This window comes from Leucopleurus acutus (genome assembly GCF_964270905.1).
Source record: "Leucopleurus acutus genome assembly, chromosome: X".
Taxonomy (NCBI): Eukaryota; Metazoa; Chordata; class Mammalia; order Artiodactyla; family Delphinidae; genus Leucopleurus; species Leucopleurus acutus.
The window spans coordinates 41,332-111,197 of record NC_139148.1 but is presented as its reverse complement, the minus strand read 5'-3'; the positions used below and the strand labels follow the sequence as shown (position 1 = coordinate 111,197).

General features: G+C 57.8%; 1 protein-coding gene across 1 annotated transcript; it reads left to right on the top strand.

Moving 5' to 3' along the window:
* Positions 1-12,764: 12,764 nt before the first annotated feature.
* On the top strand, positions 12,765-64,770 carry PPP2R3B (protein phosphatase 2 regulatory subunit B''beta; the record flags this gene model as incomplete). The annotated part of the gene is made up of 13 exons (XM_082864519.1): positions 12,765-13,088; positions 36,223-36,408; positions 50,596-50,699; positions 50,938-51,040; positions 51,759-51,833; positions 53,358-53,444; positions 54,598-54,754; positions 58,530-58,578; positions 59,113-59,202; positions 60,106-60,281; positions 60,924-61,042; positions 61,131-61,237; positions 64,510-64,770. 13 exons carry the CDS (start codon positions 12,765-12,767, stop codon positions 64,658-64,660), a joined length of 1,728 nt encoding a protein of 575 aa, XP_082720645.1. The 3' UTR covers positions 64,661-64,770.
* Positions 64,771-69,866: the final 5,096 nt, after the last annotated feature.

The window sequence follows — 69,866 nt, the reverse complement described above, 5'->3', positions numbered from 1 at the left end:
TCTCCCATCGCTACCTATCACTTTTACGGTCATAAATATAATCAGATGTCTGGAATATGGTGATCTAAATCACTAACCTTGGCCCTCAGAAATACAGCCCCATATCATTTAGAAAAGTGTGCACTCTACACTCCGAGTCAAATGTACATCTTGAACAGGAAAAAAACTAGTTTCTATCACCAGCATCCTTAAAATTGTGCTCACTGAAAGAAAAGAATATCACATCTGAGTTTCCACCTGCTTTAAGTTCAGGGGAAAGTGTATGTCATAGCAGAAGAGCTATAGCTAAGGCTTTCATTAACCAAAGAAGCATCCAGAAAACATCCTCTTTCTCTCCTTAAAGAAGAATTTGTGAGTGATTTTCTAGAGCCACACATTCCTGGGAACAGTACAACTGTTCTCTCTTCTATTATCACCTAAGCTTTTTTATAGCCTAGTGCTTCCCAGAAATAATTCCAACACGCATGTAATTTTAATGCATGTGGGTCTCACTATTTGAAATTTGGAAGATAGAGGAAATATTTTTAAGTCACTTATTATCCACATCTGTTTAACAAGCATGAGTTTCCTTTTGTGTATTCCTTCCCCGTCCTCTTCAAGGCTCCTTTTACAGAGAGTGCGTCCTGCTTCACGTGTAGCTCTTTCTGCTGACGTGACAGGTGCACTCACTGCGGTCCTCGTTCGTCGCGGCCTTCTGTTGACCATGCGCAGTGCTGCCCAGTACCTTGAGGAAATGCGCCGTGACTTACGGGTCCCTCCTGCTGTTCTTGGGCATGGAGACAGCTTTCATGTTTCCGTTTTTGTGGGTCTTGCAGGGATGAAGATCTGTGCTTGCTTTGGGAGACTGTTTTCTTTTTCTTTTTTAAATTGAGGTATAACTCATTTACAATATTATATTAGTTGAAGGTGTACAACATAGCGATTCAAAATTTTTACATTGTAGGTTATTACAAGATAATGGCTATATTCCCTGTGTTGTACAACATATCCTTGTAGATTACTTATCTTATACATAGTAACTTGTACCTCTTAATCCCCTCCCCCTATCTTGCCCCTCTCCCCACTGGTAACCACTAGTTTGTTCCCTTTATCTGTGAGCCTGCTTCTGTTTTATTATATTCACCAGCTTGTTGCATTTTTTAGATTCCACAGATAAGTCGTAAAGAACTGTATTTGTCTTTCTCTGTCTGACTTATTTCACTTAGCATCATGCCCTCCAAGTCCATCCATGTTGCTGCAAATGGCATTATTTCCTTCTTTTTTATGGCTGAGTAGTATTCCACTGTACATATGTACCACATCTTAATCCATTCATTTGTTGATGGACATTTATGTTGCTTGCATGTCTTCAGTATTGTAACTAGTGCTGCTGTGAACACTGGGGTCTACATACCTTTCAAATTAATGTTTTCATTTTCTTTGACTTAAGGGATCTATCAAAAGAGCCCCAGGGGTCACAGAGAAGTGTCTCTTGTCTTCTAAGGGGGATGAAGGGCCGCAGGTGATGGTCAGTGAGGGCTTGTGGATCTGCAGGCCCCGTGGTCCCAGCGGAGGTGGTGGTGTGTCAGTGTCCTGGGGTGGCCACACAGATGACCACCAACCAGGTGCTTCAAACATCTCAAACCCATCCTCTCCCAGTCCTGGAGACCAGACGTGTGAGATCAAGGTGTCCCAGGGCCACGCTCCCTCCAAAGGCTCCAGGGGAGGGTCCTTCTTGCCTATTCCAGCTTCTGGGGGCTCCAGGAGTCCCTGGGCTTGTGGCTGCGTCCCTCCCATCTCTGCCTCTGTCTTCCCGGGGCTTCTCCTCTGTGTCTGTGTCTCTCCTCTTCTGTCTCTTAGAAGGACCCTGTCATTGGATGTAGGGCCACCCTTCTCCAGGAGGACCTCATCTCAGACCCTTCACTTCATCACATCTGCAGAGACCCTGTTTCTAAATAAGGCCTCATTCCCATATTTTGGGGGTCAGGGCATGCACATATCTTTTTGGGGCCACTGTTCAGCCCATAACCATGGTCTGTGCCCGGTGGGGGCAGGGCAGGGTCTGTGTGGGTGTTTGAAAGTGAGCAGGGCTCACGTGACCCCAGCAAGGGGCCCACACCACATCCCCAGCCCTCGTTGCGAGGTTCCAGAATGGTTCTGAGTGCCTTTCCCATGTCAGCTCATCTAATGTGTGTCAGAATCTGCCAGATGAGGGCTGTGATGGAGGCAACACTGCCAAGGAGGCAACTGAGGGTCAGAGTGGTTGAGTCAATGCTCTGGTCCCCGAGTAAACCTCAGTGACACAGTGAATGGTAAACATTTTCCCTTACAACATGAAGGCTTTCGTAGCATTACGACAGATAGCAGGTACAAAGCAGAAACCACCCAAGTGTCCATGGATGGATGGGTGATGGATGGGTGGATGGGTTGATGGATGGATGGATGGAAAGATAGATACACAGAATGGGGTCCATGCACACAGTGGAATATGACTCAGCCGTGAAAAGGAGTGAAGCTCTGACACAGGCTATAATGCAGTTGGACCTTGAACACAGGATGCTCAGTGAGAGGAGTCAGACACAGAAGGACACACAGTGTGATTCCATTGATAGGAAACGTCCAGAACAGGCAAATCCACAGACAGAAAGTGGGTTCATGGTTGTCAGGGGCTGGGGGAGGGGATGGGCAGTGACAGCTGATGGGGACGGGGTCTCCTTGGGGGATGAGAAGAAGATAGAGGTGGTGGTTGTGCAACACGGTGAGTGTGCTAAATGCCACCGACTCGCCCACTTTCCAGTGGTTGATTTTATGTTATTTCACCTGAATAAATTAAAAACTAAAGTTTATAAAATGGAACAGTTGTGTGCAGGCATGTGACATTCTGGATCATAGACCAAAGGAAGGGGTTCCGGTAGCTCTGGGAACCACCAGAGCGACAGAGCGGCTCTGCCAGGTGACCATCGGAGACCACCTGGTTCCCCCAGCAGCGGGGCTGGGGGGGCGGCCAGGGGCTGGACAGAGCCCCCTACAGCAGGGCCCTCTGCACAGCCCCACTCCCTGCTCTACTGCCCATGAGTCAAGCCCAGGAGATCAGTGTGATGGGCAGGGCGGGGCCACCTGGATTCCCACCTGTGCCCAGGTGAGGAGGGGCTGGCGAAGTGGTGACCTGAGAGAAAAAAAGTGGGTGTAGCTGGGGTCACTGGGGTCATCCAAGGACAGGGCCAACATCCAGGTCATGCCTGAGAGCAGACCAGGGGATGGCTCAGTCACAGAGATTACCTGGGGGATGGCGACGTCAAGGTCACCCAGAGGATGGTGAGGTCACAGGGGTCACCTAGGATGACGTCTATGTCCAGGGCACTGTGAGGTCGTGTCTGTGACAGATCAGGGATGGTGGGGTCTCAGAGGTCTCCCAGGGGATGGTTTTGGGGTCATGGATGTCACTCTGACATGTCAGTCCCCTATGCCCTGCTGGTCCAGCCCCGTGTCTAGGCATCTAACGATCGGCTTCACCGTCCAGTCCACACAAGGACGGTGCTGAGCCCCTTCTTGTATCTGGGACCCTGTGGAAATCGCACGTGTCTCACGGGGACTTTGACGGGAAGGCAGAGTCTTCCTCCCCTAAATACTTTCCAGGAAGACATGTCCCCACCCTAAGGCCCCCGAGTCTCCCTCTACAACGTCCCTGCCTTGGTGACCAAGGAAGAAACAAAGTAAACACCTAGCGTTCGCAGCATAAATAGAAGACAGAAAACACATTCCCCATGCGCTCCTCATGGGCACGTCTCATTGGACCACGGTGACTATGACCACACTCCCCACCAAAGCAGGCTGAGTGACAGGGGCGCCTGGGGCAGCAAGGAACATTCCTGTACGTGCTTTTCCAGAACATTAAAGCACAGTGCCCAGCAGCCTAGGACCTGGGCTGCTCCTTCCAGGCTCCAAATCTCTTCATTTTCAGCCTGATTTCTCACCCCGAAGCACCCCTATGCCCGAGAACCCCAGTCCTGCCTCTGGTGTTGGGATGGGCCAGGGCTCGACCTTCCAGGCTGTCCATCCTGTGAATTCCCATGCTCGTCTCTAACGACGTGCTTCCTATTCTCTGCAGCCCCCGCAGATTCATCTTCTTTGAATCCTTCGGAAACGCGTCAAGGTCTGGCGAGACCCACAGCTTCTGTTCATTTCCCGCGAGGACACCTGTCCTTCCCCACGAACACGGTGGCAGGCGGCTGCCGCCTTGCCCAGCCCAGCGGATGCATTTCCATGTGCTCCCGTACATTAAGTCCTAATTTGTGACCTACCATTTTTTCCCCTGTGACAGAGCTGTTATTGGTACAGTAATAGGAGGACGCGGGGTCTCGCAGTGTAATGTGCATTTTTGCGCTTTGCGGGGATATTCAATCGACTTCATTATTTCCAGCACTCCCGCCGTGCATTCTCCCATTTGATTGCCTGCCCCAGAAGCATTTCCATATGCCATCCATCACCCTGACCCGTGCAGAGTGCTGCATATTCAGATTAAATTGGAGCTTTTTCCCCATGAATAAGGAATTTGATTCTATTCTATCATACACATCGTCTCCAGGGACGGGAAATTGAGTTGAAGGCGGCGGAAGGCAAGTCAGAAAATTTTATTATCCAAATACGAGATTCTTTCCCTTATCATCAAAACCTTGAAATGGCGCCGTGGGGAACTGGGGGGTCAGGGAGAGAATTCAATTAGAAGTGAAAGTGGAAAAGGAGCCTTTTTCAACGGACCTTTTATGTTGCCAAACAAGTGGCAGTGAGAGGGCCCAGGACAAAGAGGTGTTTGTCAGAGTCTCCTTGTGATGGATCAGGACACAGGCCTGAGAAGTTATAGGGGAGGGAGAAGCCACCTCTGTGCTCTCTTGTGAGACGCGGTGCCGGCCATTCTTGGCTTCTTCTGCTTCTTCTTTTTCCTCTCCTCTGACTTGAGACACGCAAAATTGACACAGTGTATTTATTAGAGTTTCACAGAGCATCTCGGAAAAAGGGGCTGGATTAAAGCTCAGATTTCTGGACTTTCCCTCCAGGACCACCCCATTTTCACAAGGACCCAGAGTGTGAATGTCCCGGGGCTGCCGTAACACATCACCCAAAACTGGGGGCCTTAAAACCACGGGAATTCATCCTCCCCCAGTCCTGGAGACCAGACGTCTGAGGTCAGGGTGTGGACAGGGCTGTGCTCCCTCCAGAGGCTCCAGGGGAGGGTCCTTCCCGCCTCTTCCAGCTTCTGGGGGCTCCAGGAGTCCCTGGGCTTGTGGCCGCCTCCCTCCCGTCTCTGCCTCTGTCTTCCTGGGGCTTCTCCTCTGTGTCTGTGTCTCTTCTCTTCTGTGTCTTAGAAGGACCCTGTTATTGGATGTAGGGCCACCCTCATCCAGGAGGACCTCATCTCAGACCTTTCACTTCATCACACCTGCAAAGACCCTGTTTCCTAATGAGGTCCCATTCATAGGTTCTGGGGTCAAGATGAGGGCATAACTTTTGGGGGCCCCCTTTGAATCACTTACACCGGGGTGATGAGGGAATAGTCATCTCCGTCAGAACAGTGTTTCCCTTTTCAGAGGCCACACGAAGCTTGGGATGACTTTGCCGGGTTTTCGTTCTCCAAACTTCTCCGGCCACTGGTCAACTTGCTTCAAATGCCTCCGTCAGTTACACACGGATGGCTAATCAGACCTACATCACCAAGCGGTTTTAAGGCAAAACGAGAAGCAGCGCTCGCCTAAGTGCTGAGTCTGCTCGGAGGCCTCAAGTATTCAGGGGACGGCAGAGGAAGCACTCCACCACGTCTAGTCTTCCGGCTCCTGACCTGGGATCCCTCTCTGGGCTGTTTCTCGGTTTTTCTCTACCTGTGTGCTTTCTTTTCTTTTCTCTTTTTTATGTTAAGGTGAAATTCACATGATATAAAAATGAGCATTTAAACTGGACAACTCAGTGACATTAAGCCCATTCACAATATTGTGCAACCACCACTTCTGTCTGGTTCCAGAACATTCTATCATGCCAAAAGGAGACCCCGTCCCCATGAGCTGTCACTCTCCGTCCCCCTCCACCAGCCCCTGGCAACCACTGATCTGCCTTCTGTCTCCATGGATTTGCCCGTTCTGGACATCTCACGTAAAAGGAATCACACAGTATGTGCCCAGACATTGCACTCACTCAACAGACTTTATTTTGTTGTTGTTTTGTTTGCCTGCTTGTTGTTGGCCATGGCGCATGGCTTGTTGGATCTTAGGTCCCCAACCAGGGATTGAACCCGAACCCCCTGCAGTGGAAGCACGGAGTCCTAACCACTGGACCGCCAGGGAAATCCCCAACAGACTTTAAATGGATGCTTAAAATAAGCTCAAAGAGCTAAAGGAGACCAAGAGAATTTCAATAAAGAGACAGAAATTATAAAGAGGAAGGGAGAAGAAGCAGTCTTTTCTCTGCTTCTGAGTTCTTTGCTGCTTTTTGGACAGGTGAGGTTTCCAGGCAATAGTCATGGCTACCGTTCACGATGTCTTATGTTCCCAAGGCCCCTCCCCAGCCCACCCTTTCACCTGTTATGGGCTGAACCGTGTCATCGAAATTCCTATGTTGAAGTCTTGACCCCCAGGACCTCAGAATGGGGCTGTATTTGGAGATGCTGTCTTTAAAGACGTGATTAAGGTAAAATGAAGTCTCTAGGGTGGGTCCTGATCCCATAGGACTTCTGTCCTTATAAGAAGAGGAGATCAGGACCCAGACACACACAGAGGGATGACCCCGTGAAGACACAGGGAGGAGATGGCCATCTACACGCCCAGGAGAGAGGCCTCAGTAGGGACCAGCCCTGCCCACACCTGGATCTCAGATTCCAGCCTCTAGGACTGGGAAATACATGTCTGTTGTTTAAGCCTCCAGCTGTGCTACTTCCTTATGGCAGCCCCAGGAAATTAACACCAGTGGTAAAAGTGACTTCGCAGATGTCATAAAATCAATGGTGTTGAGATGGGAGGTGATTCTGGATTATCTGGGTGGCCCCAGTGTCACCACAAGGGTCCGTTTTGGAGGAGGCAGCAGGAAATTTGAAGGCAGAAGAGGTGAAGGCTGTGTGACTACAGCAACAGAGATCGGAGTGATGAGATTTGAGGATGGAGCTAGGGGCCACGGGCCCAGGAAGGCAGCTGTCTCCAGAAGCTGGAAAAGACACGGTGCAGATTCTCCCCTGGAGACCCCAGAAGGAACCAGCCCTTGACTGCGGCCAGTGAAACTGATTTTGGACTTCTGACCTCCACAACCATGAGAGAGGACATTTGGGTTGTTTTTAGCCACTGAGTTTGTGGCTTTTTGTTACAGCTGACCTAGGCAACTAATGCACCCACTAAAATCCCTTACAGCCTTGGAATCGTTGTCTAGATTCCCATGCCTGTAATTCATCTTCCTCCTCACTGTCAGAGTTAAAGGCCTCAGACATACTGGATCATTTCAATCCCTGCCTTTTGCGTTTCAACGGTCTGCCTTTTGTGTATCAGGCAGTTAGTCGTGTGTAATGACCATCCCCAAACTCTGTGGTTACAATAACATCATTTCTTCTCCCTTGTGCATCTGTATCCATGGCTGGGAGTTGGCTGACATGGGCAGGCCCTTCTCTCTAAACTCAGTGACAAGGATTCTGGGCTCTTTCTCAGAGTCCCCCACCCCCAATTTGCTCGCTCTAGTTCTTTCAGAAGTCTTCATAAAGGGAATCAAACCTGCATTAGGTCTTTTCTCCAAGGTTGTGTTATAGTGGACACACTTCTGATTGGATGAAAGAAAATGGGTTCAATTTCTAACCTGGCAATTTGGGGGCTTGCCCTTATTCTCTGTAAAATTTTGGTGGCAAATTGGCCTATTCTTTTCTTTTCTTTCATGTAGAAATTGATGGAATATAGTTGGTCACAGCCAGCCTGCAGTCTTGTTTTCAGATGGTTTCCCAGAGCTGCCGGTGTGCAAGGCACATGTTTTGCCTCCCAGGTTAATGCAAGTCATGGTTTTACCAACTATCCCACCATAACTTAACATGATCACTATTTTTCCAGCCTCCTAATTTAAGGTATTTGTGCATGAGAACGTCCAAAGTCTCTGCCTGGCACAGAAGCCCCTCACGACAGACCCTCAAACAATGGTTCTAGCTTCAATTCTTGTGTGTTCTTTCCACGCAGCCTGCTTTCCACTATTAATTATCCTTAACAACTCTGCTTAAATAGCACTCCCCTCGACCCCCTGCAAGCCTGTCCTGTCTCCCCACGTTCACTTTTCTATCATCCTTCTGCATCATACTGTATAATTGAATGTTGAATTATCTAATTAAATAATTCCCCTCTCCCACCCCATTCCGCTTCCGGATCTCTGAGATGAGTTATTTTATTTATCTATGTCCTCAGGCGTATCGCACACACTCAGATGACCCAATACTAACCCGTTTAATTATGCTGCGTCCCAGCATAACAAATAAACTGTTAGTAAATTAAAAGACAAGGGATTGATAGAGGCGGGCGAGCTGATGTCATGAAGTTACAGCGGATCACAACCATTACAGCTGACAGCCGGACAAATACAACAAAAAAGGGGGCAGAGTCAAAGGTCATTTAGAGGATGGGGTCCTGAGCCAGCATTTAGAACTGGGATGTTGAATCAAGACCATCAGTGGATGTCTGGAAAGTTTCGTTATAAACAGTACAAAACCATATGCACATACACAACTTCTGTAAAACTCTTTCTTGTGGATAAAAGGGCATATTATATGCATACTCCCCATTTTTTTTTCTTTTTAGTTTTTATTGGAGTATAGTTGATTTACAATGTTGTGTTAGTTTCAGGTGTACAGCAAAGTGAATCAGTTTTATATATACACTTTTTTTTTCATATTCTTTTCCCATATAGGCCATGACAGAGTATTGAGTAGAGTTCCCTGTGCTATACAGTAGGTTCTTATTAGTTATCTATTTGATGTATAGTACTGTGTGTATGTCAATCCCAATCTCCCAATTTATCCCTCCCCCCTCCAATCTTTAAAATTTTTTTTTTTTAGCATTTGAGATTTTTCAGTTCTCTTTAGTTTGCTTAGAACTGCTATGAATTCGTTTCATTTTCCCTCTTTTGTTCAACATTCTTATTCTTTGAAAGCTCATCAAAATGGGTGCTAACAAAAAAAATTTTTTTTTAACTATCAGGTCCATATCGCATTTTACCTAAAATGCTACTACTTATATAGGAAACGTTCAATGGATTTCCCCCTCCGTTTTGTCCTGGCTGCAGGAAAACCTTAGCACATAAGGAATGCTGAAAAAATGTTCAAACGCCATTTGATCCCTGGTTCTGTGTCTGGAAACCTTTCCCCAAAACCACTTTGCTTTCAATGGAGGGAAACTCGGGGGCACTGGGTCCGGGGTTTGTCTGAGTCCCACAAGTTAGAGGGTGCAGGGGTGAGCGAGGTTCACAGGAAGGAAATGGTTCCTCGACAATCAGGGAATGTGCAGTATTCCCGTAACGGGATGTGTCTGCCGGGGCTGCCCCACAGTGATGGGATGCACCAGCCACTTCCTCCACTTTCACATGGTCTGAAAGGAAGTCTTATCCAGCAAGAAACCAAGGCTGAAAAGGAAACCAGCCGGGAATAAAGCAAAGCAAATAAAGACAAGGAAGGGAAAAGACAGAGATGGAAAAGACACGCCAGTCAGAAAAGAGCCTCCACTGTACTTGATGGAACTCCCCATTAAGTACTTTGAGAGGAAGTCACGTGAAATCAAACTCATGTACCCTCGTGGCTGTTCAGGAGTCCTTTCTCACGAGAAAGACAAAGACCAAAAAAAAAAAAAAGAAAGAAAGAAAGAGAGAGAGAGATGGAGGGAGGGAGGGAGGGAGGAAGGAAGAGAGGAAGATGGAAGGAGAGAAAGAAAGGAAGAAAGGAAGGAGGGAAGAAAGAAGAAACTCAGGTGGAACAGCCGTGGCAGATATCAACTTGATCACTCCGACCTCTAGCTGCACAGAACACGTATATTTGGAGCTCAGGGTCAGCCCAGGACCAGTGAGACTGACCACATAGGACACTCTGTCCAGGGCGTCTTCATGCCTCACGCCTGAGTGTGCAATCAACCACCCGACCTGGGCTTTGGTGATAGGCAGGTGTGACTCAGAGCCACAGGGTGTTCTGAGCGCCTGCCTTTCCGAGCAGCTCTACCTGGGGCTGAAGCTGGTGTGTCCCACCGGCTTTGAGTTGATGGCCACAGAAGGGCCCTGGGCTCCCGTGGACGAAGGAAGGACTGCCCTCCCTCCCACTCCCCTGGATAAGCTCCGCCCTCCCACATGGGGAGCATGCGCAGTGCATGCCCTCCCACAGGGGGCCCTCTGGGATCTTCCTCTCCACTTGCACGCTGTCCACACACACCCCCACACCCCGCCCCACCGCCCTGAGACCTCCGCCACCCCTTGGAAGGCGGATGCAGCCAGCAGTGCTTCCATTCCTGCCATCAGCAGAGTCCTGCCTCTGTTCAGGGGTGGGCAGTGCACAACCCAGGCCCCTCCGGCCTCTGCCCCGCCGTCCTCGGGCCACACAGCACCTCTCTGTCCTCTGCGGCAGGATCCACCGCACAGACTGAAGGAGGTTCTGTTTCATTCCCGGAGTTTGTTGCTGTCCCGTTGGCAGACGCACAAACCTTTCTTTAGGCCCCGCGGAGCCCCGGCGTATAAAGCCGTCTTGTGCAGGGACTCAAAAAGACCATTCCCCACCCCCCCCCCACCCCACCCAAAACCACGTGGATGAATGGCAGCTCGTTTACAGACCCCGAGTGAAAAGCACATTTGTTCTTGGACAAGATGTCTGTATGTGATAAACTCAGAGACGTGTATTAATATTTACTTCTCTCCAGAAGTCACAGCCTGTGCACACAAGCATTAGCTTCCCAATGAATAGAAATAACCGCACAGACTTCCTGCATTATGGCCCTGTCCTGACACAGGATACTCGGATTTTTATCTTCAAGCCATATCAGTAAACAAAGGATATTGCATCCATCAAGCTCTCAGCCACTGCAGGCACCCTGGACTGTGCACCCTGGGGGGACTCAGGATGGAGAAAAGCAGGATACTGGTCCCAGATAGCTACGGTGCATATCAAGAGTGATTTCCTATCTTTAGCATCTTCCCATCCATAGAAAAGTGCTAAATTCATTAACTTGAGATGTCTGTTTTTCTTTCATTAACACTAACCTTCCAACTATCTTATTTTTTGTTGCAAAAAAGGCCTCTGTACTCTGGCTCCTCCCTGACCTCTTGGAAGAAGTCCCTCAGAGCCATCTGAGAGGCCACCTCCCTGGCTTAAGTCCTCAGCAAGTCCACGGAATAAAACATAATTCTCAACTCTTAGGCTGTGCATTTTTCTTCAGTCAACAAACACAAATGAAGTTTGAAATCATTGTAGGCACAAAATAAAACCATAGTTTAAGAGTTATTTAGTGAGTCTAGCTATATTTATACTCCTGAGAAATAGGAGAGCCCAGCTCATAAGACCTCGAAATTACCTCCTAAAAGAGAGCAAACCCAAGTGAAACCTCATACTGTTAAGAGAAAAAAAAACTTAGAAAAGAAAAAAGAAATCAAGGCATTAAAAAAAAAGAGGTGCACGTGTGCTGTGTGGATGATTTATCGACACTATTAAAAGGATAAACTGAAATAAGCTAGTCATGGGGCCAAAGTCATTTAAGTAATTACTTCCACTTCCATCAAAATAAACTTATTATTTTTGCAATTACAAAAGCAATTCATTCTCAGCCTGAAAGGCCAGCTTTAAAGCAGCTGCACGCCTCCAACCCGTCACTATCATTTAACAAATTTAAGGCAACCGCCACCATTGCGGTCTGAAGGGGCCCCGTTTTATCTAAAATGTGCATTTCCCCGCAACCGCCGCCACGCCCGCCTCCCGCTCGCTCCCGCGGTCGGCGGGCACGCACTGCGCATACTCCTCCCCTGTACCGCGCCCTCTCCGCGCACGATGTCCGGCCGCCGACTAGCTCCCGGCGGGCACGCACTGCTCATGCTCCACCGACGGGCCTCCCGAGCGCCACTACAGGCATGCACTGCGAATGCCCAACAGACCGGCCAACTAACCCCGCCCATCCCGGCGAGATGGCACCGCGCATGCTTGCACTTCCGCGGACAAAAGGGCACGTCGCTGGTGCGGGCCGCACCCCAAGAAAGCCTAAAAGCTGAAAGACATGGGGTGGGGTGCCCGCCATCCCCCGCCCCCGTCCCCACTCCAGCTCCTGAGCGCTGTCCAGCCCACTGAAACGCCCCGGCACAGCCACGGCTGGAGTCGTGGGCGCCGACGGGCGGCGCCGTGATGACGCCACGTGTCACGGTGACGCACGACATAGGCGACCTTCTTTGGGAGCGCGGCCGGCGCGCCCGTTTTGAAGCTGCCCTGAGCTGGGCGGGCCTCGCCGCGGTCCGGCCTTCCGCCTCCGCCGTGCCCCCGAGTCCGCGCAGTCCCTGGGCGGGGCGCCGCCCTACCCCTGACCCATGACCCCGGGCCAGCGACGCCCGCCGGGCAGTTGATTCCACACCGGACCCCGGGCCCGCGACGCCCGCCGGGCCGGCCGCCTTCACCCGGGACCACGGGTCCGGGACCCCCGTGGGGCTCGTCCCCTCTGGCGGCCGTCGCCTACTAGTAGGAGGTCCTTTCAGGCCGGACTTCGGTCCCGGCTTCAGGCACCTGTGCAGGAGGAAGGAGTCCCCCTGGAAGGTGGGTCCGAGCCCTGGAGATGCCGCCCGGCAAAGTCCTGCAGCCCGTCCTGAAGATGAAGGTGGACGAACTCTTCCTGTGCTGGCTCAGCGAGTCCAGCACGCAGGCAATGCTCCAAGACTGCTTGCAGAGGATCAAGATGCCCGGGGGGCACGAGGGGGTCGGGGGAGACGCAGGGCAGCCCGGGCCCCCGTTCGCAGCCCCGGCCCTTGCCTGCAGGCCGCGCGGGTTGGATAGCCCAGGGGCGCCCAGCCTGTCCACCGCTCTCCCCCTGGGAGCCGCCTCTAGTGCCCGGAGTGGACCACCTGTTCGAGGGCCTCGTCGATCCGCAGGGACGAGAGTAGTAAGTTACTCTTCCTTCTAACGCCTAAGGAGGTAACTCGGGTCGCCTGACGTGTAGCTGAGGGTGGCTGAAGATGCTGGAGGAGGGTCAGGCATGAAAGCGCTTGCATGGCTAGCCTCTTCCCTCTGCAAAGTCTCGCACACAGAAAAATGTTGTCTTTGACACATTCCCAAGTTGGGCGTCATTCTGGGACAGCAGTATATTTAATTTTTACAAAAGGTGCTTTTTGATTTTTAATACTGTGTCGGTTAAAAGTAATAAAGCGTCTCCAGGTGTTGCGGGAAGACGTATGGTTGGTGCATATCGTACCCCTAGCCTACGCCTAAGCCTGAAGGAGTGTGACTGTTCCATTGGGACTTGATGATAACATTGGAGTGTTTTCGGTTGAGCCCGCATCCATCCCATCAACAGCACTGAGCATATCAGGAGGAGGGACCTCCCCCATCACTTAGTCTGCTGGTTCCCAGCCACGAAGGGGAGGGTGAGAGGTGGATGTCAGTCCGGAAGGAACTCGTCTGGTTCCAAGTGATTGGAGGGTGTCTGACATGTTCTCACAGATCAAGGATATTTTCCAGAAAGTGAGCCTCCAAGGAGGATGGGAGGTAGACCCAGAGGCAGCTTGGGAGACCCTGTAGAAACGCCCCGAAGGAGGCTTATTTGGATCTGCAGGAACGTGTGTCCTGGGACCCATCCCTGAGTCTGACCGTCTGCAGTGCCCCCACTGACCTGCAGAACCACAGTGTTCCAGGTCTGCCTGAGCCCCCATTGAACTGAGGAGGTGGGTACGTGAGAAGGGCCAGGGCTCAGCAAGATCCCTCTAGCAGTGACAGCCCCCTGCCCGTCCACCCTCAGGCACTCTTCCGCCCTGGGATCCCTCAGGCCTTCTGTGGGGAGCTCCCCACTTTGTCACTAAGTGTGCTCCGGTGACACAGCCTGGCGGACACCGCTGGAAGATGAATTCTTGTGTTTCGTGACCCCATGACTTGGTGTGAGTCCCCTTAGGTCTGGAGATGTCTACAAAAGGTCAGCTCGTGCAAGGAGGGTGACTTGGATGCATGTGAAGAGAATGTGTTTCTGCGCAGCAAGTAGGAAGTCACAGACCTGTGGAAGTTAAGTTCTGTAGGCGTTCACAGCAGGGAGAGGCCATTCCTCTCCGTCTGGAGGGATGGGGCGTGGAGGAAGTGAGCTGTGGGACTAGGGGGTGCCCTGAATTGGGGGAGGGCGCCTGGGGGGGGAGGGGACGTGGGGGGGTGGCTATGTTCCAAGTGTGAGGACCAGATGTTTATGCTCAGAGCCGCCGCACGGCAGGCTGCTGCATCTGGGCCGCGCCAGCCGGATTGGGATTGAGCCAGAAGCAGAGCTCAGGGCTGGGTAATCTCTCTGCCTCTGTGGCCGGCTGCTGGGCTTCCCGAGGGCAGCGACATGGCGGGAGTGGTGTTTCCTCAAGACCACGTAATTGCATTGCGCTGCGCTGTATGGGGCCCGCAGAGAGATGAGCTTCTGCCTGGAGGGGTGGGGCGTGGCCTGGGGGGCGTGGCCAGGATGGAAAGGGGGTGAATGAAAGGAAGTGCTGACGGAGGTGGGTTGAGACTGAAGACCCCTCCTCTGGCCTGTGGTTTTCATGACCAGATACAGCAAGTCAGCACGAGAAACCGGTTTTGAGGGAAAACAGAATGACTTTCTCTTAGTCGTCCCAAGAGTGTTCAAAAAGTGATGATGGACCTTGCCTGGTACTTGAAGGTGACTTTAAGCACATCTCAGTGTATTTGGAATTTATGGCGCGCTTCACTTGGATTTCGAGAAGCGAGTAACCCAAAAGGATGTTTCTCATTCGGACAAAATGATAAGAGCTCTTTTGCCCCAAGAAGTGGATAATTAATTTCAGAAAAACGTTCATACGTAAAGTGCTGTGAGGAAAGCTCTGAACCTTTTTTTCTTTAACAACTAATAGGAAGCAAGTGAGACTCACGTGAGGCCCTCACCCATGGGAGCGGTGGGGAGGAGGCTGGGTCCTGACGCTCCTCGCAGAGCCCAGGACACCTCAGAGTCCTGGGAGTGACAGGCAACAATCCACCCTCCCCCATCCTGGAGACCAGATGTCTGAGGTCAAGGTGTCCCAGGACCGCGCTCCCTCCAGAGGCTCCAGGGGAGGGTCACTCCTGCCTCTTCCAGCTTCTGGGGGCTCCAGGCGTCCCTGGGTTTGTGGCCGCGTCCCTCCCGTCTCTGCCTCTGTCTTCACGGGGCTTCTCCTCTGTGTCTGGGTCTCTCGCCTTCTGTGTCTTAGAAGGACCCTGTCATTGGATGTAGGGCCACCCTCCTCCAGGAGGACCTCAGCTCAGATCTTTGACTTTATCCCATCTGCAAAGACCCTGGGCACTGTCCCTCCCCCTTCACTGCTGTGCCTCCTCTCCCCACTTCCCATCGCCATCGGAAGCGAAGGGCTCTGTTTTATCTCTCTGCCGCCTGCTGCGTCCCGCGTGCCTGGACACACTCAGACCTCCACGGTGGGTATGCTGAGGGGTGCGCGTGTCGGCTGACCCCCCAGCCCAGCGGCAGCTGAGCCCCTCCCTGAGTGTGGAAGTAGAGGTGTCAGGGAAAGGGAGGGGCTTGTTCTTAACCCTTGATTTTTGAAAAGTCCAGTTTGTGGGGGGTTAGTTTACATACAGCGAATGGTGCCTATAGGTGTGCGGGACGGTCGTCACACTCACTCACGTGTGAACACGCCGAGGAGCAGAGCGCTTCCTGCCTCCAGGGCCCCGTGCCCCTCGTCCCAGGCAGCCACTCCCGCTCCCAGGATCTGTCTGAGGTGCTGCGCAGCCTGCGCTTCCCTCTCCCTGCCGAGTAGGATCCCGTCGCGTGGATGGACCACAGCCTGATTGTCGCTTCAGCACTGGGGGCCACTCGAGCTGTTTCTGTGTGTGCTTCTCATGAATGAAGCTGCTGAGAACCTCGTGTGGACAGGTGTTTGCGTCTCTCTCGGATGAATGACCTTGGAGTGGAATTGCTGGGTTGTGCGCTGTGTGTGTGTTTAACTTAAAAAACAGAACAAAACTGAAAAGCCTCCAAAGCCCCTACACTGTTCTGAGGCAGGTGTCACGCCCCGTTTCCCCAGCCGTGCGTGCGGGTCCTCGTCCACGCCTCCCCGGCACTGGCTGTCCTTAGACTTCTACTTCAGCCGTCCCGGCGGGCGTGTTGTGTGTCATGGTTTTACCTGCCTTTCCCTGCTTTCTGGTGACAGCGAGCATCTTTTCATGACTTATCAGCCATTGTGCGCCGCCTGTCCAAATCTTCTGCCCATTTTGAAAACTGGGTATTTCTCCGTCGTTGAGTCGTAAGGGCTCTTTATGTGGAATCTGGATACAGCTCCTTTATGAGACACATGTTTCCACATATTTCTCTTCAGTCTGTGGCCTGTTTTGTCATTTGTTTAACATGTGTTTTGAAAGCAAAAGCTGTTACTTTTTTGATTCTTTCAATTTTATTCTTTTATGGTTCTTATTTATTACATCCAATCTACGAAATATGTGCCTATCCCAAGCTCTCAGGGTTATCTGCTCTTTTCCTTCTAAAAGCTTCCTGGTTTTCACTTTGCATTTAAACTTCTGATCCATTTCATAAGTTTCTGCATGTGGTGTAAGATATCCAGGTACACAGCAGTTTTGAAATCTCTCCTTTTCCCATTGAGTTGCATTGTCTGAAATCAATTGGCTGTATGCGTCTGGGTCTATTTTCTCATCCCTAACCCACTGATCTGTGTTTGTATTCTCACTCTGGGGCGCTTTGTAGACTAACATGTGGAAAGTGGGTGGTGTACGGCCAACTCTGTCCTTTTAAAACAGCTCTAGCTATGCTGACATTCGCATTTCCACCTAACATTGAGAATCAGCTTATGAACTTGTACAGAAAGGGCCTATTGGCATTTTGATCGGGATTGCATTGAATCTGTAGATCAGCTAGGTGTAACTGATGCCCCCGAACAGCTGAGTTTTCCAGCCCATGAACTCTGGGTGTTTCTCCGTTTACTTACGTGCCCCATAGTTTCTCTCAGCAATGTTGTGTGCACACAGGTGTCACACCTCCTTGGTTAAATTTATTATCCATCTATTTAGATCTTTCTCTGCAGCTGTTTTGTAGTTTTGGGGGTATCCAGTTAACCGTTGATTCCCTCAGGACATGTGACCATGTTCTAGGTTAGAAGTGCATTCCTTGGAGACACGCTCGTGTGTATGTGCAGATGCGTGTACACACAGCAGGCACGTGTGTTTACTTTGACGCATCCTTAGATTTTCCTGCAGATGTGTTGGAGACAGAAAGGGCCTGGAAGTCCTCGGAGCAGAAGGTCAGGATCCTGAGAGCGTTTCCTGGGAGCCTTGAGTTTGCCCAGTGACCGTGACTTCATAGAGGGGCTGAGCTTGGCCATGTTCCATTCTGTGGATCTCTTAGTGAAGAACGATTTCTGGTTTTCGTAGTTGGCATCAACGAGAATCTTTGTGCAGGAAGGAGGGGAAATACTGAGAACTTTTTATCACTGGTCAGGAGTTTGCCACATTGAAGTGGCACGAAGCTAGACGCCCTCCGTTCTCTTCCTGACGAGTGGAACCAGGAGGTTTCTCAGGATCGTGGTGGGGTGTGTGTGAGTGCTCTTGTCCTGTCCCCTCGGGCCTCCCAAACAGGGCCCCGCGCCCGCAGCCTGCATGCGCCACCAACGGCGCCTCACTCTGGTACCCGGCGTCCGCCGGGCGCTGCCTGGGCCGCCACAGACAGGGCTGCGTGAGGAGCCTGAGGGCCCTGAGATGCAGATTGGCCACAGCCCACCCCCAGCGATGGTGGGTATCGCCTCGCCCCCAAGTCCTCAGCTCCCCCAAAGCTGCCTGTGGGCCCCCCGTGGACCAGCTTCCCCAGGCCTTGTCCAGGCTGCTGGGTCGAAAGGGGCCGACTTGAGGCTCGGCCACTGGATGGCCACTGTGGCCCGGGGGGGACACTACATGGCCGAACCCAGTCCAGGGCAGCACCGGTTCAGTCCTGGCTTAGTCCTAGTTCAGGAGCCACGTTTGATTCCTTGCTCTGGGGTCCTGGTTCAACCTGGTCCATTCCTGGTTCAGGGCCCTTGTCTGGTCGGGTTCAGGAGGCCTGGTTCAGTGCTGGTTTAGCTTGGCTCCGGAGCATTGGTTCATGGCCCGTGTCCAGTCCTGGTTCAGTTGCTTGTTCGGTCCTGGTCAGGAGACCTGGTTTAGACCTGGTTCAGGAGGCCTGGTTCAGTCCTGGTTCAGAGGCTCTGGCTTAGTCTTGGTTCAGGGGCCCTGGTTCAGTGCTGGTTCAGGGGCCCTGGTTCAGGGGCCCTTGTTCAGTGGTGGTTCAGGGGCCCTGGTTCAGTGCTGGTTCAGGGGCCCTAGTTCAGTGCTGGTTCAGGGGCCCTGGTTCAGTGCTGGTTCAGGGTTCCTGGTTCAGTCCTGGTTCAGGGTTCCTGGTTCAGAGTTCCTGGTTCAGTTGCTTGTCCAGTCCTGGTCAGGAGTCCTGGATCAGTTTTGGTTTAGGAGCCCTGGTTCAAGTTCTGGTTCAGGAGATCTGGTCCAGGGCTCTGGTTCAGCCCTGGTTTGGGCCCTGCTTCAGTGGTCCTGGCTGAGTCTTGTTTTAGTCCTGGTTCAGGAGGGTGCTGGAGCTAAAGCCAGGGAGTATCTCCATGGGTTCCCCATATAGCAGGTACCTTCAGCCTGGGTCTTTATTATCCCCAGGGCCCCACAAAGGCAGAACACGTCCATCACGTTGCCCCATGTTGGATGGGACCTTTGAATGGGGCTTGTAGGGGGGCAGAATCAGGGCCCTCCCCACCCCAGAGGACTCACCCGCAGAGTCGCCGGTGGTGTGTGCCTGCAGGGGGAGTCCTCGTGGCGGCGCCTCAGAGCCCAGGGCCTCAGGAGCTGGGTTAGTGACTGTCTAGAGCAGAGCTGTGTGCCGCCCCTCGCCCCTGTTTGTGACAGCATTGCCTAGGATTTACACTCGCTTCTTTGTTTATTTTTGTTTTCACTTTACACTCGTTTCTTTGGAGCATTCATCTTCTCAGCACTCTAGGCAGTACTGTGCGGGTCTCAGGTCAGTGTCAGACTCAGCGGGTCTTCAGAGCCTTGAAGGGCAGTTTGGGAACAGGTCCACAGCAGAGAGTGCTGTGGGAGCCTCTGTGAGTGTTGTGACCTGGTGACCTGCTTGGCGGAGCTGATGACATCCTTCAGGAGGGCCCTGGGGACGGATGGATGAAGAGACAGATGAGACGGTCTTTGGGACAGGTGGACCGTGGATGGGAGAGTCCTGAGGCTGGATGGATGTGTGGGTGGGGACAGGTGGACAGGTGGAAGGGAGGCCCGTGAAAACAGTTGCTGAGCCCTTTTCCAGAATTCCAGTTTCGGGGGCAGCGGTGGTGGTGGAATTTGTGTCTCTACCCCGTCCCAGGGTCTGCTGCTGGGAACCCCTGGGAGGACCCGTGCTCGGAGCAGTGGAGGCAGTCAGTCAGTGCAGGGGATGGGGGTGCTCTGAGGAGGCACTTCGGACCCCGCAGCAGGGGCCCTGCCGTCTACACAGTCTTCACCTTGGCCCAGAAGCGGTGTCGCCGCGGGAAGCGCGGCTGGAGGGGCCGGCGCGTGTGACTGCGGCGGGAGCTGGGCCCACGTGTGCGCGTGTGCACCGCCTCCGGTCCGCGTGGTTAGGACAGGACCGGGGGTGCCAGACCGCGTCGCATCGGCTCCCTGCGGGGAAGCTGCGGAGCAGGGGCTCTGGGCGCTCGGAGCCACTGTACTCACACCACGGGCAGGCCTGCAGGGGGGCCACGGCGGAGGCGTCCGTGCTTTCGGAAATACGTCCGTGGTGTTCCCACGTGGGAACGTTTCTGTCCGAGTGACCCTGCGCCGTTTCTGGAGTCTGTGCTTTTCAGGATTAGGTGGAAGTTGAGCTGCCAGTGCCCCGAGACCAGCTGTCAGCACAGAGCCTGGGGGGCCAGTGAGTGTGTCGGTCTGCGGCCACAGCACCACTGCTCACCCGACGGCCGCGTGCGCCACGTTTCTGGTTGTTGCAGTTGGGGGAGGGGCCCTGGCATCTGGGGTAGAGACCAGGGCTGCCCCCGCCACCCCCTGCCCCGCAGACAGTCGTCCACCCCGCCGTGCGCACAGCACCGAGGCCGAGGTCTGCTCGGGAGGCCCGCTGGCCGGTCCCTTCACGATGTCACCTCCTTGCCCCGGGCTGCAGTGTCCTGACAGCACAGAGCCAGCAGACCCTGTGGTGGGTCAGAGGTCAGACCCCGCTGTCATGGCTCCCTGTTTGCCTGCTCTTAACAGCGTGGTTAGGCTCGGGTGTCCAGGAAGGCGCAGTCCCACAGGAAGCCTGTCCACGCAAACGTGTTCCAGGGGTACGTTTGTGTGCTGAAGAACACTTCGTATCCCCACACGGGCTGTTGGTACGAACGTGTGTGTAATTAGACCGGGATGAAAGGAGGAGGTTTCGGGAGCGGCGTGGATCAGTCTTCTGGGCAGAGTTCGCGTTTCAGGGGCCTGGTGCGACCGTTCTGGGTCCCCACCAGGGGAAGGCGGCAGGGTCCCCGTGGATGCTCCCCCACACCCGCCGGGGCCAGAGTGGTGGTTGTCTCGCATGGCAGGGGTCGGGGACAGCATTTGGGCCTGGGAACTGCTCCCGGGCTGTGCTGCGTGTCCTGCCAGCCTGACCACCCACCGTGCACCTCTTCATCCCCTGGAGCCACCTGCTTCCGGCTTCCCGGCTGTGCGCTGCAGCCCCGGGGAGGTGATGCGGGGCCTCCCCTGCTCTTTGCCTCTTGCAGGTGCCCCATCAGTGGTCCTGGAAGAAGGAAGCACCTTTGCAAGGCCGTGCTGGAAGGGAGAGTGAGGACGCGTGGTGCACAGGTCCCTGAGGATCCCCGGGGCCCCAGGAGAAGGGACGCAGGGGGGCCCTGGAGGACGCTTGCTGGGGAGGATGGCGGAGCTCTGGGGGTGGCACCAGCACCCAGCTGGGCACCCGGGCGGGGGTCAGGGGCAACGGAAAGGGGCTCCTCAGGATACAGAGGACAGGGGCTGAGGGGAGGGTCCGGGGGCTCACGAGGAGGTGGGTGCAGGGTCTCCAGGAGGACGTGGGTGCAGCGTCTCCATGAGGAGGTGGGGGGCAGCTGCTGGTCCTTGGACTTGCAGGGCTGCCTGTGGCAGACAGGGGTCCTCTCAGGCCTGCAGCTGCAGGGCTCTGTTGATGCCCTGGGTGGAGGTCCTGGACCTCCACCTCTATCTGCGTCTCCCTGGCTGTGACATGGGCTTCTCCGGCTGCCACAGAGCGGCTGGGAAGTGCCGTTCCCCATGTGTCATCCGCGTCTCCGCTTTGAAGCGGGGTGGCCTGGCGTCGGTAGCGTCCTGTGCTGAAGGGTGCTGCAGCTCACCGGGCTGTGCAGAGGTGCGACAGACCGTCCAGGGCGGTGCTGTAGTGTCCCTCTGGCTGGCCGAGAGTGGATGGCTTAGTTTGGAGATGCGGTGCCTTCCCATTTAGGGTTCCAAGGACGTCAATAGTTGTGCACAAACCCTCTCCCGCCTTAGCCACCCCCTGAGGCAGCCAGGGCTCTCAGCAACGCCCATGCAGCCCGAGGTCTCCTCTGCAACTGCAGGCAGACTTCTACCCGCTGCGTTCTCGTGTCCTTCATCCCATAAAGCTCACCGAGTTCAGGCGCGTGCTTCTGCACCTCGTCTCCTTGCTGAGCACTGCTCCCTGAGCGGGGGTGCCTCGTGTTGTGTCTGCTGGACCCTGGGCCTGTCCCGGGCTTTGAGCTCACGGGTACTCGTGCTGAGCACGTTCGCCTGTGAGTCCTCGTGAGGACCGTGTCTCCGCTCACCTTAGGGACAGGCCTAAGGAGGGATCGCTGGGTTTTATGGCACACGTGCATTTTGCTGTTTAAGCGCCTGTCAAATTGCCTTCCCAAGGGGCTGCGTGGTGGCTGTTCCTGCCCCATCCTGACCAGCCCTGGCTATCGCCAGGTCCCTGACCTGCCCCGCTCTGGAATGTGGGCCTCTGGGGGCACCTCTGCGGCTTTATCTGCGTTTCCCTGGTGACGGTGATGTTGGGCTTTTTTGCTGAAGTGTCCATTCAGAGCCTCTACCATTTTCCCCGCTGGGTCGTTGGTTTTCTCATTCAGTTGGTAAGTCCTGTGTGTATGCTGGATACAACTCCTTTATCATGTACAGGATCTGCAAATTGTCTTCCTAGTGAATGACTTCTCTTATGTTCCATTTCTTCTACCTCTTTTATCAAGATATAATTGACATGCAGCACTTCATAAGTTTGTGTACAGCGTAATGATTAGACTCATGTAATCGTGAGATGCTGACCACGATAAGTATAGTTCGTTATCTCATATAGATACAACATTAAAGATATATTAAAAAAAGATACCTTTTCTTTTGTTGTGCTGAGAACTCCTAGGATTTACTCTTAACAACTCCCATATATAGCAGTGCTAACTATTTTTACCATGTTGTGCATTGCATCCCTAGTACACATGTATCCCCTAACTGGAAGTTTGTATCTTTTGACCTCCTCATTCAATTCCCTCTTCACACCTGCACTTCCTCTAGTAAGGAACCTGATCTCTTTTGCTATGAGTGTTTGTTTTGAAGTATAATTGACCTATAAAACTATGTTCTTGTTCTACAAGATAGTGATTTGGTATTTCTATACATTTCAATGAATCTAGTAATGATATGTCGCCGTACAAAGATGTTACATAGGGGCTTCCCTGGTGGCGCGGTGGTTGGGAGTCCGCCTGCCGATGCAGGGGACACGGATTCGTGCCCCGGTCCGGGAAGATCCCACGTGCCGCAGAGCGGCTGGGCCCATGAGCCATGGCTGCTGGGCCTGCGCATCTGGAGCCTGTGCTCTGTAACGGGAGAGGCCACAACAGTGAGAGGCCCGCGTACTGCAAAAAAAAAAAGATGTTACATAATTACTGTTTCCCACACTGTACATTTATACCCCTGACTCATTTATTTTGCAATTGGAAGTCTGTATCTCAGTCTCCTTCACCTTCTCTTATATTCTTATTAGTGTTTTCTGAAGCAGAAAAGTTTTAAATTTTGATGAGGTCCAATTTATTACTTATTTGATGTTCCCAAAAGTATAGTCCATAATCTAAACCATCTTTGTCATACCCTGGGGCAGATAGGTGTTCTCCTGTGTCTTCTCTAGAACTTTTCCAAATTTCGCTTTTATGCTTAGACTTATGGTCTTGTTCAGGTTAATTTCTATGTGTGGTCTGAGGTAAGTTTCGAAGCGTGCTTTTTTGTACGTGATTACTCAATTGCTGCGGCGTCGCTTTCTGAAATGATTTCCCATTGAACTGTGCCGGCGCCTTTGCCGGAAGTCCCGTGTCCGCAGGTGTCTGGGTTGGTTCCTGGACCTTCTGTCCTGAGCCTGTGAGCACCTGTGTGTGCACTGCAGGTCGCCCCGCGTTCTGGTGAACTGAAACCAGCACCCTGCCTGCCCCGGTGCACGACTGTTGGGATGGCTTTTCTGGGTGCTTTTTGCTTCCGTAGACTTTTAGAATCATGGTGCGAAGTTCTACACAAAAAGGCCACGTGGTCTGCAGACCCTGTGGGGCAGTGGCCGCCCGGCAGTGCGGGTCACCCGTCATGGAGGCTCCCGTCCTTGTCCGCAGGGTTTCTGGCTGGGAGGGCGGGTCTTACGGTGCCTCCCTTAGACGAGTTGCTGGGGCGTTTGTTCCTTGTGGTGCTGCTGGGAGTGGAACTGTCTTCCCGTCACCTCCCCATGCCGACTTCCGACAGCCGTGCACTTGAGTCCCCACCCTGTGATGTTGCCGACCCGCTGATCAGTTCTGTGGTCAGTAGATGCTTGAGGACTCTGCACCGGGGTCGTGCTGGCATGAAGGACAGCTGTCCCGCGTCACCCCTCCCGGCCGGCATGCCTGGGACTTTCCTTCCTGCCCGACACTTCAGCTGGGGTCTCGGGGCCTGGTCAGGGGTCAGCGCTGAGAGCGGAGGTGCTCGATTTGTCCCGGCTCAGCCAGAAAGCATCCCGTCTTCCTCAGGATGACATAGATACAGGTGTTTTCATAACGCCCTTCGCAGGTTGAGGAAGGTACCCTGTATGTTTAGTTGGTTGGGAACTGTTAACGTGAATGGGTGTTGAATCTTGTCCAATTCTTTATGATCACGTGATGTTTTCTCACTTGATCTGTGGGTGTTAACCAGCCTTGCTTCCTTGGATGAATCCACTGATCCCAGCTGATGATCTCGCATGTTGCTGGGCTCTGAGGGCTCCCATGTTGTGAGGTCAGTGTGTCTGTGGTCGGGGGACACCCGTCTCCCGTCTTCTGTGTGATGTCCTTGGCGGTGGTGTCAGGGGGATGCTGGCCTCCCAAGAGGAGCTGGCAGTGGTTACCCCTTGCTCTGTTTTCTGTAAGGGTGTTCAATATCGGTATCATTTCTTCCTTAAAATGCTCTGTAGAATCTAGGCAGGGGGTGAATCTGGTCTCCGTTCCTCTTTTGTCTGGAAGCATACCTCCCTGGGTGTCGAGTCCCAGACCACAGCCCGTTTGAACAAACGTCAGCTCCTTTCCGTCCTACAGACTACACGCTGTCGTCACAGAGCAGCGTAGAGATCAGCGTTGTCAGACAAGTCCAGAAACTTAAGAACAGACTTCCAGAAAACTCCTTTGCCAGAGGGGAAGCACCGTGAGCTGTCTGAGATCGCTCAGACCGCACGAGGAGGCTGGCACTAACTCGTCTCTAGCCGCCGCCGTCTGGGGGCCTCGTGTGCACGTGGCCTGGCCGCCTCTGGGCCTTTCGGGAGCCGGGGCAGGAGATGGGCCAGTGCCGAGGTGACTCTGTAGCCGGGTTGCAGAGCTGATTGTCGGGAATTGTTATTTTATATGCATCGACGCTAAATTGTGGACAGTACATCACGTCTTAGTTTTCCTGGCCAGCTTTTGGCTCCGAGCTCAGAGAATCATGGGATGAGCAACATGGGGAGGGGGTGCTGGTGGCAGGGATCAGCTGTTCTCTGCTGTCCCGGGGACTTCAGGCCTCCGCGGAGACCCGGGGCCTCAGGGGTGCCCGTGGCCTGCTGCCAGCCCCAGGGTCTGCACCGCCGGCGTTGGGCGCCGTCCATACCGGGCGTGGCTGAGAGGAGTTTTCACGGGTGTTTTGCCAGCGAGGGGCCGCCCCCGGCCCCCATGGCTCTTTCTGTTCCTCATGACAGTGTCTCCAGCCTGGCTGGTGGCTCAGGTTCCGGAGCACCAGGGCCTGGGCTGAAGGAGGGGAAAGAGAGCCGGTGATGCTGTGTCTGCACGTGCCGAGCGCCCGCGTGGTTCTAGACGCTGCCTCGGTGGGTGTGCTGCTCTCAGAGCAGTGGCCGCGGGGGGCAGATGTTCCCTGTCTGTGGAGCGGCCCGGAGCCGCCAGTCCTGCGCAGGGTCAGCTGCCTACCTGAGCCAGGCCCACTCCACCCCGTGGCCTGCGGCCTGTTTCCTCACCTGCTCCCTCTGTCCGGGGCTGTCCTGCAGGTGAGCCCTTGCTCTGGGGCAGAAACGTTACTGAAGGTTGCTGGGGGCCTCAGTCTCCCTCTCTCCTGAGCTACATTTGAGCGTTGGAGGAGCTATGGATTTTTCCCCAGTTTACCTAGAAGTGAAGAAATGAGTAAAATATTCCTTTTTTCTACTTGGATTAAATTTCTGGTTTGTAGCCAAATTGTAACCTACACGTGAGGGGTCTTGGGGACTCTCTCGGTGTCGGTTTCATGCCGCCTCAGCACTGCAGTTGACGCACGCGTACCAGCATCGCTACAGAAACTTAAACAGAAAAGTTGAGAGCTGACTTGGAAAGGTAGAGTCTGTATGGTCGGGAGGCCCTGCGGGCAGGGCCTGCCCAGGTGTGTAGTTCCTGTGCTGCCCCACCTGCCCTTGTGCTCATCTCTCACGCTCAGTGCAGCAGCGCCAAGCTTTGCTGTGAAAACTCACCCCTGGGCTTAGCAGCCCCTGTGTTCTCGGCAGTCTGTGTTCCCCAGTCTGTGCCGGCACAGGACCTGCAGCCATCCCGTGGGCTGGTTGGCCAGGGCCAGGCACAGGGACAAGCCCAGGTCTGGGGCACGACACATGCTCTGCCTTCCCCTGGGAGGAGCAGCATAGAAGGGGCCCCCAGTGGAGGACCTGGACAGTTTTTCAAGCTACAGGAGGAGCACCTCTTCCCTGGGGTTTGCAGGGGAGGGGGAACGAGAGTGAGCCTGCAGGTGTGGCTGTTCGTGGCAGAGACGTAGCGCGGAGTGACAGGGCTGCGCCTGGGTCCGGAAGTCTCCCTGAGCCACTGATGACCCGCTGCCGACACCGTGAAATCAGAAGTTTGTCCTGAACCTGGTCCCTGCCCGGGGCGTGGTATTGGGGGCCTTCCTGCGTGTTGTGTCCAGGTCTGGACAGGGCAGAACTTAGGCCCTGTGGCCCTACACCAGCTAGGCTGGTTCTGTGGCCACGTTGCGGTGCATACACTGCCCCGTCTGCGTGTCTGGAGAACCAGAGGGGTCGCCAGCCAACCTCTGAATCTTTGAGGATGTTCTCGGAATGGGAAGAAGGACAAAATAGGGTAAAGAGATGGGAAAGAGGCAGAGGGGAAGGACAGGAGAGAGGGCAGCCCGCTGAACAGGAGTTTGAAGAGGAATTTGGGGCGGGGTGATGGTGCAAATGAAAGAGGAAGCGGGTCAGCCCTGTGATCCCAGCTAGGGGCCAGGCCGGGAAGGGCAGACCCCTGCGATCCCGGCTAGAGGACACGCCGGGAAGGGCAGACCCCTGCGATCCTGGCAAGGGGACACGCCGGGAAGGGCAGACCCCTGCGATCCCGGCTAGGGGACACGCCGGGAAGGGCAGACCCCTGCGATCCCGGCAAGGGGACACGCCGGGAAGGGCAGACCCCTGCGGTCCCGGCTAGGGGACACGCCGGGAAGGGCAGACCCCTGCGGTCCCGGCTAGGGGACACGCCGGGAAGGGCAGACCCCTGCGATCCCGGCAAGGGGACACGCCGGGAAGGGCAGACCCCTGCGGTCCCGGCTAGGGGACACGCCGGGAAGGGCAGACCCCAGCTAGGGTTAGGACAGAATACGGACACAGTAAGAAGTCAATGTTGGGGAGGGACATGAACAGGCCGGGCCCAGGGGACTCCAGGGCAGGGACCCCACGCTGCACGATGCTGTAATGGCAGGCTGGGCCCAGGGGGCTCCAGGGCAGTGACCCTGCGCTGTGTGATGCTGTAATGGTGGACACATGTCACTGTGCGTTTGTCCAGACCCACAGAATGTGCACCACCACGATGCGCCCTAGGGGGAACCGTGGACTTCTGTTCATAGCAGCATATCAGTATGGGGTCATCCTGTGTGCCCATCGCTGTAACAGATGCAGCACCCAGTGTGGGGTGTTTGTGACAGGGAACCTGGGCTCTGCAGGGGAAGCACACGGGAGCTCTGTACTTTCTGCCCAGCGTCTCTGTAAAACAAAAGCTACCCTCCCCCCAAAAAAAGTCCATTAGAAAGACAAGGAGGAGGGTGGATGGGTGTAGTGCCTTTCGACCCCCGAGGTCATCTCCCAACATCTTTGTCTGGGGCAGAGGGAAGGGGGCAGGGAAGGTCAGCTTTGGCTGGAGCAGGCATTCCTGGGGTCCTGGGATTTCAGGGGTGGGACATGCAGGCCTGACCTAGACGGTATGTGGGGGAAAAGACCACCCAGAGGGGGGGCCTGGCTCTGCTGATGGTTCATCCTCGTGTCAGGGGCTGAGTTGCGTGCTCTCATCGCTCACATGACACGACAGTATGCATCGTCTGTGTCGTATTCCACACCACTCACACCAGCTATGTCATCTGCGTTCCACTACACCCTACACAGCCGTGTACGACAGGGCGAGAGCAATAAGACCCTGAATTCCACCCCAACCCCGAGTTTTAAACAAAGGCCGTCAGAGCATCCTCTGCCGGTTAAGTGTATCTTCTCAACTCCTGAAGGGCCGGTGGGTGCCCCCTTCGTTTGGGGCCGTTTTCCCGACGTACCAGCTCTTGGGCCGCACGTGGGCTGTTGGGCGGGTGCGGCCGGGGTGCCGGCCGCGGGCTCTGTAGCAGGTTCCGCTTAGTCCTGGACAGGCTGCCCTTGTCCGGAGAGAAGGCCCACCCTCCCAGGAGCCGGCAGGCGACGTCTCCAGGTCCGCTGCCCTTGCCGGCCTGCTTACAGGCTGAGCTGAGGGAGGCTCTCGGCGGGAGAGCAGCTCCGCGCGCAGCAGGCCAGCTCGGGGCGGGCGTCCAGCGCTCCGTCCAGCACCACGGAGCACAGCCCGGGCCACGGGAGGGGCCGCGCGTCCGCCACGCCTCCCCTGCCCCCGCCGCGTGCGCCCGCCCGGCCCCAACTGAGGAATGCGCGCGCCCGAGGCCCGGCCCCCAGAGCGCCGGCCAGCGACGCATGGAGCGCGCTGAGCCCGGCCGCCCGGACCACCCCGACCCCGCCGGCCCCGGCCAGCCGCAGCTCCAGTCCCGCGAACGCGCCCGGCCCGGGCCCCGGCGGCCCATGCGAGCCGACATGCGGCTCCGGGACCTGTCCCTGCGCCAGGACCCCGACCTGCGGCAGGAGCTGGCCTCGCTGGCCCGCGGCTGCGACTTCGTGCTGCCCTCCCGCTTCAAGAAGAGGCTCAAGGCCTTCCAGCAGGTGCGGCGGGCGGGTCCGCTGCGTCCGCGGGCCCCTTGCCGCTCTGGCGAGGTCGGGGTGGGGGGCTGCCTGGGCTCGGGGGGCTCCACCTGCGCCCGTGCGCGGCTCCCCTGGAACAGCGCCCGTGCGCGCAGAGAGCAGGTGTGCCCGTGCAGTTTGTCAGGGAAAGCGCTGTGAAGGGAGCCGCCGGCATCTCTTTTCCTGGAGTTCTAGCAGCGGATACCCCGGGCGCGGCGCGGGGCAACGTCGTGGTGCGTCTTGCGCGAGGCGGGGAGGTGTCGACCTCGGGCAGTAGGAGGCTTCGGGACTCGACCCTCCGCAGGTGCGCAGCGAGCCTCCCCGTGTCGTTGGAGCGTGTGGCGCCCTGGGTAATGACAGCGCAGCGCTGTTGGAAAGGAGAGCGCGGTTTGCCGCGAGCGCCTGTGTTGTTTTAAGGGCTTTATCGCAGGCACGTACCGTCCGGAGCGCCCTTCTCCGCGGCTTCAGTGACGACTCGGCTTGTAAACATCACGGTGCTTCTCAGCGCGCACAGAAGCAAACCCCGTGTCTGTGCCTCGTGTGTGCTTTGTAAATTCGTGTAAGGGGACCATGGAGTTGAAAAGCCATGGCCACCTGGGACCTTTCCGCAAGTGGAGGTTCTGCTGCCTCACGGATATTCGGCACATTAATCACTTGTATTTTCGCCCAGGCGAGGAGTGAAAGGTCATCTCGTGGCCAAAAAAAAAATCACATCGAATCAAGCCAGGCTGTTTGGGGTGGGAAAAAAGACCTGCTTTCTGCTGGTAGTGTAACTGGATTTTTTTCCTGGGATCATGTCTCAACTTTTACAGGGCTTCTGGTACTTTTCTGTCTGACCTCTATCCTTCAACTTGTGAAATTCTGTCTGCAAGTGGCTGATGCATGTGTGTTTGTTGCTTGTGGAGAAGGAAAGTCTGTTTAGAATCTGAACGTGGAGACCTTAAAGTGGACTCAGCTAAGGGTGATCTTCAGAGAGGAGGTCTGAGGTTTGCTGGTTACCGTTTGTGTGCGTGGCGCACACATGGTGCACACAGGCTGCGCCGGGGTGTTCCCTGGATTGGGGAGCCCTTCCCTCTCCCCCCATGGCGGCTGTGACTTGATCTTGGTTGGGGGGGGGGGGTCCTGGCTCCACGCAGAACTGTTCATGAAAGCCTGGTTGTTCCAGGATGGCTGTTGGTCTTACAGAATCACTTTTTGGGATACGCGATTCACGGTTGCCTTTAAGAGGTAGAAGTTTCACCTTACAGCAGATGTGTTCCCATGACGTTTCCCACAAACGTCCGCACGCACTGCGTGGAGTGAGTGCTTCTTGGGGCGGGCATCGGGGGAGTGTCCGGGAGGAGAGTTTTCCTGGCTCCCTTCGCCCCTTGGTGTTTGAATGTGGACTCGGTGCAGAGCCGTGGGTGGTCGGCAGACCTCAGGGCATGGGGAGATGGGGGGAGGGTGGAAGGAGATGGTGGGGGGCGTGGGGAGATGATGGGGCGGAGGGCAGCTGGGGAAGGTGTGGGGAGGAGGGCATGTGGAGATGGGGGTGTGGCCGGAGAGGATGGCCTGAGGGAGGTGGGGTTGGCCTTGTGGGCAGACGGGGACTGTGGAGGGATGAGGGGGTGCTTCGTACATGCCGGCCCTGCTGCCAGCTTGGGGCGTCCGCGCTGGTTTCGGGGCCAAGGGAAGGTGTGCAGCGAGGCTGTGTCATGCGTGGGAGGCTGTCCTGCCCCTGCGGCCTGTGTCCGCCTGCCTGCCCTGCCTGTGGCGCCCGCGCCTTGCGCGCTCTGAGCAGCCCCAAGGCCCCCAGGTCATCCACTGCGACGTCCCTCAGACCTCGCCACAAGCCCTCAAGGGCCCGCTATGGCCGTGCTGCCCACCCTGTCCAAGCCGGGTCCTGACGCTCCGTCCCCCGGCGCTTGACTCTCGGGCTCTGCACACGCTCTCCTCCGCTGTCACCGTGCTCTGGTCCCACTCACGCCCGTCCAGCTGCCCCGTGGGGTCCTTCAGGTGGATGCACGGGGCACCAAGAACCCAGCGCAGCCGCCCCCGGGGGACAGTGCTGGGTGTTGACCTGATCTCTCCTCCACACGGTGACAGCCTGGCCTGGGGACTCTGACCGTCTCAGACACCGCGCGGGGTCACGGCCCCGCGCAGGGCGGGCCCTGAGTACCCCCTTGATCCATGCTCCCAGGACCCAGGGGTCGGACGTGGGCTCCCGGGTCCCTGAGCCCACGGATGTGACCCCTCACGCCGCCCCCCGTCCCGTCCACGCCCCCAGCCCTGCCTTCCGGCCCCGTGGGGCCCCAGCGTCCTCTGGCCGGGGGTGCAGACCCAGCCGACGTCTCAGGACCCTGCCTCGTGGACGTGGAGCCCCGGCCTGTCCCCTCACGGCAGCCGCCCTGCTCGGCCCAGCTCCTCGTGGGTCTGAGACTTTGCTCTCCAGCCACCTTTTCTCCCCTGGAAACCTCCGTGGCTCATGTGGCCTCTCGACGCCTGTCCCTCTTCTGTGGTGGCTAGAGGACTTATGAACAAACCCACGCGCAGGGCCAGCCATTCTCATCTTTGTTTTGGCGCCTCTGCTTTAAACTTTCACATTTGGACTCTTGCTGTCCGTCCAGCAGGCCCTTGGCAGGTCTAGCCGGGGAGCCTGCCGCCAGCTGGTGGGGAGGGGCCCTGGGGTCGGAGGAGAAGCAGCTCCGGCCTGCAGGGCCTCCCAGCCCAGCGGTGGACTCTGGTGGGCGCCATGCCCGCCTGTGTCCCTGCGCCGCCCGCCGGGCTTGGCTGCTGCCCCTGGGTCTCGGCTCGGATGGGGCCGGCCCACTGGATGCTGCCCCCGGGCTGTGCCGCACTTGCCCTGCATCCTGCCCTGGCAGAGTCGGAGCCACGGTCGTTTCCGCCGCCCCAGCTAGTGCGTCTGCCCGACGGGGCGCTGGCCGTGCGAGACTGCGTTTAGAGAAGGCTGGCCTGGGCGCTTGCTTGTGCGGGCCCACCTCCCGGGGCCCCTGCCGCTGCGCAGGGATGGCCGTGCTTTCCCATGAGGCCGAGTTTTCAGCCCGCCTGTGTTCTGGGGGCCCCGGGCGTCTCCGTGATGTCTGGAATCGTGATGAGTCAGGCAGCGCTGGTGTCCATGCGGGCGACAGAAATAGCTCTTTGCGAGCAGGTGTCATCTTGACCGGTGCCCGGGTGACAGCCGGGAGGCGGGCGTCAGGCGTGTCGCTGGGAGGGAAGCTGCCCTGCTCTGGGAGCCGAGTGCCCCACCTGCTGTGTTGGCTTCTGAGAGGCTTCAGCCCTGCTTGAGAATCCTCCCGGTCTGTCTGTCTCTCACACACACACACACACAAACACACATACACACACACACGTATTTGTGCCACGTCCGCTTTCATTGTGGACGTCCAGCCTGGACGCAGGTAGCTCAGGAAACAGCCCCCGTGGTCCCCTCCGGCTCTGCTAAGGCCTGTTTGGGGCCTGGAGGTGGCCGGCTCCCAACAGCGCCCTGTGTGCTGGAAAAGAACGTGTGTCCCGCAGCTGTGCCGCCCGCGCTCTATTTATGTCCCAGAGATTACACTGTAAATCTCTCGTGTCCGTGCCCAGCTGTTTGTTTTTCCGTCGTCCGGTGGTCCGTCAGGGGTGGCGGGGGAGCGGGCCTGGCCTGCCTCTGCGCCGCGTCCCTACATTTCCCCAGCACCTTGGCTTGGTCGGCGCCGAGGCTGTGCTGGGGCAGCGGTCAGCTCCGGGTCGGCAGAGCTTCCCGTGATGGACGCCCCGTGTGGTGTCCTGACCATCTGTCTGTCACATCCAGACTTTCTACCCTATGTGGGCATGAATCTGGCGATGCCAGCCTTCTTTTTGTCACTGTTGGCTGTTGTATCTTTTTCCACTTGTTAAAAGTTTTCCACTTCTGTGTCCTTATATCTTACACGTGTTTCCTGTAAGTCAGTCTTACTTTCTTTTTTCCGTCTGATCTTTGTTTTTTAATTGGAACATTTCATCCATTTACATTTATAAGGACTATTAATCCATTCTGATTTATTTTCACGGTCTTATTTATGTGTCTTTTTATGCTCTCCTTTCCCTCTTTATCTTTCCCTCGCCGGAGCACTTAATACTAGCTTACTGCTCATCTTACAAGGTCAGTGACTTCGTTTCTTTAGGTACAGAGTGAGTATCTTTACCCTCCAGCTCAAAACCTTCAAACCCTTCACTGCCGGCACCCTCTCATTTCATGTTGTTGTCCTGAGAGAGTCTTTAAAGAGAGGTAAAGCAATATTCTCATTACCGATGTACGTGGAGGGCGTGTGCGTGGATTTACCCATGTAGGCACCATGTTCCTTGCCCTTCGTCCCATCCTGCAATTCAGACCTTCCATTTGGGAGCGCGTTGCTTCCTGCCTGAGCCCAGTTCTCCTGGGAGGGGCCTACGAGCTGACCGTGGGGCAGGCGCCACGGAGCTGGTGACGTGGGGAGAGCTCCCTGCTCTCAGGAGGCGAGGCTCCACTCCGCCGTGTCCTTGGCGGCTTCATTTCCCTTCGCTTCCCGGTGGCTGGTGAGGGCGGCGTCCCCATCCTGACAGCGGAGAAAATAGCACGTGTTGTTGAGCGGCACCTTGTCTGTATGTGTCTGCGGCCGTGGCTTGGCAGGTGGGGTGCCTGCCCTGGGACCAGCCGGCCCAGCTGCTTCGGCGGTGGGTGATGGTGGCACCCGGCGCTGAGTGCCACCGCGCCGCGGAGGATGCCAGAGGCGTCAGTGCAAGCCAGCAGCCCTTTCCACAGGCGTGAGCCATGAGCTGCTACAGGTGACAGCCCAGGACATGGGGCCTGCGCTCCATCCTGCCCTCCAAACACAGGCGAGGAAAACTGAACCCGCCCAGAGGAGTGAAACCAGAGGAAACACTCCCCAGGTGAAGCCTGGGCGTCCCCAGGTGACGCGTGAACCCTCGAATCTCTCCGTCCTCGGGACCGGCGCTGGGTCTTGCTTCCCTTGCGGCTGTTCTTTGCCGCCGTAGGTGGGCATCACAGCCCAGCAGCTCTGCCCCGAAACCAAATCCCAGAGCCAGGACGTCCTAGGGCTGGGAGGAGGGGGTCAGCCTCTGTCCCTGGGCGCCGACAGGGCCGAGTCTGAATGGAACGTTAGGCGTCCCGCGGCCCCTCCCGGGGCAGGGGCTCCTCCGGGGCCTGTCCTCCCACCTCCTGCCGTCTCCCCACCCCATCCCCGTGCTGTCGCTGCCCCAGCCCGTGGCCATGCCGGTCCTCAGGGCGGCCTGCTGCGCCTCTCCTTCCCCTCCGGGCGCCTCCCATCTCCCGCTCGCCTCTCAGGACTGAGCCAAGTCTGAACGCAGCCCCTCAGGATTGTGTTGGCCCCGTGGTGATCACAGAGCTCATCGCCCAGTGTCCCCAGGCTGCCACACGGACCTGGTACAGCCGACTCATGACGGCTCCACCTCCTCTTGGTACAGTCACTGTCCCGTGCAAGGTCGCCAAGCACTGAACAGCTGCCTCCTCAGCTGGGGCCTCAGGAAACACAGGAGACGTGGGGCATCCACGACGTGACAGAAGGGGACGCGGGACATCCCCTATGTGGCTGACGGGACAGGGGACGTCCCGAGGTGTGACCGAGGGGTCGCGGGACGTCCCGAGGTGTGACCCAGGGGACGCGGGAGGTCCCTGATGTGACTGAGGGGACGCGGGATGTCCCTGATGTGACCAAGGGGTCGCGGGAGGTCCCGAGGTGTGACTGAGGGGACACAGGAGGTCCCTGATGTGACCGAGGGGTCGTGGGACATCCCGAGGTGTGACCGAGGGGACGCGGGAGGTCCCTGATGTGACCGAGGGGTCGCGGGAAGTCCCGAGGTGTGACTGAGGGGGATGCCTGCTGTCTCCTGCTGTGTTGTGGGTGGAGAAGCGGCCTGAGTTGCAGGCTGTAGGAGTGACGTCCACTCACAACGTTAGAATCAGTGCACAGCGTGACTCCTGAGGGCCGTGTGCTGTGTCTCGGCTGCAGGTTGGTGGCGGGGCCCCTGGTGCTTGTGGGCGTGGAGCTGTGCTGTGTGTGCCTGGTTGGGGCAGCTGGGACGGGGGCACCCCGCCATGAGCACACCGCCACTGCGTCCCGTCCTTGGCTGTGCGGGCCTGGCTGCCCGGCCCAACCCCCTGGATGTAACCACCCCTGGAGGGGCAGTGCTACCTGTGAGCCCTCTCTCCTGCGTTTGCCTTCCATCTGCTTTTCCACGTGTGTCTCTGGATGCCCAGGGGCCGTGGGCTCCGTGTGTCCCTAGTGCCCTGGGTGCGCTGAGTTTCCCAGACCTCGTTGGCGGGCGTACCCCTCGCCGTCCCCTCTCTGGAACACCTGGTCACTCCCCGTCCCCCGCCGATCCCATGGCCTGAGGCCTTGGGTGCTCATCCCTCGCTCCAGTGCTTCCCACCAGGACCCTGGGCTCTTTCTGCTGCGTCACGGTGTGTCCTCGTGTCCCCAACCACAGGGAATCTGGGGTGTGTCCAGGAGGTGGGCCGTGGGCTGGACTGTGCTTCCCTGTCCCTGCCCATCAGGGATGCCCGGATGCGTGAGTCTCCATGGGCATTACAGGCCGTGACTCAGGGCAGCTGTTTCTGGCACCTAGGAGGCTTTCCCGGGTCAGCGCAGAGGCACACTGCACATCCTGCAGGGGGACAGTGCCCCACAGTCCAGGGACAGCAAGCCTCACCGCGTGCAGCCACCCTCCCGGCCTCCCCAGACCTGCCCAGTCCCAGCGCGTCCACTCCCAGCAGGTGCTTCCTGAGTGGTTCCACTGACTGGTCCCGTCTACTCAGGGGCATTGGCGAACGCAACCCTCCTTTGCATGCGTGGTGCACGCTTCTGACCTGTGACTGCACCGAGCTCACGGGTCACCCCGTCGGCCACCGGGCAGACATCCTGACACTGCCGTTTGGAAGGCGCGGTGTGGCTCCAGGATGGCTTCTGGGCGCTCCCTGTGCCAGGATGCTGAGCCCTCGGGGCTGTGGTGCTTTCTGAGGGCCGTGCCCAGCCACGGCGCTGGCCTCACATCCCGTCCACAGGGAAGGGCGGTGTGGGGACAGGCGGTTCCAGGCGCGAGACGCAAACGAGGGGACAGCCCGCCTGTGCCGACCTTGGCCTCCCGGGAGGGCAGGAGGGCAGGTTCTCTCAGCAGCCGTCCTTGTCCTGAGGGGTCACACCCGAGGCAGGATCGGGGAAGCAGGGCCGTGTGTGTGGCGCTCCGCAACGGGCCCCGTCACCTCCCGTGTCTGCAGTCAGCCCGGTGATGGTCTGGGCGTTCTGTCCACAGTCGGGTTCGCTGGGCTCGGGGCAGCCGCTCTGGTCCAGCCCGCCTCTGCTCAGTACGCGCCGGCGGGAAGCAGGTGCTCACCGTGCTGGGTCCTCACTGCTCTCTCTCTCAGGTCCAGACGAGGAAGGAACAGCCCCTGCCGCCCGCTGCCAGCCTGAGCATCCCCACGTTCTACTTCCCCCGAGGCCGCCCGCAGGACGCGGTGAACGTAGACGCCATCATCGCCAAGATCGAGAGGACTTTCGCCCAGTTCCCGCACGAGAGGGCCACCATGGGGGACATGGGCAGAGTGGCCAAGGTGGGTGTCTGCGCGTGGGGACGTGGCCCGCGGTCGCCCTGCGGTCGTGGCCTCACACTGCCTGACATTCCCTGGGGCCTGAGGTTCTCTGTTAGTCCAGCGGTTTGGACTTGGTGCTCCTACCACAGGAGCTGAGGCCCGACCCCCGGCCTCGGAATCGGGATCCCACAAGCCACACGGCACTGAAAAAAAAAAAAAAAAAAAAAGGCAAAGCAGGGCAATAAGAAAGAATAAAAACTAAAATAAAATTCGAAAAATAAAAATATTGTAAAATTAAAAATAAAACAACAACAACAAGGCAAAACAGAACCACGACAGCAGAAAAAAGAAAAAAGGGGCTGGAAGAGGCCTGAGGGGCGGGGCTTAGGCCCAGCACAGCGGGAGGGGCCCTGGAGGGCTGAGGGGTAGGCCCAGGACCCCGGCAGGCTCGCCAGGGCCCGAGTGGTCGGGGGAGACGCCGGCCACGCTCCCCTCTGACCCCCTGATCCCCCTCCCATGTGGGAACCCCTCCCCTCCCCGCCCCGAGGGTGCTGGTCCCATCCCACCTCCACTTTTCCTCCCCTCCTCCTTCCCCTCCACGTCCTGCCCAGTTGCTTGGGGATCCCTCCCTTCCCTTTAGATGTCTGAGGCCCCACCGGCACCTGGCCGGTGCCCGTTGTGAGGAGACGCGAACTCCGCCTCTTCCTGTGCGCCGTCTGGACCCCTCCTCCTCCAGGGTGTTTACTGCCCCCTCTTTAACTCGTGTCTGTTAGAATGAAGCGGTCTGTTCCGTTGTGTGTCCCTTCAGGGAATTCTCTTGGTCTGTTAACTGTGAGTGGTTTCTCTGCTTCTTGTACTTAACGTTTCTCTTACTCTGTGAGTTTAGGAGAAGCAATTACGTGTTCTAGTCTTGGGAGGCTATTTTATGTGGGACTCTGCCCCTTAACATTTTGGGCACAAGGGCAGCTTTTAGTTTGCATGCTTGCCACCTCTTTCCTCAGTGTGTGCTTGCTGTTACCCCCGTAATAGGGGTGTGCAGGGGCCGGCAGCCCGTGCGCACTCCCGGGGCCCCTACCAGCAGGGGCAGTGATTGGCGCTTGCCGACAGGTCTCTCCGCAGGGGCGGTGGCCCGCGCGCGCTCCCAAGGCCCTCGCCGGGCAGGGACAGTGATTAGCACCTGCTCGCCGGTCTCTTAGGCACAGTGGCAGCCGGCCTGCTCCCAGGATGGCAGGGGCAGTGATTGTTGCCTGCTCCCTCATCTCTCGCAGCAGCGGTGGCTCACGCCCAGCCCGGGGCTCCTGTAGGCGGTGTGCTGTTGCCTGAGAGCGTGCGCGCTTGGGGAGAGAAGCTTCTTCAGTGGTCCCGCTGTTCCCCTTGCACATCCCCCAACAATCGTGCCTTGCCTCTCTGGGGGACCCAGGCTTCTTCCACGTACACCCTCCATGGCCACACTCCAGCCCCTTCAGGATGTCTCCACGCAGCCAACCCCCGTCCTCTCCCCGGGTCTGACCTCTGAAGCCCAAGCTTCAGCACCCAGCCCCCACCCGCCCCAGTGGACGGGTGTTTCAGTCTGGGGAGCACAGGGCAGCAGTGACCACCGTATGTGCAGGTCACTGTCTGCGTTGCCTTTCTCAGACCTGTTGTTGTGCTCTCTCTGAGGCCCTGAAGCTCCCCCTTGGTCCACGCTGATCTCCCTGCTGGCGAGGGCACTCTCCAGGGTGCAGGAACCTTTCCTCTTCCACAGCTCCCTCCCTGGGGCCCAGGTCCTGTCCCCATTCCTTTCTCTCTCTCTCTTTTTCTCTTCTTTGTTTTGCCCTGCCTGGTTCCGTGGAGATTTTCTTGCCCTTTCTGAAGTCTGAGGTCTCCTGCCAGCGTGCAGTAGGCGTCCGGTGAGAGCTGTTCCGCACGCAGGTGGGTTGTTCTTGTATTTGTGGGAGGATGTGAGTTCCATGTCCTCCTCCTCCTCCTCCGCCGTGATCGCTTTCCTCCACATTTTCCTCTTTGAGTTTTAATTTCCTTTAATGTTACTGCTTTATTAAGGGTTTTAATTTCTGGGATCACTTTTGGTCATTTATGCTTTTTTCTAAAACAATCGTTGGCATGATTATAAATGTATTATCTAAAGCTTTTCCTTATCTTCTCGTATGATTCTTTTAAAATTTTTGTTTTCTTTTGGAGTATAGTTGATATACAATGTTGTGTTAGTTTCAGGTGTACAGCAAAGTGATTCACTTATACATATATCTATTTCTATTTCAGAATTTTTTTCCCACTTAGGTTATTACACGATATTGAGTAGAGTTCCCTGTGCTATACAGTAGGTCCTTGTTGATTATCTGTCTTGTATGTAGTAGGGTGTATATGTTAACTCCAGACCCCTAATTTATCCCTCCCCGTTGCCTTTCCCCTTTGGTAGCCATAAGTTTGCTTTCTAAGTTTGTGAGTCTGTTTCTGTTTTGTTAATAAGTTCATTTGTATCATTTTTTTAGGTTCCACATATAAGTGATATCATATGATATTTGTCTTTCTCTGTCTGACTTACTTCACTTAGTATGATCATCTCTAGGTCCATCCATGTTGCTGCAAATGGCATGATTTCATTCTCTTTGATGGCTGAGTCATATTCCATTGTACGTATGTACCACATCTTTATCCGTTCACCTGTTGATGGACATTTAGGTTGCTTCCATGTCTTGGCTATTGTAAATAGTGCTGTAACGAACATTGGGGTGCGTTTATCTTTTCAAATTATGGTTTTCTTTGGATATATGCCCTGGAGTGGGTTAGCTGGATCACTTGGCAACTCTGTTTTTAGGTTTCTGAGGAACCTCCACACTCTTTTCCACAGTGGCTGCACCAACTTACATTCCCACCGGCAGTGTAGGAGGGCTCCCTTTTCTCCACACCCTCCCCAGCATTTATTGCTTGTACATTTTTTAACAGTTGCCATTCTGACCAGTGTGAGGTGATACCTCATTGTAGTTTTGATTTACATTTCTCTGATAGTTAGCAGTGTTGAGCATCTTTTCATGTGCTTTTTGGCCATTTGTATGTCTTCTATGGAGAAGTGTCTATTTAGATCTTCTGCCCAGTTTTCAGTTGGCTTGTTTTCTTTCATACTGAGCTGCATGAGCTGTTTGTATATTTTGGAGATAAATCCTTTGTCAGTTGCTTCGTTTGCAAATGTTTTCTCCCACTCTGTGTGTTGTCTTTTTGTTTTGATGATTTCCTTTGCTATGCAAAAGCTTGTAAGTTTAATTAGGTCCCATTTGTTTATTTTTGTTTTTATTTTCATTACTCTGGGAGCTAGGTTCAAAAAGATACTGCTGTGATTTATGTCAGAGTGTCTGTCTTTGTTTTCCTGTAAGAGTTTTATAATATCCAGTCTTACATTTAGGTCTTTAATCCATTTTGAGGTTTTTTTGTGTATGGTATTACACAGTGTTCTAATTTCTTTCTTTTACATGTAGCTGTCCAACTTGCCCAGCACCACTTATTGAAGAGACTGTCTTTTCTCCATTGTATATTCTTGCCTCCTTTGTCGTAGGTTAATTGACCATAGGTGCATGGGTTTATCTCTGGGCTTTCTATCCTGTTCCGTTGAATGTTTTTATGCCAGAACCATACTGTTATGATTACTGTAGCTTTGTAGTGTAGTCCAAAGCCAGGGAGCCTGATTACTCCAGCTCTGTTTTTCTTCTCAAGATTGCTTTGGTTATTTGGGGGTCTTTGTGTTTCCATATAAATTAAAAATTTTTTTCTTCTAGTTCTATGAAAAATGCCATTGGTAAATTGATAGGGTTTGCATTGAATCTGTAGATTGCCTTGGGTAGTATATTCATTTTGGCAGTATTGATTCTTTCAATCCAAGAACATCAAGTCTGCACATTTGACCCTTTGTCTTCGTAGGGTTATTTATCTCAGATTCCTTTTGACTAGTCATGCTAGAGGTTAACTTATATTTTTTCAGATAAGATCTATCAACTTCATTGAGTACTTTAATTTTTTGTTCATCTCCTTCATGAACCTCTGCTTTCATTTTTGTTACTTTCTTACATTTTTTCTGTTGTCACTTCTTTCCAGCTTCTTGAATTGAACAATTATTTTTCAGTCAGCTTTATTGAGATATAATGGACACAGAGTAACACTCCCCAGTTCTAAGTATACAGTTTGACAGAATTTGATAAAAGTTCACCCCTGTGGATCCACATCACTGGCAAGGTAGGGAACACTAATCCCCCAGGGACGTCCCTTGGACTCCTTGATCAGTGGGTTGGGCCAGAGGGAGTGGCTTGGGCATCTGCCCACCCCCTTGGTGGTGCCGTGTACAGGGATCATGGGTGCAGGACCCTGCTTTTGCTCCTGGCACCGCAGAAGTGACAGTTAGGTTCTGACTTTTTTGTGTCTTGTTCATAATTTGCCCAGCTGCACGTGTGTGCAGTTATTTTTAGTCCCTTGTAGTTTCTTTGTATCTGTTGCTGGAGGAGATGTTTGTCCATGTGCAAGCCCTGCAGCAAAGCGTCCCAGGTCCTGGCCTACCTCACCCTCACTCCCTGGCCCTATGGTGCTATTGTTTTGCCTTTTCTAGAATTTCACGTGAATGGGATCATGTGGTGGGTTGTCTTGGGTTTTTCTGGCCTCTTTCACCCAGCCTAATCGTCAATGTTCGTCCTTAGCATTTACTGCTAAGTAGCATTCTGTGCACACACGTCCCTCGGTGTATCTGTTTACTGGTGGATGAAAGGTTGTTCCCAGTTTTGTCTCATGAATAAAACTGTTGTCTGTACACGGGATTTGTGCGACACCTTTGCAAGTTCTCTGAGGTGAGAAATGCTGCAGAGTTGAATTGCTTGGTCATCTGGTGACTATATCTTTAATTTTATAAGAAGCTGTAAAACCGTCTTCCAGCGTGACTGTCCGCTATGTGTGTCCAGCCAGCAGTGTGTGAGACGCCAGTTGCTCCGTAAGCTGCCAGCACTTGGTGTTGATGCTTCTTAGCTGTAGCCGAGCTGGTGCCTGTGCAGAGGTCGCTTACTGTGGCTTCGTGTCTCATTTCCCTAATGATTATGTTCAATCCCTGGTTATGTATTTGTTTCTCATCAGCATCTTTTTCTTTTTTTGGCAGCTCTCTTGAGGTATAACTGATGTGAGGTAAACAGTAGATGTTTATTGTGTACCATTTAGTGAGCTTTGATGTGTGTGAATCCCTGTGAAACTATGCAGACAACCGAGACGAGAAGCATTTCCAGCGTCCCCCCAAAACTGGCTTCTTTCCAGTCCATCCTGGCCCAGCCCCAGGCCCCCACTGGTCTACTTTCTGTCACTGTGGATTAGAGTTTCCTAGAACTTCATGTAAATAGAATCACAGAGTAGGTACTTATTTTTTTTAATTGTGGTAAAATTCACATAAAAATCTGTCAGCACGTTAGCCATTCTAAAATCTAAAATTTAGGGGCCCTTATTACACACACAGTGTTGCACGACCCTTACCGCTGTCTAGTTACAGAGCATTCTCATCACCCCAAAAGACGCTCTGGGCCCCTTGGCATCACTGCGTTCCCCCTCCCCCAGCCCCTGACACCGCTCCTCTGCTTCTTGTCTCTGTGGATTTGCCTGTTCTAAGGCTTTCATATTAATGGAACCAATACACGAATTGTCCTGTGTCTGGCTTCTTTCCTTTACTTGGCGTCGTGTCCTCAAGGTCCATCCATGTGGTAGCCCGTGTCAGAGCTTCACTCCTTCTCATGGCTGGGTCATATTCCATTAGGTGCTTGGACCCCGTTCTGCTTATTCACTCACCCTAGATGGGCGTTGGGTGGTTTCCACCTTCTGGCTGTTGTGAGCAGTGCTACTGTGAACACTTGAGTATGAGTGTTTGTGTGAGGCCCCGTTTTCAGTTCTTTTGGCTGGGGGGCGGCGGTGTGTGTGTGTACACATACCTAGGAGTGGAATTGCTGGGTCATGTGGTAATTCTGTGTTTGACTGACAGAGGGGCCACCCAGCTGACTTCCACGGCAGCTGCGCCATCTTGCGTCCCCCCCCCGCACGTGTGGGTTCCCGTCTCTCCACACCCTCTGCACGCTTGCTTTTCTCTCTCTCACTGTAGCCATTTGTCGTGGTTCAGGCTGATGTACCAAATCCTGCAGACTGGGTGGCTTATAAACAACAGAAGTTTGCTTCTCATAGTTCTGGAGGCTGGATGTCCCAGACCAAGGTGTCAGCAGGGCTGGTTCTGGTGCGGGCTGTCCTCTGGGGTACAGAAGTTTCTTGCTGTGTCCTCACCCGGAAGAAGCGGTGAGGGAGCTCTCTGGAGTCCCTTTTCTAAGGACACTAATCCCGTTCATAGGGCACCACCTTCATGACCTCATCACCTCCCAAAGGCTCCACCTCCTAATACCATCACCTCGGGTGGGGGCGGGGGGGGGGGGACACAAACATTCAGACCACAGCTCTATCCTATTGGGTATATGGAGATAACTTGTTTTAATTTGCACATTTCTAATGACTGACAGTACTGAGTGAGCATCTTTTAAATGTGCCCATTTGTCATTGTATGTCTTCTTTGATGACACGCCTGTTCAGATCACTTGCCCACTTAGAAATCTGGTGTTTTCTTACTAGTGAGTCGTATGTGCTTTGCATGCATTCTGGATCCCAGTCCTTTGTCAGAGGTACGTGCAGCAGACGCTTTCTCCCCGTGCCCGCTCGTCTTTCTGCTCGTAACAGTCTTTGGAATTGCAAACGCTTTTCATTTTGATTGTGTCCAGCTTTCAGGTTTTTCCCCTCCTTGGTTTATGCATGTGTCCTTGATGAGAGGTGCTGGAAAATCCAAGCCAGTAGGATTTTTCTCTTGTGTTTTCTTCTAAAGGCCGATTCGGGTAACTCTTCCCTCCAGGTCTGTGCTCCACTCTGAGTTGGATGCTGGCACATGCGGGGTAGGGGGGAAGGTGCATCTCTGCACACGGCGTCCAGCGGCCCCAGACCCACTCGTTGGGCACCTCGTCCTCCCGCTGACTTGCCTCGGCACCTTCTTCCGACGGGAATTGCCGTACGTGAGTCTGTCCCTGGACGCTCTTGGGTGTCGGTGACGGGTTGTCTGTCACAGCGGGACAGCACGGCCCCGCTGCTGTAGCTTCACTGCTGTGTTCGTTTCAGGCAGTGCCGATTTTCCTGCTCTCTCTGATTCTCAAGTACTGAGACTGTTCTGGTGTCTCTGCATTCCCACATGAACTTCAGAATCACCTTCCCCACGTCTGCGCAAGAAGCCTGCTGGGATTCGGCTTGTGATCGTTTGAGTGCGCAGGTGGATCTGGGGACAGTCCACGCCTTTCCAACATCGGGTCTGCTGGGTTATGACCCCGGCATTTCTCAGACTTCAAGTCATCGTTAATTTCTCTCCGTACCGTTTTGTCATGTTCATCTTTCATCAAACGTATGAATACTTGGGCATAACCCAGCGTTTCCTATCTTTGATGATACCGTCAGTAGCGTTATTTTACTGCAGTTTACGGCTGTTCCTTGAAGTGTACAGAAGTACTGTTGATTTTTGTGTGTTGACTTTGGACGAAACATACTCATCAGATCACTTTTTCAGGTTCCTTAGGAGTTTCTAATAGACGATCACGTCCTCCACAGATAAAGAGGGTGTCCCTGTTTCCTCTGTAATCTGTGTGTCTTGTATCCTCTTTCCTGCCCTGTTCACTGTGCTGGCCAGGCCTCCCTGAGGACGTTGTCTCAGGGTGTCGGAGCGGCACAGCCCTCCCCCCCGGCCTTAGGGCGCGTCGCTCCCCGCAGACGCAGTGTGGGGGCTGCAGCTGCTCCTGTGTCCTTTACCAGGTTGAGGAACCTAGTTTGCTGAGAGCCCTTGTACTGTGTGAAATCTCGAAGGCGTGTTGAAATTTGCCCAGTGCTTTTCTGCACGTGCTGAGGGCTCCTGTGGTTTTTCTTCTTCCCTCGAGCCGTCTTGCGTCTTTGGATGAATCCCATTTCATCATAAATCCTGTCTCTTCCTGCTTACGTGCTTTTGGATCCTGATTGCTTGTGTTTTGTTAGGGTTTAAATCCAGGCTCCGGAAAGACGCCCATCTAGAGATGCCTTGTCTAGTGAGTTCTCTGGTTCGGTAGCAGGGTGGCCTGGCCTCACAGAATTGGTTAGGCTATTGCCCTCTTTTCCGGAGCCACGTGTTTAGAACTGGGCTGGTGTTCTACGTTAAATGTTGGCAGAATTCACGGTGAAGCGTTGGGGTTGGACATTCTCTCCCTGGGAAGGTTGTGGACATTGCGTTTGATGGGGTAGTTCCCATCTTTCAAGTGTGTGCCCAGCTCCCGTGACTTGGTGAATTTATTGACACACGTTGTTGATAAGATTCCACACGTTTAGGGTCTGTACTGACTGACGTCCCTCTGCCACTTCTGATGTTGGCATTTGTGTCTTCTGTCCTTGTCCTCAGTCAGCTTGGCCAGAAGTTTTTTTATTTTCCTGGTCTTTTCTGAGAACTAGCTTCTAGTTTTGCTAACTTTTTTGTAATGATTTCCTATCGCATCGATTTCCCGTCTTTATTGTTTCCTCTCTTCTGCTCCCTTTAGGGCTAACTGTTCTCCTTGCAGTTTCTTAACGAGGTAGCTTTGTGCACTCAGCCTTTCTGCTTTGCTCGCGGAAGCACTTAATGCTGTGAACTTCCTTCCGGGCGCTGCTTGACCAGCATCCCAAACATTGTTGATGTGTTGGTTTTGGGGTTTTTCGTGTTTTTTTTTCCCTTCTCATTCAGTGCAAACTACATTTGTGTTTGTCTTGTAACTTCTCCTTTGGCTGATGTGTTATTTAGAATTTCGTTGTTTTGATTTTCAACTCCTGCACCTTGTTTAGACATGTTTTGGTTACTGATTTCCAGTTTAGTTCTGTCGTGGGCAGGGGTGCTCTGTCTGGTCTCAGTGCTTCCAGATGTACTGAGACTTGTTTTCTGGGCTGAGGGTGGTCGTCTTGGTAAACGCACACTTGAAGGCCGTCCAGCCCTTGAGTGTCAGCTTGCTCCCTGGGTTCCGAGCGTGTCCAGGTCCCGGCGTTCCGGCAGCTTCTGCCTGTTCCGTGGGTGAGGGTGCGGCTCCCGATGCTGAGTGACTGCGGGGTTTCCCTGGGGAGCTGTGGGCCGGGGGCCGTGGCCTTTGTGCCTCTGTGGGCGGCTGTGTCGTGTGAGGACCTCCTGTCCCCAGATCAGCTCCGCCCTCACACCCCTTCTTCTCTCTCGTCATCGCGACACGGCCCTTGTTCTTGCCAGAGACATGCTTCTCGGGAGCCTGCGCGCCCGAGATCAGTGGACCCGCTTCTCTGAACACAGAAAGGGGCAAACAGCTGATCCGTGAAAAGGACAGTCTCTGCTTCCTTTCCCTGCGCACGGAGGCCTCTTTCGGCACACGTGTGGGCTTTGATCTGGGCGTCCTGCAGTTCGTCCAGTTCTGAGCCCTTCTGCCTGGAGTCAGCACGGGGGGGGGGGGGTGCTGAACCCACAGGGCCGCCCTCATTTCACACGCCAGGCCCGAGTCCGAGGCTGTCACCTCTGTGTCCGTCTGACCAGCTCTGGATTCCGGGGGTTCCCACGACCCCCTCTCGAGTTCCGCAGTTTGCTCAGCAGTCCATGGGACTCAGGGAAACACCAGTTCATTATAAAGGGTTCCTTATGAGGGGTATGATGAGGGGTACAGGTGAGCAGCCTGGTGAAGAGGCATCAGGGTGAGGCGTCGGGGGCTCCCCAGTGCAGCAGTCTGTCCCCATGGAGTTGGGGTGCATCTCTGTCCTGGTACGGCGGATTTGTTCCCTAACTTGGAAGGCCCCTGAACCTGCTCCCTTAGGGGATGTTTCAGAGGTTTCATCCCATGGGCATGATCGAGGCTTCCCTCCACCGCTGCCCTCACCCTCTGCAGAGAATGCCGGGGGGCTGAAAGTTCTAGCTCAGTAACCATGGCGTGGGCTCTTTAAGGACAGCCCCATCCACGACCAAACAGGTTCCCGTCCCCCCAGGAGATTCCAAGGGGCTTGGGGGCTCTGTGTCAGGAGCCGGGGGCAGAGGCCAAATATCAGAGCAGGAGGCGCTCCTGGCACCAGGTGTTCGTGGTGGGAGCACAGCTGCTCTGGGGCTCCCTCCCTTAGGGGACCCCACGGGGTGCCTGACCGGGAACCGGGCAAGGGCCAGCGCGCACCTGCGCACGGCCTGCACACAGAGTCCTGCACGGGGGACGTCAGATGCCCTGTGCCCCGTGAGCACAGCCAGACCCCAGGCCCCGGCCAGATGCTGCCGTGCTCGGGACAGGCTGTGTGGACGGACGGGGAGCTCTGTGTGTGCGCGGGCGTCGGGGGGTGCCGTAAGGGGCGTGAGGGCGGGGATCGGGGTCACCGCAGGGCTGCTCCTGACGGGGTGACGCGGGCCTCGGCGTGTGCCCGGGTCTCCCGTCACGTACACTAGATAGACGTTACAGACCTGTAAAACCTGACCCTGTCGTGTGTTTTTCCCTTCAGGGTGGCATTTTACCATACTTTTAAACGCGTTTCTTCGTACCTCTGGATTTCAGAGTTGGTGCTTCCAGTTCCCTTATGATGTTTGCAGACGGTCCTGAGAGGTGGCGGACGGAGGTCACAGTGAAAGCGTTAGGATGGGCTCTCCAGCTGCCTGGGGGCTGGGTGGGCTTGGAAGTGCAGGCACCGCTTGTTCTGGGGACGTGAATGCAGGCGTCACCCCACGGGCAAGGGCACAGCTCCTGCTGTGCGGTGGACGGACGCACGGCCGTGGGACAGGACGGTGCCATCGCCCGAGTCCGCCCAGCGAGCTCTCACGTGCCCGCACGAGCACCCCAGGCAAGGTGCCCGAGGCCCCTGGCTCCCCTGTCCCTGCCGCCTGCGCCCTCCCACCCCGGGGAGCGGCCAGTGTCCTCCACGCCCTGACTCACACAGCCCCCTCGGGGCCCTGGCGCCAGCATCCCTGGCAGGAGGCCTCTGCTGCCCGTCGCCCAGGACGCACGCCCACCTGCGTGGAGTAGAGGCCTTTCAGCCCGCACTGTGCCCGAGCCTCGCCCCGTGGTTCCCGCCCCAGCGTGTGCGAGAAGCCACAGAGCGTCCAGACGCACGGCTCCCGCGCAGCTGGGCAGCTCCCTCCTGGGCGCCAAGGATAAGGCGCCGGCACGTTCTGGGCCTGGCGCGATGGGCAGGAGTGGACTCCGGTGGTGTCCCCCAGGGCGGCCCCTGGCCACGGGCACGCGTGGCCAGTGCTCGGGTCAGGGGGCGCGTCCTGCCAAACCATCTGCCGGCAGCTCCCCGACCCGCGGGCGATGCCCGTGAGCCGGGTCCTGTGAGCACCATCGCCCATGTGGGCTTCTGTGGGGATCCGGTTTGCGCCTTTCCTCTGCCTCTCCCTCCGGAGTCCCGGCCCTGTTCACACCCTTTTCCCTGCAGGGCCTGTCGCTCTCTTGGGCCCTTTGCCTTTTTTCCTGTACCTCTGCCTTCCTTTACAGTCTGGGTGTGGCCCCTTTGTCAGGATAACGCCCTGCGAACGTTTTCCTGGTCTTCGGCTTGTTTCTGTGCTCTCGGCGACGTCTGCCCCTGAGTTCTGGTGGGGAAGCAGTTCAGTTCACCCACCTTCTCTTTCAGAGTTTTGGTGATTGAGTCACGTTTAGGGAACCTTTGCTTCTCCAGCATCGGGACGATCTCCTGCATTTCCTTCTGGAGTTTCACCGTCCACGCTTGGGGCCGGGCTCCCTCCCTCATGGTTTTGTAGAGTTGCCCTGCTGACCAGCTGGGCTCTCAGTAGAGACGATTGTTCCCTCGGAGCTGCCGCCAGCTTTGTCTGTGCTGAGTTGGTGGGTGGACGTGGGCGTCTGACCCTAAACTGGTCCCTTCCTCTTTGCCCTGATGCACAGCCTCACTGCTGTGACTGCACGGAAGGCTTGACAGTCGTGTGCGTTTGCCCGTGGGCTTTGAATGAGCTGGTTGATTTCTGCAAAACACACCTTGCTGGGTGTGCATTGGCTTTGCGTTGAATCTGTGGGTCGTCTGGGGAAGAGTTGACATTTTAACACATTATTGTCTGGGGGATTTTTGCAGAAACTAACGCCTGTGCCTGTAACGTCTCCAGTCAAAAATGTGTCAACAGCATTAAGTGTCCAGTCCAGGAATCTGTACGGTCTGTCCCTCCATTTGGGGGGTCTTTGATTTCTCCCAGCCACGCTTCTCATTCCCTTTGTAGAGATCTCGCACTTTCAGTTACGTTTACCTGTAGGTTCATGTTTTTTATGCTGTTCATAGACGGCACTGTTACATTTTTTATTTTCTAATTGCTTGTTGCCAGTGTGTGGAAATACAATTGATTTTTGTACATTGTCCTGGGATCCCGCAGCTTTGCTGGTTTTCTGTTACAAGTAAGTCCCCTACGTACACACCAAGTTGCGAACTTTTAGAGATGCGAACGTGCTTACTGTCAGCGTCAGGCACGAGTGAGAGTGACGTTGCAGCTCGCCCTCCGCCTCGAACTACTGACGACCCTTCAGCTCTACTGTCTCCCCCCTCCTCTCCCTCCTCCAGGCAGTAACTCTTCTTGCCTGTTCCCTCAATGCCAGCCCCTGTGTGCCAGCTGTTGTACTGGACTACTGTGCTTTTCAAGGGACTGTAAAAATGTTTTCTTCATCTTTTGTGTTTATTTTTTATGTATCATTTGCATGGGAAGTATTAGAAACCTGTTATAGTACAGTACTATGCAGCCGATTGTGTTAGTTGGATACCTAGGCTGACTTTGTTGGACTTACCGACAAACTGGACTTCGGAACGTGCTCTCGGAATGGAACTCGTTCGTGTGTAGGGGACTTAGTGTTATTCTGGTATTTCGTAACCCTTTCGGAATTCTCCCTACCGTGGCGTATTTTTGCATTACCAGAGTCTCCCCTTTGTCTCTGCCGGGAGCGTCCCCCCCTCCATCTCTGCGGGTGGAGCCTGTCCCACTCCAGCTCAGGGCAGAGCCGGCCTGCGCGCGTCCCCACGTGCAGCTGTGAGCCGTGGGCTCCTGTGCGCCCCGAGTGCAGTGCTGTGCTCCCTCCTCTTCTTAAGTCTCCTGGCCTGTTGTTTGTTTCTCTGTGATTTTTCGTTTATTTTCACTGCGGGATTCAATTTGCCGGCCTGGCTTTGTGTGGGATGTTGGCATCTCTGTTCCTGGGAGCTGAGGGCGCCTGATCTCCCTTTACAGGTGTCAGGGTCCAGGACGTGCAGCCTCGTAACAGGCGTTGGGAGACGTCCCTTGTTTCCATTCTCTGGAAGAGTGTGGGTACCATCCACGTGATTTCTTCCCTAAAGCTGGGCCCAGGATTTTCTCAGTGGGAAGGTTTTAAGCCACGGGTTCGGCCTCTTGAAATGTAGAACCGTCTGGATGTCCATTGTCAGTTCTGGTTAGACACGTTCGTTAGTCAAGGAGTCCGCCCTGCAGTCGTCACGTTTCCTGGCCTCCAGTTGTTGGGAGTGTCCACTGCCTGTCTGTCAAGAGCTGGTGGGCTCTGCAGTGACCGCTGATGTGCGCAGCACGCGTTTCCTTTTTCTGCTTCTCCAGGAGCGTTGCTGAGGGGTGATTACTTGCTTAAAAGCTTTCCGAAGAGCTGACTCGGCCTTGTTGACTTTCTCTGTCGCGTATCTGCTCTCTTTTTCTCTTCTCTCAGCCTTTGTTGTTTCCGCCCTTCTTCTTCTGTGTTTTCGGGAGGGAAGCTGAGAGCGTGGGTTTTCCGCCTGCTTCCCGGTCAGCACCTGCGCTGACAGCTGTGGACGCCAGCCCTGCGGTCGCCTCGACCCCTGACATGTGCCTGGGTCACAGCCTCGTCCTTGTCGCACCCTGAGTGTCTCCTGACATTCTCTGTCGTTTACGCCGTCCCGACGCGTCATCGGAGGTGCTGCACATCCAGGGCTGGGGACGTGCTCGTCGCCTCTGTACAGCTGCCGACGTGACACCTCCAGTTGGGGCGGGTGGTCTGTGCCCCAGGCTCGGGAGCGCCATTTCCGTCAGCGTCTCCGGAGTGTCAGCTGGGAGAGGCTGCCCCTTCCCCTGGAGGCCCCTGGGGCTAGCGCAGGCGCTGGGCCGCGCGGTCGGGCTGTGTGCACGCGGTGCGCTCCCGGCCGCCTCGGGGGCTCGGGCAGCCGGGGGCCCAGGGCGCGCTAACCCTGTGTCGTCCTCCACCCTTCCCCCCACAGGCCTGCGGCTGCCCGCTCTACTGGAAGGGGCCGCTCTTCTGCGGCGCCGGTGGAGAGCGCACGGGCTCCGTCTCCGTGCACAAGTTCGTCGCCATGTGGAGAAAGTGAGTCCCGGGGCGGGAGTGGTGGTCCGGCCTTGCCTCTGCCTCCACTGGCCGGCGCTCCTGCGGCCAGGACAGTAAGGGACTGAGACGGATGTCCGGGGGTGCCCGGCACGTCCGTCGTGTCCCTTGCGGGGCCCCATCCGTCTGTGCCCGTCCTCACGGAGCACCCGACCCCAGAGTCTGGGGAGGGGCCTGTGGCCGCGCGTGGGGTGCAGCTGGGGTGCCCTCTGTCGCCCAGGATGCTCCAGAGCTGTCACGATGACGCGGCCAAGTTCGTCCACCTGCTCGTGAGCCCCGGCGGCAGCTCCCTGGCGCAGGAGGACTTCATCCCCTTCTTGCAGGTGCGTCGCCCCCTCCTCGCAGGCGCGCCCGTGTCTACACCCCGGAGGCGGGCGGGCTCCCCGAAGCTGGCTCCACGCAGCCCTCCAAACCCGCGTGAGAGACAGGGCGGTGCGGACAGCTCCACACCTGAGCCTGCGGAGCGTGGAGCCAGACAGGGGTTAGCACCCTCGGGGCCGGGCCGCCCATGAGAAGCCGGTCGCGGTTTGCAGAATGCTTGTTTCCAAACGCCGTTCCGGTTCATGTAAACACGGTTTTATTTAGCACTCCATGTTCCATCTCGTAGAGGGGAATCGAAGGTGGTCCCCGGTTTCCCGCGTGTTCCCCGTGAACACGGAGGAACCGAAGTTACCAAAACCATTTGAATAGAAGTGACTTAAAGGGCTCCTGGGACTGCAGTGCTCTGTTAAGTGAGGATATCGCAAATTTTCTTTCTCAGAATCTGGGATGGACTTCCACGGTGGTCGTTTATACATTTACACGTGTCAGATTATTACCCTCGGCCGCGAGAGGTGGTCTGCTTCCTTAGCTCGTGGCCCAGATGATTCTGTGTGATCCTTTAATTTGATGTGATTTCTTGTAACCGTGTGTTTGGGGTGATGCTGCGTGAGCGGCTCTGTGGCTGGATGTGTGAACCTGGATGTTGCTGGTGGACACGTGCGTTCTTATCCCTGGGCCTGGCGGCACATCCCAGGGCCGTGTCCCATCCCCTGTGTGCAGGACGTGGTGAACACCCACCCGGGCTTGGCATTCCTGAAGGAAGCATCAGAGTTCCACTCCCGCTACATCACCACGGTGAGTACGAGCACGTCCGCTGCCCCTGTGGCTTCCGTGGGCGCCTGAGGCCCGGGCTCCAGGCCCGCCGTGAGGGAACGGACACCCAGCCCCGGACCTGTGGCCCTTCACGGCCCGCTTTCTCACCAGGAGGCGGGCGTGGGGCTCGGGCACGGGGAGGGCTGTGTGTCCCACCTGGGTCCCCAGCTGGGGCGCTCAGCGAGAGCCTGGGTGGTCCTGGCCGCGTGCCCCGGGGTCGGACAGGGCGGGGCAGGCGAGGGGACGTCCAGAGACCCAGCGGTCTCCCTCTCTGGGCAGGAGGGGCCTCAGAGGACACCTGGGCCCCTCCTCCTGAGGGCCGGGTCTCCTCGGGTCCAGGCGAGCCCGCCCAGCGAGTTGGAGCACGGTGCTCTGAGCGCTGCAGGTAGGATGCCAGCCTGGCCTGGGGACACGAGGACCCCATGGCTCATCCCCCGCCCCCGCCCTGGTCAGAGGTCACCCGGGGAGGACGGCCCTCCAGCTCTAGGTGGAGGTGGGCGGCGCGTCAGCCCCGTGGCACGCCAGCCGGGGGCACGCTTGTCGCGCGGCGCGGAGCGCACGCTCGTGGCAGTCCATGTGCCCGCGGTTCCCCAGGCCTCCCTCCACCCCCTCACCACTCCTCATCGCCCTGAGGGCCCGTCGCCGAGGAGCAGTGCCTGGAGCCGTGCCTCATTCCAGCGGCAGCAGGGAGCGCTGCGTGTGAACGGTGCTGTGCGCCAGGTGCTCCGTTCCCATGCCCCAACCTCCCTGCGCAGACAGGACAAGGCAGGGCACGTCCGGGGGGGCGGGGGGGGGACAGCCTCCAGCAGGGACGGGGGAAGGGGATGTCTCAGACGAGGACAGGTTGGCAGGGATGCTCCGGGAGGGCAGGTGAGGGGACAGCCCACGACAGGGACAGGCGAGGGGACGTCTCAGATGAGGACAGGTGAGCAGGTGCCCTGGGACAGGTGAGGGGTATCACAGTTGGGGACATGCCCACCTGGGAGCGGAGCTGAGCCCCGTGGCCAAGGTGGGCCTCACTGTGCAGGGGGCAGGGGCCACTCTCTGGCTTTAAGTTAACGTTTTTCATTCAGTGGTCAGTTGAGTGTCCGCGGAAGCATTCGGGGCAGTCTCTCAAACCACCCGCAGTGTAATAAGGGCTCCCAGCCATGCAGAAACTGCGTGCCTGTGCTGTCCCAGCTCAGGTGCAGCCGTCTCACCCGGACATCCCCCCACATGTGACAGCAGGTCCGCTTCTCCTGCCACATGTGTCCTCCCTGCAGCTGGAGGCGGGGCTGCTTCCCACCCCCACCTCCGTCTGGTGACGTGCCGGGCGGTCGCCCTCTGCTGGCGACATGGGGCCCTGCGGCCCAGGGTGCGGAGCTCCTGGTGAGGCCAGGCAGGAGCTCGTAGGCGAGGTCCCAGGCTGGGCTCCTGCAGCACCACACGTGGGGTTGCTGCACAGTCACGTGCAGGGCCCCCAGCCCCCCACGTCCCGGTGCTCAGCCGACGGGCCTCCTCCTACAGGTCATACAGAGGATCTTCTACACGGTCAACAGGTCCTGGTCCGGGAGGATCACGTGCGCAGAGCTCCGGAGGAGCACGTTCCTGCAGGTGGGTGGCGGCTGGCCGAGGGGACACAGGGCCTTCTGCATGCCCCCGCCCACTCATCCGTCCTCCCCAAGTTCCACCGCGACCCATCCACCCGTCCCTGCACCTGGCCCGCATCAATCCCCTATCCCTCCACCAGCCTGTCAGCGGTCAGCGCACGCGTCTACCCAGCCGTCCTCGTTACCCCACCCCGCCTCCCTCCCTCCCTTCCCCGGCGTCATCCATTTCTCGACCCACACGCCAGCAGTGCATCTTTACCCACGTACACGTCATCCGTCGGTCCACCCACCCCTCCGCCCACCCGTCGTCTCTCCCTGCACCCACCAGCCTGTCACCCGTCCCTCCATCGACTGACGCATCACCTGTTTCTCCCAGCCAGTCCACCCACCCGTCGTCCACCTTCTTGTCCATTTACCCGGCCGTTACCCATTCCTCCAGCAACCTATCACCTGTGCCTGCATCCATCCCCCACCCATCATCCACTTCTTCGTCTACCCACGCTCTCGTTCATCCCTCCAGCCCCCACCAGTAACCCGTCGCTACACCAACTCCTAGGTCATCCATCTGTCCACCCTCCCACCCTCCATCCCTCACCACCCCCCCTCCTCCCCCCTCCCATCCTCCCTCCCTCCATCCCTCCCTCCAGCACCCAGCTTCTCAGCGGCCACCCCATTCATCTGCCCACCTGTCATCATCACCCCACCCACCTGTCATCCATCGCTCATCCCCCGACTCGTCCATCATCCATTCATTTTCCTGCCTTTCATTTATCCGCCCGCCCACCGTTTTTCTTCTTCCGTTCGTCTTGTACCCTTCCTTTCCCCTCATCCATCCTGGAGGCATGGCCCCGCCCCCGTGCACCCGGGTTCTGTGGACGTGTGTGTGTCAACAAGCGCGGGGCTGACCCGCTCGCGTCAGGAGCCCCCGGCCACGAGAGCGTACGTGCTTGGGCTGCTCCGTGCTGCAGTCTCGCAGACCTGACCGGGCGCACCCCGACCTGGGTGCTGGGCTCCCAGCCCTCAAGCAGGTCTCCACCAGCTCTGACCCTCTGCCCTCACGACGTGAGACTCCTGGGGGGTGTCCCTCCTGTGGGAGGCCCCTCTCCACGCTGCAGCCGGAGGTTCCTGGCAGCGGTTTTCTGGGTGTGTCCTGGCAGAACGTGGCGCTCCTGGAAGACGAGGTGGACATCAACCAGCTGACGGAGTTCTTCTCCTACGAGCACTTCTACGTCATCTACTGCAAGTTCTGGGAGCTGGACACGGACCACGACCTGCTCATTGACGCGCAGGACCTGGCCCGGCACAATGACCACGGTGAGGACGCGGCCTGTGGGCGGCAGGGACACAGCACTGGGGCGGGCACTGCCCTGCTGGGCTCCTGCGTCTCTAGGGAGGCCAGCGTGGCTGCCTTCCCTGACCCTGGAGGCCTGAACCTTGTCCTGCCTCTGGTCTCCTCCTACAGGACACATGGGAGACAGGGACACAGCACAGGACCCTGGGGACCAGGGCGGACACGGGACACGGCACAGGACGCATGGGGACCGGGGCGGACACGGGACACAGTACAGGACGCGTGGGGAACGGGGCAGACACGGGACACGGCACAGGACGCCTGGGGACCAGGGTGGACACGGGACACAGTACAGGACGCATAGGGAACGGGGCAGACACGGGACACGGCACAAGATTCATGGGGAACGGGGTGGGCACGGGACACGGCACAGGACCCGCAGGCACCGGGGTGGACACGGGACAGGACGCACGTGGACCGGTACAGACACCGGACACGGCACAGGACGCATGGGGACCGGGACAGACACCGGACACAGTGTGGGACGCATGGGAACGGGACAGACACGGGACACAGCACGGGACACACGGGGACCGGGACAGACACGGGACACGGCACAGGACGCGTGGGGACCGGGGAGGACACGGGACACGGCACAGGACACATGGGGACCGGGGAGGACACGGGACACGGCACGGGACACATGGGGGACGGGGCGTACGCAGGTCACAGCACAGGACGCATGGGGAACGGTGCGTACGCAGGTCACAGCACGGGACACGGCACGGGACGCATGGGGAACGGGGCGTACGCAGGTCACAGCACGGGATGCATGGGGACTGGGACATACGCAGGTCACAGCACGGGACCTGCGGGGACCGGGACGCACAGGTCCTGCCGTTGGTGGAGGCGCTCTCTGGGGGGCGTGGAGCCCCGTCCTGAGCAGAGGTAGTGGCTGCCACAGGCCGCATCCGTCCATCCCCCCCGCTCTCCCCGCCCCACCTCCCCTCCATTTGTCCTCAGGTATTTGGGGGCCACCCCACCCGTCATTTCACGCCAGGTCTCCTGATGAGCCCCAGTGTGGGCCAGTCTGGGTGCTGCCCTGAGCTCCCAGCACCTGTTCCCGTAGCTGAGCAAACACCTGTTCTGCAGGTGGGGCAGCGTTCCCCTCCCTCCCTCCTCCTGCGGCTTCCTGCTCTGTATCGGGGCCTCGAGCGGCCCGTCCGTGGAGTGGACGGTGCCCTGTCTGCGTGGGCGGTCGGGGCACCGTCCCAAGGCCAAATTCCAGCTCGGGGGCCTCTCGGGCCGCGGCGGGTCGGACAGTGGCGGCCCCCTGGTACTCGTCCTGAGGGGAGGGAGCGGTGGAGCAGAGACATGGTTCCCTGAGAGATTTCACTTCTGGCTTCTGGGTTTGTCTGAGCTTCCGTGCGTTCTCGTCGCAGAGGGGCCTGAAAAAGGGAACTCTGGCCTCCGCACAGCTCAGGAGCAGCGGGGGGATCCAGTGTAAATGCTAAGAGAAAATGATCCTCTCCCACCTCCCGTGACAAGAAATCACATGTTCAGGGTGCAGAGTGGACCAGAATTTAAGTGCGCCGCGGGTTCTTAGTTTTAGAAACAGTTTTCTTAAGACTGCACGTTTTCACATAACGTATTTTTCACGTACCCACATGCACGACCGGATTTGTGAATCCTCCAGGCATATGTTTTGTCTTTGGTTGACGGGATTCAGACGGTCCCCTGACGTGAGCTCCCTGGCACACCGTCTGCTTGCTGTATCTCTCTGACTGGCCTCGCGAGGGTGCCGTGAACGCTGGCGTGTGGACGCCTGAGCGGACGTGGGTCTCTCTCAACTCCGTCCCTAAATTCGACGCCTGGTCTCAACTCCAACTGCCTCTGTGATCTCGGGAATAGCCCCAGGCGCAGACCCGTGGTGGCTGGCATGTGGTTCCCCAGATCGGGGGTCACCTGTCCCCACCCGTCCCCACGACTCTCTCCTGGTGCCCACATCCCTGTGTCCACCCCGTCGAGGTCTCACGTCAGGGCATCTCGTGGGGCTGGTGTTAGGGCTTTGTCACCAGGAAAGGCTGGTGGCGTTGTGGCCTCAAGACACGACTGACTGTGGGGACCGTGGTCTTGCGGCCAGCACAGGACACTGGGTGGCTTCGGGCACAGCCCCCCAGCTGTGGACATGAGCGCCGTGATGCGTCTCTCCCCTTCCCTCTGCCGCTTCCTAACCTACCAGGTCTTGCACAAGAAGCGGCAGGGGTCCTCCTTACGTCATGGGAAGGAACGGGCAGAGGGGCAGAGCTGACCTTTCCCGTGTCCCACGGACGAGCAGGTTCTGTTCTCAGATTGCCAGTCGTGGCAGTGAGTCTGAGTCAGCTGTCCAGTTCCCTGGGGCTCTCGTCGTGGCAGGCGGGGGGTGGGGGCGGACCCTCAAAGAACAGGAAATTATCCTCCCAGTTCTGAGGCCAGAGGTCCAAAATCAACGCATTTATGAAGGACTGTCATCCAGGAGGGGCTTCCTGAGGCGGCTGTATCGGATGACTGCAAATCAGGGGCTTAAAATCCATCCTCCCCCAGCCCTGGGGACCAGACGTCTGAAGTCAGGGTGTCCCAGGGCTGCGCTCCCTCCAGAGGCTCCAGGGGAGGGTCCTTCCCGCCTCTTCCAGCTTCTGGGGGCTCCAGGCGTCCCTGGGCTCGTGGCCGCATCCCTCCCGTCTCTGCCTCTGTCTTCTCGGGGCTTCTCCTCTGTGTCTGTGTCTCTCCTCTTCTGTGTCTTAGAAGGACCCTGCCATTGGATTTAGGGCCACCCTCCTCCAGGAGGACCTCATCTCAGACCCTTCACTGCATCACATCTGCAGAGACCCTGTTTCCATATAAGGTCCCGTTCACAGCCCAGGAGTGAGGACGTGGACATGTCTTTCTGAGAAACACTGTTCAGCCTCTGATACCATCCAGTCATTTCCCATTAGAGGTGACTTTCATTGAGGCAGGATGACTTGGGGGAAAAGACACTTTGTCTTTATTTCTCCATTTTTGTGGTTATAGGTCTTGGGTATGGGCTGAAAAGTGTCCCCAAAATTTACACGATGAAGCCCTGACCCCCGGTACCTCAGGATGTGACTGGATTTGGACATGGGGTCTTTAAAGAGGGGACGAAGGTACAATGAGGTCACTAGGGTGGGTCCTGATCCCATAGCACTGGTGTCCTTATAAGAAGAGGAGATCAAGACACACGCAGAAGGACGACCCTGTGAGGACCCAGGGAGGAGATGGCCGTCTACACGCCCAGGGGAGAGGCCTCGGGAGGGACCAGCCCTGCTGACCCTTGGATCTCAGACTCCGGCGTCCGGGACTGGGGGAGAAATAGCGTGTGCTGTTGAAGCCGCCCGTCATTATGGCAGCCCCAGCCCACTAATTTGGTGTCTTTCACTCTTTTATCCTCTTAGTTGCCTGGGGGTTGGATGCATTTGTGTGCTGATCACAGCAGACTGAGTGTTTGGAGGCAGAACCTCTGCAAGGGCGGACGTGTGTGTCCTGCCTTTACCGCCCGCTCTGTCTTGGGGCCCCTGGGCCAGCTCTTCACTCTCGCTTTGCTCTGGGCTCAGGTCCTGGACTGGAACGTGCCGGGCAGCGCCTGAGGGAGGCCGGGAGCAGGAGATTGGGTCCCGAGGGTTCCGCCTGACTGGGCTTGGGTCTCGGCATTCAGACCTGAGCCTGCCCAGCCGCCTGCGAGGCTGCGACGTGGGGCCGGGAGCAGCGTGCGGGGCTCACGGCCTGCTTCCTCTTTTGCAGCCATATCTACCAAGATGATCGAGAGGATCTTCTCGGGAGCCGTGACGCGGTGAGGCCCGCCGCTCAGCTAGCCGGTCCCGTCAGCGTTTGGGCTGACGTTCCGCACGCACGTCTGCGCCTGACTCGTTCGCTCCTGATGTGAGGTGGCCGTGCTCTGGGAGTGCGTGCCATCGTCACGTGAGGTCGTGGGTTAGGGACACGCGTACACACCTTTGTCACACGAGGTCACGAGTCAGGGACACATGCCACCCACATGAGGTCACATGTAAGGGGCACGCCATTGTCACTCGGGGTCGTAGCTTGGGACACATACACGCCTTTGCCACGAGGTCGTGAGTCAGGGGACACAGGCCCCTGCACCTGAGGCTGTGACCGTGGCCGCTGCTCCTGCCGGAGCTGGGCCCCAGGGACCCTCCTCCGGGTCACATGGTCTCTCTCAGGCCTTGTTCCGAGTAGGAACCAAGGGTACAGGACTGGACCAGACGCAGGGTTCCCCACGCCCCGGGGGAGGTGGGCGGGGACCCCTCTTCAGGCTGCTTCTCCCTGACGCAGTCTTTGTCTCTCGATTCGGCCCTGAATCCAGAGGGAAAAAAGTGCAGAAAGAAGGAAAAATAAGCTACGCTGACTTTGTCTGGTTCTTGATCTCCGAGGAAGACAAGAAAACCCCGACCAGGTGAGTGTCTGGCAGCTGTGCTCTGCTCTACTTGCTAGAACACTTAGGAGCAGGGGCTACTGGTCACCCCTGAGCGAGGCCGCCCCCGCTCTGTGATCCACCTGGGCAAGGTCAGACACAGGCAGGGCTCGCACTGGGGGAGGGGTCCCCGGGTGGTGGCGTCTGTCCCAGGCGGGGCTCGCACTGGGGAAGGGGTCCCCAGGGGGTTGCGCCTGTCTCAGGCGGGGCTCACACCGGGGGAGGGGTCCCCGGGTGGTGGGGTCCGTCCCAGGCGGGGCTCACACTGGGGGAGGGGTCCCCAGGGGGTGGCGCCTGTCTCAGGCGGGGCTCGCACTGGGGGAGGGGTCCCCGGGTGGTGGCGTCTGTCCCAGGCGGGGCTCGCACTGGGGAAGGGGTCCCCAGGGGGTGGCGCCTGTCTCAGGCGGGGCTCACACTGGGGGAGGGGTCCCCAGGGGGTGGCGCCTGTCTCAGGCGGGGCTCACACCGGGGGAGGGGTCCCCGGGTGGTGGCGTCTGTCCCAGGCAGGGCTCGCACTAGGGGAGGGGTCCCCAGGGGGTGGCGTCTGTCCCAGGTGGGGCTCGCACTGGGGGAGGGGTCCCCGGGTGGTGGCGTCTGTCCCAGGCGGGGCTCACACTGGGGAAGGGGTCCCCAGGGGGTTGCGCCTGTCTCAGGCGGGGCTCACACCGGGGGAGGGGTCCCCGGGTGGTGGGGTCCGTCCCAGGCGGGGCTCACACTGGGGGAGGGGTCCCCGGGTGGTGGCGTCTGTCCCAGGCGGGGCTCACACTGGGTGAGGGGTCCCCGGGTGGTGGCACCTGTCCCAGGCGGGGCTCGCACTGGGGGAGGGGTCCCCGGGTGGTGGGGTCCGTCCTGGGCGACCATGCTGACCGTGGCCCGGTGTCACAGCATTGAGTACTGGTTCCGCTGCATGGACCTGGATGGGGACGGGGTGCTGTCCATGTTCGAGCTGGAGTACTTCTATGAGGAGCAGTGCCGCCGGCTGGACAGCATGGCCATTGAGGCCCTGCCCTTTGAGGACTGCCTGTGCCAGATGCTGGACCTGGTGAAGCCCCAAAGCGAAGGTGATGCCGGGGGGCGGGTCCCCCAGTGGCACAGGGACACCCCGGGGGAGTGGGTCCTTGGGGGTTGGGAAGGTGGTCCCCAGCCCTGTGGCCCTGTGCCTGTGCTCCTTCAGGGCCCACATGGAGACCAAGCCCGGGACCCCTGGTGTGGGCACTTCAGCGGGCCTGTGCTGGGGCCCCCGGGCTGTGTTTGGTGGGTGTGGGAGCCGGGAGCCCACCAGGTGCGTCTGTCCGGGGGCGCTCAGGACACCTTCCAGGGTCAAAGGGAGGGTCTGCCCTAACCCACCCGCCTTAGTCGGTGTCGTGCGTCCGTGTCCTGGACCCTGGTCTCAGGTGTCGTCACCGGGGGCCATGGTGGCCTGGGCCTTCCTGCCCTGGCTGCGGGTTCCTGCCCCGTGTCCGCGGGTCCAGGGCAGCTTGGGTCCCGCCCTCAGGTGACTGGCGGGCGGCCCTCGCTGTGTTGGGCCCTGTCTCCCGACCCCTTCCACCCCCCGGGCTTCTGCCCACACCCGTGGCCTGGTTCGCGGCAGGGGGTGCCGTGTCCTAAGGCGTGTCGTTACGCACGCATGCACACACGGAGGTGACGTGGCTCCTGGGCGTGCGTGGGAGCCGCGTGTGCTCACGTGCCGCCCTCGCCCGCAGGGAGGATCACGCTTCACGACCTGAAGAGGTGCAAGCTGGCCAGTGTCTTCTTCGACACCTTCTTCAACATCGAGAAGTACCTGGACCACGAGCAGAGAGAGCAGATCTCCCTGTTCAGGGTGAGTGGGGGGGGCGTGGAGGGGGCGCAGGGGGGCACCTCTGGGTCCCCCCCCGCCCCGTGTGACATGACGCGCATGCTTCCCGCAGGAGAGTGAGAGCGAGGGCCCCGAGCTGTCTGACTGGGAGAGGTACGCCGCTGAGGAGTACGACATCCTGGTGGCTGAGGAGGCCATGGGGGAGCCCTGGGAAGACGGGTAAGGGTGCGGCGGGCATGGGGGCCCGGGACGCGGGGACGGCCCGCTGGGGGGCGCGGGGACACTCGCCCCATGTCACGGCCCGAGGCCTGAGGCCGCAGGCAAGAGACGCCTGCCCCGCTCCACGTGCCACTGTCCCCCCGGAGGGCAGGGACCCACGGAGGCCGGGCCCTCAGCCCCCCGCCCCACTCCCCACCGCCCGGCTTCACGCCGCCCTGACCCCGGGAGGGCTTGCTGCTGAGGTAGTCCCTTCCCTGGCTCCCACGGGCTCTCCCAGGGTTCTGTCTCCGGAGCTCCCTCCGCCCTCTGGGGGTGGGACCGACAGGCGGCTGGAGGGGCGCAGACCCCACCCCTGCGGAGGGGCGGCCGGGGGAGCCGGCACGGCAGCCCTTCGTGGAGTCTCCCGTTGGGGAGCATGGCTGTAGCTCAGTGGGCACGTCTGCCGACGATGTCCCTCCTCCCCCGTGGCTGACGGGTGTGGACAGCTGAGGGGAGCGGGGCTGGGGACTGGGCGTCTCCCCCAGGGCCTTGGTCCTCAGGCTTGAAAGCAGCCTTGCGGTAGAGGAGTGTTGGGGTCCAGTGTTCATGCCTGGGTCCCTGGCGGGCTCGGACCCCCACCCAGAGCCTCCCGACCTGCCTCTTCCCCTGACGGGGCTGCTCGGCACCGGGGCCGGGGTTGGCACGGCTGCTCGTGTGGTGCATGGGGTGGCGGTGGAGCCCAGGGCCTGAGGGTCACCCTCTGCCTCTGAGGGGGGGCTTCAGTTTGCTGACAGCAGCTCTGCCTGCCCAGGGAACCATCCTGAGGGGGTTCCGAGTGGGCAGGAGGGTGAGCACGCCCGTCACCCCAGATCCCGCCCACCCTTAGGCCTTGTCTTTGGTCCAGGTGGTCCTTCTCCAGAAGGTCACAGAGGTGGAACCCCACAGCCCCTGCATGCCCGCCTTTGCTCTCAGCACGAGGCCTCCGAGAGTCCTGCGGGTCCCTGGGCGCGTCAGGAGCTGGGCCCCTTCACACCTGGCCACGTCCTCACCAGCGACGGACGTTGGCTTGCTGGTGTCCGTTGCTTTGGGCCTGGGCACGTGTGGCCGGCCCTGGTGTCGAGCTGTGCGAGCTGGATTTGTGGGGCTGTAAGCGCTCGTCTCCTGGCTCAGAACCTGGGCGGGGGGTTCCGGGTCACCTGGTAGACAGATGCACCTTTACCTCCAGGAGCCGCCCACCCATCTTCCCACGTGGCTGCGCCACTTTGCGTCCCCGCCAGCGTTGGGCGTGCGTTCCTGCGGCTGCACAGCCTCTCCGGCTCTGCCGTGGTTACGGTTGGCTTGTTTTTTAAATTGTAGCCACTCGGACGTGTGCAGCAGGATTGCACCCTGGCTTTAGCTGTTCGTGTCCTTGTTGCCCTTTTCTGGTGAATGGCTGTGTCTTCTGTCTGTTCCCCATCGTGGGTGACTTGTTTCCTTCTGATCGAGTCTCAGGGGTCTTTCACCTTCTGGATACAAGTCCTTCCGGAGGGAGGGGACTTGTATTTCCCAGCGGTTTGTGGTGTATCTCTTCCTTCTCCTAACCTTGTGTATCACGGAGGAGACGCTGTGAACTTTGATGAACTGCCATTTGTCACTTTGTCTTTACGGGCTGGGCTTTGGTGTCGCGTGTAAGAAAGGATTGCCTAATCCAAAGCCACAGAGACCCTTCTGAAGTTTCAGCGTTTTCCACTTTACGCTGGGTCTGTGGTCTGCTCTGAGTGACCTCCCCTGTGGGGCGCGGGGTCTGGTCCAGGTTATTTCTTTATGCACGTGGATGTCCAGTTTAACGCAAGACCCCCAGGTCAGCATCTCTGTGGAGAATCAGTTGACCGTGTCTGTGGGGTCTGTCTGTGAGCTCCTTCGGTTCTGCTGACGCTCATCTGTGCAGCCAGCAGTGCAACGCCGTCTCGCCTGCCGTGGCCTCGGGGTGGGGGCAGTGGACTCACGTAGCGAGGCCTCCGACTCTGGTCTTGCCCAGAATCGTCTGGGTCACTCCAGTTGCTCTGGCTTCTGTGTGAATCATATAGAGTCGGCCTGACTGTCCGGGAAGAGCCTGGGGAACGTTTACTGGGCTGAGCCGGGTCTCTACATGGTGAGACTTGGCACCGTGACCGGGTGACCACCTGTGAGCTGGTCTCGGGACCGTCTGTCCCGTGACCGGTGTGGCTGGCCTCTTGCCGCCCCACCCCCGGCTGTGCTTCCTGCAGCTCCGAGGTAACCCAGCCTCTGCGTGGTGAGACCCTGCATCCTTCAGCGTGGTGCTGGCTGCTCTGGTTCCTTTGTTTTGATGTGGACGCTTAGGAACAAGCTTGTCTCTACACAATATTAAGCTGAGACTCTGAGGAAGGAACGAGCGCTCTGGGTACAGCGACACCTTAGAGACATCGAGTTTCCTGATCCACAAAGCACTCTTTCCGTTTATTTAGGTCTCTGATTTCTCCTGCCAGTGTCTTGTAATTTCCAGTGTATGGATCTTACGCGTATTTTGTGAGATTTGTACTTGAGTGCGTCATCGTTTTCGGTGTTGAAAAGGTCCTGCTAAAGTCTCCATCCCAGCAGTTCACTGGTGATGTAGAGAAATACAGTTTATTCACCCTGTTGTGGTTCCCCCACCACCCAGCACGATGCTGAAGGAAAGTGGTGACGGGAGACGGCCTGGCCTTGATCCACGTCAGGTGTGGAGTCCCCCGCTGCCCGGGAAGCGTGACGCTGCTGTGGGATGTTTCCGCCCACGTGCTTCCCCAGCCTGCGGACACCCCGCTTCACCGCCGTCCGCAGAGACTCTGAATCCTGCCCTTTGTCAGGTGCCTTGGCCAGATGGCTCCTCACCTGTCGTCTGCCGATACAGATACGGCGAGGTTCTTGTGGTTGAGCCGGCCTTGCCTTCCCGTGACAAACCTGGTCACGGTTCGTGGGCCTTCTCATTTGTCCTTGGACTGTGCTGCAGAGATTACTTGCACTTTCTTGTGACACTGTGCCCTGCTTTGGCACCGGGGTCACGCTGGCCTCCTGGCAACCATCCTGGAATCAGGGTCACGGCCTCCTGCAACAGTGAGGGTGCCTCCACCCACCCTCTGGAGGAGTTTGGGTGGAGGCCGTGCCTGTTTTCCCCGCGGGCAGGACTCAGCAAGGAGGCCGTCGGCGTGGCAGTCCTGCGCTCACGCGTCGGGGGGCTGCCAGCAGCACCTCTGGCCGTAGGGGAGCACAGGTGGGGCGCGCGCCCGCCCGCATCCTCACCAAGCCCCTCCCTGCAGGTATGAGGCGGAGCTCAGCCCCGTGGACCAGAAGCTGAGCGCGCTGCGGTCTCCGCTGGCCCAGAGGCCCTTCTTCGAGGTGCCAACCGGCCTGGGCGCCGTCGAGCTATATGAGTACGAGCACGGGGGTGACGACCTGCCGCCCTCGTGACCTGTGGCCTCCGTGGGGCGTGAACGCGGCCTCTGCCTCAGGAGCAGAACTGTGTGCTTGTTGAGCCCTTTTACAGAAAGTGAAGTGCGTTTGTATGGAGAGACCTTATTTATTCAGCACAGAAGCTGGCCAGAGATGGTCACGGTCACTGAGGTGGGTCCCCACCCGCCCTGGAGGAGCTGACACGCGTGCGAGAGCCCCAGGCCCAGCCTGGCGGTGAGGACGCACGCGCCCCAGCGTCCCCAGCGGTCAGGGTGACCTTGGCCCCACTGTCCAGCTTCCAAGTGTAGGTGTTTGCAGGCTCGCGTCGTCTGGCTGAGCGGCAACCAGGCGCCGCCCCAGAAGATCTGCCTGCGGTCGTGGATGTGCGCTGACTTCGGGGAGGGGTGTGGTCGTCAGGAACATTCCAGGAGCCCCCGCGCCTCCATCCCGTGGGCGCCCCCGCAGGGGCCACTGTCCCGGCCGGCCGCAGCTTCTCCCCCAGAGGGAGCGCCCACATCAGCATATCTTTTATTGTTTTTGTGTAAATGTACAGCATATGTAAAGTTGAGTTTTATTTGCCGTGCAGAGCAGTTTAAAAACGTTTTATGAGATCACGTTTGTATTTTCAAATAAAGAATTTAAAGATTTTCAGCCCCAGGCTCACCTTGGGGCAAAAACGGACACAGCGGCCGGGGATTCCGAACTCAGGTCACAGAGGGACGTGGGGACAGACGGTGGTGTCACTGTGGGGAGACCGCAGGGTGTGGAGGCCCTCAGGGCAAGGAGCCGGGGCGCAGGTCCCAGGCCCTGGGCCGCGGGGCTCTCACAGCCTGACCCTCTGGCCACGGTGGTGGGGCTGACACCACCCGATGGCCACTCTCGCCCACGGTCACTTCTGAACTGTGCGTGAGGGGGTGCGAGCCTTCCCTGCAGACACCACGGGGAGGCCCTGACACCCACCCTCCACGCTGCTCGGGCCACCCCCCGGTCCGCCCGGCTGAGTCGGCACCAACCTGAGACTTACAGGGAGGGCGAGGCCTGCGTGTCCAGGGGGAGGTGGCCGATGAGCCCCCTGCCCAGGCCAGGAACAGGTCGTCTAAGGTCTGGGCGCTGAGCAGACCTCAGGGAATGAGTCTGTCCACCCTGCAGCTGGGCCCGCGGCGCTGGACAGAAGACGCGCCTACGGCAGGGCCGGCTGTGAGAGGAGCCGGCCCCCGCATAGCCAGACCACGTGGGGCCACGTGGCCGAGACCACATGGCCGCCCACAGGGTGGTTCCCAGTCAGTTCAAGGACAGTTTGGCAAGTCCCCAGAAAGCGGACGGGGGACCCTCACCTGCCGTGGCTGTTGGGGCCGTGAAGACGGGTGGGGGCAAGGCCAGCCGCACTCCCGCCCGGAGCCCCCTCCCAGGCTGGTGCACTGACCACGCGGGGTCTGCACAAGGTGCCCCGGAGAGGGGCACCTCTGCTCCTAAAGGGCCGTCCCAGGCCCATACTCACCGGGGCTCTGGCAGCACTGCCCCAGCCCGGAGTCAGGAGGGACGCCAGACCCCAGGGCACCCCCGACCCTGTGATCTGAGCCACGTGAACCTGGGTGCACGCCTGAGGCTCCCGAGCGAGCCCCAGTCCACACCTGGGGTATCAGAGCACCTGGGGTGGCTCAGCGGGGCCTGGGCCACCTGACAACCAGCCAGCCACTGGTGATGGTGCATACAGTGGCCCCGGGTCACTGGGATCAGCGCCTGGATCCCTGGTGCTGACTGCACAGGGGCCCCTCCCATCCCCACACTGGGCTCAGGTCTCAGCTGGGAGACCCCAGCGGCTGCAGAGTCCCACCTGCTCCCTCGCTGCCCCCCAAGTACCCACAACGCAGGGGACGCCTCACCTGCTGGACTGGGGACCCTGCAGACGGTTCTGGGTTCCCCGCCGACCACGGAGATGCCGGCCAGGGGGTCCAGGTGGAGCTCGTCCCTGCGGGCAGCTCTGCAGTGGCAGGAGTGGTCAGCCACGGTGGCACAGCAGGGCTGCTGCTCCCCCCCACCGAGGACGCTCCCTGTTCTGAGGACGCCCGCCTCTCACGCCCCGCCCCCCTCGCCTCCCCACAGACCCCTTGGGGGCGGCAACGGGTTGTCGACAGGCTGCGTCCCCTCTCCAAAGGCTTGCACACCCGCGGGGATGGAGTCCCACAGGTGGGCGAGCCTGCAGCAACAGGGTACCTGGATGGGGACAGGTGAGGGGACCCCCCAGGAACCCACCTGTGCCCCCTCCCCACGCTCACAGCGGCGAGGACGCCGTGCGGGGACACGGAGGCTCGGGGACGGGGGAGCGCCCTGCCCCCCAGGAATCCCCTCCGCCCTCCTCACTACGGCGCCGGCTGGGCACTCACGCTCTGCCAGGATCTTGCAGAACTGGCCGAGCAGGAGTAGGACGCCGAGGTTGGGGACGCGCTGGTGGCTGTGGTCCTCCTCTGTCCTTCCCCTGGGGCTCGGGGCCTCGGGCCTCCGGGAACGCGAAGGCCTACCCATCCCTGGGGGCGGGGCTCAGGGAGAGGGTGGGGCTTATACAGGGATGGACCCAGAGGAGGGGCGGGGCCAGTGTGGGTGGGGCCAGGTGTGGGCGGGGTTCGGGACTTAGAACTCAGAGAAGTGGGCGGGGCTCAGGTGGAGGGGTGAGGCTTAGAGCCAGGGTGGGTCCAGAGGAGGGGCGGGGCTTCTAGGGCGGGGCCAGAGGTGGGCGGGGCTCAGGACTTGGCAGAGCTCTGATGGGAGGAAACTGGCGCTCAGAGAAGTGGGCGGAGCTCAGGCAGAGGGGCGGGACCTAAGCAAACCTGTGCACCCGGTGGGTGGTGTGAGCACCAGGCTGTGAGCCAGCAACCCCGTGGAGTAGCAGGGGATGCAAATGAACTCAGTGGGGTCGCTGCCCAGGCTGTATGTGTCCACGGACGTGCGGGGGTGTCGGGGCCCTCCCATGTGCAGGCGTGGGCGGTGTGGGGGTACCCAATATGCCAGGGTCCGGGTGAACCTGCAGGGGTGGGAGGAGGCAGTGTCCCGGGTCTGGGGATCCGTATCTGCATGTTTTACCAAGAGAAGCCATCGCGGCCTTGACGCCCCCTTTCCTTCCAGGGGAAGGGGGTGGGTCTGCTCACCCCCAACAGAGGCTGGAAAACCTCTGTGCACCCTGGCCACACCCACAGGCCTGTGACCCAGGTCTGAGCCAGGTCACAGGGGTTCGGACCCCAGACCTGCCTGGGGCCTCCCCTGGCCCGCATACTTAAGGGGAGTGGGCCGGTGTCTGGATCAGGTTGTCAACCAAGACAGCAGGGCAGAGCCCACTCCCCAGGTGACCCAGGTTCAAGACAATCCAGAGGAGAATCCGGAGGAGCCTCCCCACCTCTGCCTCCCCCAGAGGCGAAGTAATGACAGGGTCCCGGGACAGGCGTGTGGTCAAGGGAAGGGTGACCCACAGGCTGATGCTGTGCAGGTGAACGGGGACCCCTGAGGCTGGGGACACGGGGCCGGGGTGGGGGCACAGAACCACAGCAACACACACACACGGAGGCCACTGATCCACGGCTGCGATGCTGGGGGCAGGGTCTGCCCACATCCAGCTATACCCGCACCGGCCACGTCACCTCCGATCCACAACGCCCTCACAGCCTTTCAACACGACGACCCGGATGGAAACCCACTGACCAGGGGAGACGCTCACGACTTATTACCAAGAGAGGAGAGCCCGCATGGGGCCCGATGTGGCCACCAACGCCGGACGCTCGGTTCTTGGAATTTGGGGATCGTCTGGACGTTTCGGGCTACTACACAACGAGAAAGAAACCAGGCTGTTCCCGCCCAGGAGCAAAATGCAGGAAACCTAACGTGAAACCTGAGTGTGAAGATCTCAGAATCTGCAGAAATGGGGAGGCGGGTCGCCACATCGCTGCAGGACGGGGATGGTAAAGGGCGTCCGACGGCTGTCCAGGGAAAGCTGGGCACCTGGCCCGGGCACAGCCCTGGATCCTGAAGGACCCGTGCTGGCCGGGAACGCCTGCCCAGTGCTCACGGTCAAGAGAGGGGCTCCGTCCCGGCCCTTCCCGAGAAACCGCCGCAGCGTGCGAGGGACAGGGGTCAACCCCCGAGAGGGGAGAATCTGCAGCAGCAGCAAGAAAGCCTGGGGCCCGCGGGCTGAGACACGGTGCCAAACCCAGACGAGTGGACAAGGTGAGAACAGCACCATCTCCTCCAAGACGCTTTCGGGACCGAGACCAGGTTGGCCCCCGATTCAAGGCGGGCTCATCAGAGAATCTGCCGACACCTGTGAGTAATCCCCGATGTGAAGGCAGGGGTGTTGGTGTGGGAAACACACGAGGAAACACAACCCAGCGTGAGACAGCCACTCGCCACACCCCAGACTCCACGATTCTGGGGTCAACTCTTCCACGAAGACGAAGAATCAGAAAACCAACCTTGCTCGCACGTCGTCATGACAACATGACAGCTCAGATGAGACAGAGGACAGACAGATGCCCACCCCGAGGGACGGGGAGACCCCTCCCCGCATCACTGTCAGCGGCACAAGTCCCCAAACTCAACACGAAGCTCACGCACGGGGCCCTCCCTGGTACCCTGTGTAAGGATGGGCCAAGGTCGGGTGTGCGAGGATGCCCAAGTGGGCGGGTCTACGGAGAGGACAGTCTGCAGCCTGACCAGAGAGCAGGCGGGTGCAAGAACTGCCCAGATGCCCCGGGGTGAGGGACCCCTGTCCCGGGAAGATGCAGAAGCACCTGTAGGTAAGTGGTGCTCTCACCTGGCCCCTGAGATGCCCTGCAGTTCCTGCAGACGGCAGGAAGGTCCCAAGCTCAACTGGGAAAGCCGCCCCCCACCCCGGCGACAGTCCAGCCAAACACAGAACCACAGGTTACTCCCCAGCCTGGGCAACAGGGCGAGACCCCCCACACCCACACCCGACCTGTCACATATCCCAATGACACACCGGGGCCGTTTCCTCCCATTCCCTCCTCCTGTCCTCAGGGACAGGACACAAAGGCCAACGCCCCTAAGGTGGGGCTGACTTCATAAACCACATGGGATGGACTCAGTGTGCATGTCCCCCCAAATCCACATGTGGAGGCCCTAACCCCCCAGTGGGACAGGATTAGGAGGTGAGGCCTTGGGAGGTGATCGGGGTTAATGACGTCACACGCGTGTGGCCCCACGATGGGGTCAGAGTCCT